Below are 72,089 nucleotides of genomic sequence, written 5' to 3' on the forward strand. Positions count from 1 at the left end.
AGCATCACAAACGACTAAAATTGACACTCCGAAGGCTAGCAGAGTACGGAATCACTTTGAACAAAGAGAAATGCCAGTTCTTCAAAAGGTCAATTGAGTTTTTTGGTTATGTCTTCGGTGCAGAAGGTGTCAAGGTGGACCCCAGGAAGTCGTCAGCGATCAAAAACGCACCCGCTCCAGTGACGGCGTCAGAGGTGAGGAGTTTCATGGGGATGGCACAATACTGCGCCAGATTCATTCCGCAGTTAGCCACAATTGCTGAACCGCTAAGAAACCTGACGAAGACAGAAACGGCGTGGAGATGGTCGAATGTAGAGGCGGAAGCATTCGAGAAAGTCAAGAAAGCGTTACTAGACAGCACGACGATGGCCTATTTCGACGTTGCCAGGGCAACAGAAATCTTGGTGGACGCCAGCCCCGTGGGGTTGGGCGCACTCCTCACCCAAGAATCAGAACCGGGGGTGTGGGTCCCGTTGGCCTTTGCAAGCAAGGCCCTCACAGCAACCGAAGCAAGATACTCTCAGATAGAGAGAGAGGCGTTAGCAGTTAAGTGGGCCTGCAATCATTTTCATCTCTACATAGCTGGACAGCCCTTCAGGATGGTCACCGATCATCAACCGCTCCTATCGCTATTCAGAGGGACCGCTCCACACCCGCCGCCACGGATTGAGAGATGGGCCATTCAAACACAGCACTACCAAATGGACTTGGTATATCGTCCAGGAGCCAAAAACCCGGCTGATTTTCTGTCGCGACATCCCTCTGAGAAGGAAGAAAATGGCAATGAACAGGAATCGCAGACGGAAGAGTTCGTAGACATGATATCACAGTTGGCGTGTCCCCGTGCACTGGTGGCCGAAGATATTGTGAATCAATATGAGCATGACGCCACGATGGTGAGAGTGGCAGCGGCCTTAGACTCAGGATCCTGGGAAAGTTTCCTGCGCAACGTAAGCGACTGGAGTGAAACTGACCGAAACCGACTGTCTCAAATTTGGCGAGTGCACAACGAACTGAGCAAGGCCAGCAGTGGACTAATCCTGAGAGGGTCGCGGATAGTTATCCCAGTGACACTCCAAGACCAAGCAACCCTGTTAGCACATGAGGGACACCAAGGGACCAGAAGAATGAAGGCGAGAATGAGGGAAAAGGTATGGTTCCCTTACATGGACGAAAAGGTAGACAGCGTGGTAGAAAACTGCCGAGCGTGTCAGCTCACGAGCACTCCAGAGTCGCCAGCCCCGGTCATCACGGAGGAACCATCACCATCTCCATGGAGTTGGATCAGTCTAGATTTTGGTAGTTTCCCGGATGGGAGAGTGACAGTAGTGATGGTGGACAGTTACACCAAGTACCCGGTGGTGGAGCTGGCTGCATCCACAAGCTTTGCAAACATCCACCCGCTGCTGAGTAAAACTTTCGCGCTGTTTGGCATTCCCCGAAGAATCAAAACGGACAATGGCCCGCCATTCCAAGGAGCTGAGTTCAAGGACTTTGTGAAGGAGCTAGGAATAAAACACCACAGAATCACTCCACAGTGGCCACAGGCGAATGGGGAGGCTGAGCGTTTTATGAGGACAGTCAACAAAACCATACGAATCGCCATGGTGGAGGGCAAGGACCCAGAGCTAGCACTGCAGCTGTTTCTGCGAGAATATCGGAGCACCCCACATAGCACAACCCAAAGGTCCCCGTGGTCGTTGATGTTTGCCGGACCAAGGAGAGATCGACTGCCCATGGCGGACAATTGGAAAGTGGCGCCATACCGACCAGCGGCCACCCAAGAACGACGGCGGCAGACCAATGAAAGGGCCAGTTACCGGAGGAGGGCTCGAGACAGAGAGCTCGGCCCAGGGGACACGGCGCTGATGCGAAACAGAAGACCGGGAGGCAAGTTCCGCACACCCTACGAAGTTGACCCGTGGGTCATCAAAACGACAAAGGGTACGGCCGTGACAGCACAGAGAAATGACGAAGTAGTAACCCGAAATATATCCTGGTTCAAGCGCATCCCAGTGAGCCAGGACACCCGACAAGATAGTGAGACACAGGAAACGGAGAGGTCGGAGCAAGACAACGAAAACATCCACACCACGGACAGAGATCGAGCACCTGAACCGATGAGAGGAACACAGCCTGGGTCACAAACAACCAGGGGAGGTGAGAGCTACCATCTAAGACCCAACCCTAGACCCAGTGTAAAACTTGCTGATTTTGTGTGTTGACTTTTGACCGTCCTGTCCCATAACTAAACAAGGAACCAAGTTGGAATGGGATGTAGCGCTCTAGTGTTTCACGGGTCTCGGCTGAGGCCCGGAAACACATCCACACAATGTAGCACCTTCTGGCCAGGCGTGGCCAGAAGGCTTTAAATAAAGGGACCGGAGTCGCTCGTGACTTCCGGTCCGTACTGCCAAGCTGAGTGAGGTGTCCCTTTCCTCTGTGTGCGTGTTGACCGTTGGTCCGTGGCCCGTGAGTCTGGGGGGCCACGAACAGCCGAAGTCCCTACAGCAGGTAATAGTAATTCTTAATATATATTCAATTCATAAATAGCTGTGGTGCTCGTTCCGAAATTAGCCAGACAGCATCAACTTGTGGGAGACTGGCATAAGCGCCAGTGCTGACAATTAAGTGCTGGTGCCGAGCACCTGGAAACCACCGGCTCAAATTAAGCACTGGTTAGCGGCAAGGGAGTGCCAGAAAATTCAAATACCTCCCGCTTCAACCATACCTCAAATCACACCGAGCACACGATGTGAGCAAATCGGACCCCCGTGGGAGAATTACCTTCACCCTTTGATATTCCATCCATCCATCCTTCTACTTATTCATCCATCCTGTTATATATCCACCCATCAATATGTCCATGTTGATCTATCCATCCTTTCTCTGATCCATTTTGTCACGCCTACCCATCTTTCCATTCTTCATCCTTCCATTAATTCACTCCATAACCTTTTGATACTTTCGTTGTTCTATTCCCCTTTTCAAGCTTTCATCCATTCATTCTTTCCCCCTTACCATCATCCTTCGGTCTTACCTTTCACCTGTTCTTCATTACATATTTTCATGTTTCCTCCCTTTCACCCTACCTTCTTATGAGTCTCTAATACTTACTTGTTCTTACGTTTCTCTCTCATGATCACTTTTATTACAGTATATTCATAGTTTCTCATTCATTATTTTCTTTTCTTGACAAAACAGGCCACATACGACACTCCTCTGCAATGGTATTGCCTAACAGTATTATTTATGAGCACATTGCAGACTGAAAAAGTCAATAAACGACAAATTAATGTTTAGTGGGACCCAGTTCATCAGCCTTTAGGGCCCTGTGGCAGCCTCTGCTTAAGCCGCTGAAGTGGGGGCTTCCCTATGCCTCTGGTTAGCGGTACTGAATGATGTCTAGCGCTGCACCACGCGCAGTGTTGCAACGCTACTCCATGTATTTCACACTGTTTATGGCCCTTGCTATGTCTTAGGTGGTCTTCCAACATAACCATCAAACCTGGTGTTCCATGATATTTCGTGCTCCAACTGTATTGAAACAGGAGTGTTTAACATTCTTCGGTCACTTATTAAATGAAAATAACATTATTTAAACCTAAAAAAATGTTGCAACGTCAAATCTCGATATTGCTAAAATGAAGTTAGCAATTTTAGAACAATGCCATGGATAATGGTGGCCTTGAACTTCCAAGGAGTGACTGGGCCAACGCTTCTGTGCAAAAAAGAATATAACTTTTCTACCACTGAAGCAGCATTCCACCCTTATTAGGTCTGGCTTAGACGAGGCCTTTTGACTCTACTAAAATTGTTTGCACCTAACATACATACTTAGAGGGGCTTCATCAATTGGTCTGGTTTGCGCCATTCACAGTAGATCAGCCCGTTCCAGCCTTTTCACTGTGAGTGATGGAAGAGGCACGTGCACACAAAGGGGCAGATTTACAAGCCCCTTGCGCCACTTTTGCGTCACTTTTAACATGGGAAAAATGACGCAAAAGTGGCGCAAGGGCCTTGTAAATCTGCCCCAAATTATTTCCCTTCAATGCCAGTCCCTTTTACACCAATGCGTGCTTTTTGAGACCAAAAATAGGTTTGCTTTCAGTCATTTTTTATAGTGTAGATGGACTAGCAACTGATCCCAACTTAAACTTTCTACAAAAGCAAAGGCTGACAAGAATGAAGGGCAAGAGGCTAAGCAGGTGTACTGGCTTTGCCAATGCTTGTTTTTGGCTTGTGTGGACGATTAAAGAAGGGGACCAAACTTACACAACTTGGTTTGGAACTGGCCAAAAATTAGCACTCTGGCCACATCAGGGACTTACATCAGGAAATGAGTGTAATCCCTTCAACAAGGAAGATTTGTGCAATACCCTAAAGCCACCAATATCCACAACACAGCACAGCACAATGGTTTCAGGAGGAAAACTCATGACAGACACATCAAATTGTTTCCTTGTAGGGGGACGTGGGACCAGATGTACAAAAATGTCAGTTTGCGATTTCCAAATTGCGGATTTTTGCGATGCGCAATTAGGAAATCACAAACACTCATGCACAAATATGTCTTAGACACATTTTGCGATTCCCAGTGTGTCGCAAATATACCTACCTCATTAATATTCATACGGGAAGTCTCGCTTTGCGATCCATTGGGAATGGCTAGCACTCACAGGGATGGTGGTCTGCTGGGGACATGATGACAACCATGTCTGTGATTGCTTTTTAAATAAAGCATTTTTTTTTGTAATGCAGCCGAAAACAGGATGCATTTTAAAAATAAAAATGAAAAGCTACCTTTTCATTTTTTAAGAGTGGTTCGTGGGACCCCTTCCTGTTTGCGAATGAGTTACCACCAACTTGAAGTTGACGACGAATATTTTTTGATCGCAGTCCTGGTCACAAAATATTCCTACACAACAGTGCGACTCGCTATTTGGAAGGGACGCCCTTGGCACGCCCCTTCCAAATAGCGACTCGCAAACCCAATTTGCGATTCAGTAATAGCTTACCGTATCGAAAATAGGGCTTTGTACATTTAAAAAATGGTCCGTTTGCGAGCTGAAAAAAGCTTTGTACATCTGGCCCCAAATGATTAGGTCACAGTAGTGTCCGGTGGTCTATGTGGTTTTCAGATTTTCATGTTCATACTGATTTACAAAGAAGACATGAGAAAATGGAACATTGTTGGTTGGGAGGTATTGTCCTGAAGCAGGTTCGGGCATGCCTAAGTAACAGGCAGTAGATCGAACTGATTAATTGAGCCCATTTTGTGGAAAAAAAGTGACAAAAGAGGTATTGGCAAAGTCACCCTCAGCCCAGGATTCTGCAATTAATTCATACCTGAAGAAAGATAAGGCATGCAATTTAGACATGAATGAAACAGCTGCAGTAGGGTGATTTCTCAAAGAAAAAAGTACATGACCAGAACCATTTAGGAAAAGCAGAATGAATGATCTGGGAGACAGATGTTAGGGATGTAAAATTCAAAGTCGAGCATTTAGGGAGCGGGAACCCAAGGAGCAGAATAGGTTGGGTGGGGCGGTCATACAGGCGACTGAAAGTGAGGCTGATTATTGGGTTAGGTACCCTGATTTATTTACTACCCATGTATTTGGGTGGATTTTGTAGCATGTACATGCCATTGGTTGAGAGTGTCATGGCGCTGGGGCAAGGGGCAATTACAAGTATTATTAGTTCTTGTCAAAAAGTGGGCAGTACTCATAATGTGAGCAGACCCACGCTGGATCTTAGGCTTTCCTGATAAGTGTTCAGTTGAGCTAGATGACTGACAAGCAAGGAGACTAAACAAATGTGCTGGTGTGCAATGAGAAAGGTATAACTAGAAAAAGCAGCTGGCACTACGGGGAAACAGCGATTACAAAGCGGTCTGAACCCCAAATGCCATTACAACGAAAGCTTAACAACGCATGCGTCTTTACCACGCATGCATTTACCACATGGTTTTTTACCATGACCTGGCTTCACCATGCGGTCGCCAGTAGTTAGTTATACTTAGGAACATGTTTTTTGGGACTTACCTATACCTTTGGGGCTGTTTGACGAATCTTCACAAATTTTTCCAAGAACAGTGCCCTCGTGATTCTTGTTGCGCTTGGAAAGTTTCGGAGCAATCCGTTTAAGTGTGAACAGAGGTAAAGGGGGGGGGCTTGAAAAAAGTTTGTTTTTCCTATGTTATTTACTTTGGAGATTTTAGTCGCGAATACAGCCTGAACCGCAGGACAGAATTACACAAAATCTGATAGAAAGGTAGCTCTTGGTCCAGAAAGAACCCTTTTTGTTATTTGGATGTTCAGTAGTTTGGGAGATATTAAAAAAAAAAATAATTGTATGTACAGGGACGCAGATCCTCCAAGGAACCAACAATCTGCATGCTGAAATCTGATTGGCTGCCAACACTTCAACCAGGAAGTGCTGGCAGCCATCTTGGGACTCGGCTTCAGCCGAGTCCCACAAAGAAAGTATAAAAAAAGGAAAGAGGGCAGGATAGGAATACCCTGATCCACTAGCTGTGGTCCTGGGGTCCCACTGGCACCCTGCAGGGCATAAAAGTTTTATTTTTTTCAGCAAGAGTTGTGCTGGATCTGCGGCTCCAGCCCCCCAAAAAAAGAAGAATACCCAATAAGTACTCACAAATTGCGCATGCACTTTCAAGGGTGCAAGGGCTCCAAAAGGATATCCTGTTGCACCCCTGAAATTTCAATTTAAACACATGTTGCGCACACACATGCCCCAAGGGTTGATGCATGGGGCCCCTTGCTCTTTAAGTATTGGGCAGTCACCAGTAGACAACACATCACTTTTTCATTTGCACTATTTTCCCTTCTTGCTGCATTTCCATGCTTTTCCACACACACTCCTTAATAAATAACCCCCCCCCCCCCCTGATATTGGCACAAGCCAGCCGTCTGGTAGGTAGCTTCTGTAGAGAGTCAGTGAGACGATTGGTACCCCCCTCCCCCACACACACAATTAGATACCAGAGTGGTAATTAACAAATCAAGCTAATATCTCCCTGTGAGTTAAAGAGGATCAGAAACTAAACTCCCCAGAATGAGGTAGAACTTGTTGACACCAGAAATACTGGGCCCTTTTCCCATGTCCAGGGAGTTTACTGTTGCTGATTCCTACCTGCTCTGAACAGGTGATAAGTGTCAGCAGGGTGGCGAGTGTGGCCGGGGGTTTGTCTCGGGTATAGAGTGGCTGTCTCTGGCCATGCCAGACTGTGGACCTACTGGGAGAAGGCATGTCTGCTCCCAAAGGACTGCAGTCATTTCAGACACAGAAACACTAGACCGTTCATGGCTGCCCCTAGGTAATACCTCTTTGGGCAGATAACAATAATGTCCTTGGTAATGGCTGAGTCTGGGACTTGAAAGAAACTGGGATGTTGATTGGGAGCCAATGGAGAGACCGATGGTTTAATTGTGCTGTGGTGCAGCATCAATATAGTGCTTAGTAGCCCCCTATGTGAATCTGGCCCACCCTCCCACCCATCAGAGAAGCTTTGATAGGCACAGGTGGGCAATGTCTCTCATTGGCACCTGTGCCTGCCACCTCACTTCATGTCAACTGGACACTATGATTCCAGCCCTGGGCTTTTCCACTGCACGTTATTGTTAAAATACGCCTGGGTCCATTATTTCAGAGTCAAGACCACCTTGTTCAGAAAGTCTTAGTTTGTCAAATAAATGCCCAAGACCGGAAAAAGTGATTTCTCGACCACACGAAATGAGGTGCAACCATTTTTTCACTGTTAAAGTGCTTGACGTCTTGGAAGGGGTATGGTCTGGAAGTGCTACATCTAGGGCCTTAAGTGGGCCGGGTCTCACCGGGTCTGAGCACCGGCAGATCGGTCTCTGCTTTGTGCCCTGGCACAGGCGGTCCGTTTTTTTTCCGGACTGCAGTGACAGCAGGCACATCGATGGGCGCGTGCTCACACTGCTCACTTCTCACTAGTGGAGAAGTTACGGCATGACGTCATGCCAGGTGAGCGTTCTTTTTTTTAAACTCAGGAGCAGCAACATTGTTGTGGTGTCACCAGGGCTTTAAGTGGAAGCTTTTTCAACATTATATACACGCCATAGTTGCTGCTTATTTATCTTATGCAACTAACAACCATTTACAAAGCCAATTGTCCTGACTTGCTGTGGGTATGATGTTACTTGTATCATATTTCTGGATGCAATGACAGAAACAGCTAAATGAAAGTCGGGTGGCACACTATGCTAAGCACAGATTTTTCGTTTATGAGTGTTTAAGCCACGCCCTTAATTACATTGGCCACGCCCCTTAAAGCTATGGCTATATCCATACAATACAATGAAATACTCTGGAAGACTTCTGCTTCCACTGGGCCAAATAAAGGAACATTTCCCGTGTGATGTGTACACTCTTTATTCTAGAAGGGATCTATAGCTCCCAGAGTGCAGAGGCGCTACTATCCCTCAGGCTGCCTCGTGACGGGCAGTGCATGTGAAACCACTTAAAAAGTCAACAGCGAGGCAGCTATAAAAGTTTTTACTGCGGTCAATGAGTGTTCATCGTGCTGTTTTAGAAAGCAGCTGCTAATTTTTCCGTTATACCCCTCCCCCACCCCGACATCCCCACCCAAGTCCCCGGCATGACCCCGTGGACCCAGCTTTTAAGGCGGATTTTCGCTTCTGAGACTATTTGATGTCGGCGGTTGTAAAATTCTTAATTTTCAGTGGATGCGGAGGGGGCAGATGAGATCTGACCCTTCGAACTGCGGTCTTTTGTTTGAAGTTATGGACCGTGAAAGGCTTTTCACCTTATCACTGATATTAATGGTGTGTGTTGTTTTCATAGAAAAAAGGCACTGTATCCCGAAACCGCGGACCGACTGTTCCCTCCTTTCATAAAAAGTTATCGCCCATCTTGTCAGAAGAACAAACCTGTAGTATTTCTGTTTGCTAATGTTTTGGGTACATCGTGTCGTCAGATTCCAAATGATTGGTTGCTGGTTGGGAATGAATACGTTTTCTTGTCTCGCCTTCTTCAGACTAGGGGAGATTGCCAATTTGGTATTTTTTTGTGGCACACAGTGCGTGGTGAAGGGTTTTTAAGTGCTGGTTGGGAAACTGGTGGTTAGATGTAAGGTTGCGGGTCTGCCTCAAATTTAGGGAAACTCCGCCACAGACGTGCCAGGGTCATTTATTTTTTGATTTTCAAAAAATCACACTTGTAAAAGGCAGCCTGAATGAAACATGGAGGCCGCTCACCTCACTTTTACTTCCTTTGAAGGTGTGGCGGACGGTAGTCCAATTAGGAAGGCTGAGGAAATTACCTTTGCCAACCTGATGGTGGGCAGGCGAACGGGCATAAATCAGGCTCAATTAGAGCCCAATGGTTTGGGGAAGTGATGGTGTCTATGCCACCACGCCTCAGTGAATGAACAGATTTGTAAGTGCGTACTGCATTCCTAAACATGTTGGAATTAGGGCCATGGAACACTCTTCAGGCCTGGGGAGAGTACTTAAATTGAGCCGGTGTTTTCCAGTGCTCGGCAGGGCACTTAATTGTCAACACTGGCACTTATGACAGTCTGCCACACAGTGGTGCTGTTCCTCTGATTTACAGATGAGCACAACAACAGTTATTTATTAATACAATATACATTAAAATGACTAATATCCACATCTCAAGCTATTATTCTAGTTTTGGGGGGCCTGGAATATTCTGAATTGTCGCACTTGTGGGAGTGTGAAGGTTAATAGTTGTGTTGGTGCTGCCATTGGCAGCGATGTCAGAGGCAATGGGTGGTGCAAGGTGCAGTGACCCACTGACAAGGTCACTGGCACAAATTGTCATACAAATAAAGCAAAACATTGGGGTCTAGCCTTTAGGGAATGTAGACTGCTAGATCTTGAGCCAAGGACACAAGAGGTTCTGGTGTCTTTAGATAGCTGAAGCCACCAGGCCCGGGTCAAGGGTCTGGACCATACTGTGGCAGGCACCTGCAAATCAAGGAGTCGTTGATTGACATCTAGATTCCACTGCCTGGGTATGGAGGAAGGAGGGTAGCCTTGTATGATCTGGAAGGATTTGGGCGGCACAGGTTCATGTGCATGAGCTGGTCAGACACACCGGCCCGAAGAGCCCTACCTAGAGGGAGGCAAGTAAGGGACATTTCTGATCACATAGCACAACATAACAAAATATAACTCAAATCCAACTTTGAGAGTTTAGTGGTGTCAGGAAGCCATTATGATAACCAAGTACCCTGGCAAACTGTCCTAAAAAGCCAGTGGCCCGAGTTCTCCCAGAATATGCTGGTGTGTAAGATCTCAGATGGTACACTCAGAGGAATTGTACTGACTTAAGACGCACCGGCTTCAAGGTTCCACCAGAGCCTGAAAAGAAGAATTAAAAACGGTTACCCGTGCACAGCCCACGACGACTGCAGAGATATTAAGAACCAAACAGTGAGACGGAAATACTTGTGCAATTACTTATTTTCCATTTTTACCCCATTCCGCCATTACAAGAGGATATCAACCGTATGCCAATTAGCCTTGGTACTGCCAAAAGGAACAGTGTAAGCAGGAATGGGGTAGGGGCAGAGTTGTGCTGGGGGTAGTGATTTAGGGTTTAGGGTAGTGTGTTGTGTTTGTGTAGTGTAGGGTAGTGTTTTAGGGTTTAGGGTAGTGCTGGGGGTGCATGCAGGGTAGTGTTTGAGTGTAGGGAGCGGGCTGGGGGAAGGGGGAGGGTCGTCCAGGGGGTAGTGATTTAGGGTTTAGGGTAGTGTGTGGTGTTTGTGTAGTGTAGGGTAGTGTTTTAGGGTTTAGGGTAGTGCTGGGGGTGCATGCAGGGTAGTGTTTGAGTGTAGGGAGCGGGCTGGGGGAAGGGGGAGGGTCGTCCAGGGGGTAGTGATTTAGGGTTTAGGGTAGTGTAGTGGTGTTTGAGTAGTGTAGGGTAGTGTAGTGTTTGAGGGTTTGGGTAGTGTTTTAGAGTTTGTGATGTGTAGGGTAGTGTATTTGTATTTAGTATTTAGTGTAGTGTTGGGTTTTTATTACTAGGCAACTTTTTCGTTCGCATACAATAACACTTGCAATGTAAAGGTATGCAAAATAAAAACTTGCAAAGTAAAGGTGTCTGCTAAGTAAAAACATCGCAGTACAAAGCTGCGAAGTGCTGGTATGCGAAATAAGGAGTCATATTAGAGTAAGGCACATGTCCATGCCTCATTACCTCTGTTGTGGAAATTAATGCATTTTGCATTTTTGAGAAGAATACCCCTTCACACTGCCCCGACATAATGTTTACAGGTTCGACCAGCAGTGTGCCAGGCACCAGATGTGGCTCCAGTGTCCCAGCTGACCCCCTGTTTTTTGCAGACCACAGCTCTCAGCTGCTGTGGCAACAGATTACGGCATCACGACACTGCTCCAAGTGAAAGCAATATAATGCACACATTCATCCACTTATACATTCAAACGACTTCTCGCCCATTCATTCGTAAACTAATTATTCTGTTGTCTACTCGCCTATTCACCTACTTACCAAATTATCCACCCATGCACCCATTCATCAATCCACTTACCCATCTATCTACAGATGCAACTACTCACAGACCAACTCATCCACCTACACACACTCACTGATTAACTCAACCATGCATCCAGTCATTCACTCACTTGTCCGTTCATCAACTCACACTACCCAGCCGGCAGCCCTGTCACTTGTTGACTCTCACACTACAATTCATCTACCCACCCAGCCAAATTTACTCATATTCACTCCACCATACATTCCCCCACGTGTCGAAAGCCACTTACACATACACATACAAGCCCTGACATCATTAAGCATGCAGTGTCACATAGCGTTTATTCCATTCTTCAGCCATCACCATTTCACCTACTCTAGCATCCACACCCTATGAACTCACCTATTCATCCACACATTCAATCACCCTTCCGCTGACAAGTCCCATTTACTTACGGTTCGACCCACTGCCCCGTCAGTGACAGAGTTTCACTCATCCACCCACTTACCCACCGATAGTGACCCATCCATTTACTCATCCATCCTGCCTGCCAGCTCACACAAGCATAAACCCTCATATCTACACAAAGAACCACTCATAATTGTGTTGTGTGTTGACATTATTGGATTCCTTGCTGTTTCATTCTATCTCTTTGTGTGGCTACTTCTGCTTCTGTTTCCATTTTGCAACTCTCTTATTGGCCTCGTAGATCTCTCATCTCCTATACAACTCAACTGGTACAATTGGGCCATTTTTGTCTTCTCTTGCCTGTTTGCATTGGGGGTTCTCAGGAATCAGCTTTATTGCCTTCTCCTGCTTGTATGCACAGCAGGTTCCTCAGGAATCAACGTTATTGTCTTCTCCTACCTGTTTGCACAGAGGGTTCCTCAGAAATCAGCTTTATTGTCTTCTCCTGCCTGTTTCCACTGAGGGTTCCTCAGAAATCAGCTTTATTTTCTTCTCCTGCCTGTTTGCACTGAGGGTTCTTTAGGAATCATCGTTAATGCCTTCTCCTGCCTATTTGCACAGCGGGTCCCTCAAGAATCAGCTTTATTGTCTTCTCCTGCTTGTTTACACTAAGGGTTCTTCAGGAATCAGCTTTATGGTTTTCTCCTGCCTGTTTGCATAGAGGGTTCTTTAGGAATCATCTCTATTGCCTTCTCCTGCCTGTTTGCACTGCGGGTAGCTCAGGAATCAGCTTTATTGTCTCCCCCTGCCTGTTTGCACTGAATGTTCCTCAGGAATCATCTTTATTGTCCCCTCCTGCCTGTTTGCATTGGGGGTTCCTCAGGAATCAGCTTTATTGTCTCCTCCTGCCTGTTTGCACAGCGGGTTCCTCAAGAATTAGCTTTATTGTCTTCTCCTGCCTGTTTACACTAAGGGTTCTTCAGGAATCAGCTTTATTGTTTTCTCCTGCCTGTTTGCACTGAGGGTTCTTTAGGAATCATCTGTATTGCCTTCTCCTGCCTGTTTGCACTGCATGTACCTCAGGAATCAGCTTTATTGTTTCCCCCTGCTTGTTTGCATTGGGGGTTCCTCAGGAATCAGCTTTATTGTCTCCTCCTGCCTGTTTTCATTGGGGGTTTCTCAGGAATCAGCTTTATTGTCTCCTCCTGCCTGTTTGCATTGGGGGTTCCTCAGGCATCAGCTTTATTGGCTTCTCCTGCCTGTTTGCACTGCGTGTTCCTCAGGAATCAGCTTTATTGTCTTCTCCTGCCTGTTTGCACTGCGGGTTCCTCAGAAATCAGCTTTATTGTCTTCTCCTGCCTGTTTCCACTGAGGGTTCCTCAGAAATCAGCTTTATTTTCTTCCCCTGCCTGTTTGCACTAAGGGTTCTTTAGGAATCATCTTTAATGCCTTTTCCTGCCTGTTTGCACAGCGGGTTCCTCAAGAATCAGCTTTATTGTCTTCTCCTGCCTGTTTACACTAAGGGTTCTTCAGGAATCAGCTTTATTGTTTTCTCCTGCCTGTTTGCACAGAGGGTTCTTTAGGAATCATCTCTATTGCCTTCTCCTGCCTGTTTGCACTGCGGGTACCTCAGGAATCAGCTTTATTGTCTCCCCCTGCCTGTTTGCACTGAGTGTTCCTCAGGAATCAGCTTTATTGTCCCCTCCTGCCTGTTTGCATTGGGGGTTCCTCAGGAATCAGCTTTATTGTCTCCTCCTGCCTGTTTGCACAGCGGGCTCCTCAAGAATTAGCTTTATTGTCTTCTCCTGCCTGTTTACACTAAGGGTTCTTCAGGAATCAGCTTTATTGTTTTCTCCTGCCTGTTTGCACTGAGGGTTCTTTAGTAATCATCTGTAATGCCTTCTCCTGCCTGTTTGCACTGCGTGTACCTCAGGAATCAGCTTTATTGTCTCCCCCTGCTTGTTTGCATTGGGGGATCCTCAGGAATCAGCTTTATTGTCTCCTCCTGCCTGTTTTCATTGGGGGTTCCTCAGGAATCAGCTTTATTGTCTCCTCCTGCCTGTTTGCATTGGGGGTTCCTCAGGCATCAGCTTTATTGGCTTCTCCTGCCTGTTTGCACTGCGTGTTCCTCAGGAATCAGCTTTATTGTCTTCTCCTGCCTGTTTGCACTGCGGGTACCTCAGGAATCCGCTTTATTGTCTCCTCCTGCCTGTTTGCACTGAGTGTTCCCCAGTAAGCAGCTTTATTGTCACTCCTGCCTGTTTGCATTGGGGGTTCCTCAGGAATCAGCTTTATTGTCTTCTCCTGCCTGTTTGTACTGCCTGATCCTCAGGAATCAGCTTTATTGTCTTCTCCTGCCTGTTTGCACTGAGTGTTCCTCAGGAATCAGCTTTATTGTCTCCTTCTGTCTGTTTGCATTGGGGGTTCCTCAGGAATCAGCTTTATTGTCTTCTCCTGCCTGTTTGCACTGCCTGATCCTCAGGAATCAGCTTTATTGTCTTCTCCTGCCTGTTTGCACTGAGTGTTTCTCAGGAATCAGCTTTATTTTCTTCGCCTGCCTGTATGCATTGGGGGTTCCTCAGGAATCAGCTTTATCCTTACTTCTTTTAATATCTTATGTTCAACCCCTTGCAAATTTATTAAGCATATCATATACATAAGGTGACCATGTATCAGTACGCGGATGCCACCCAGCTTATCGTCAACGTCAACAAAGAACTGCGTGATATGTCTAAAGCACTAACTGCTCAGATGAATGCAGACCTGCCAACACACACAGTCCCGCTGTGCGTCACACGGTATCTGCTCTGCTCCCATGATCTCCCGGCGAGGAGCCGATATCACACGATGGGAGATTACATGAGATGGAACCCCCTGTGCAGTGAAGGTTTCCAGCTCATGTTTGGAGGCTGGGAGCTGCTGATGTTCATGAGGGTTTGCAAACTCTCTAGGACAGTGGTTCCCAAACTTTTGACTACTGAGGACCCCTATTGAGTCACTACTGGAAGCCGAGGACCCCCAACAAATTTGTACGATTTTAATTTCAAACAATAAAACAGTAGTTTGAAAAAAGAAAACAAACTTGTGTACACCAAACAAATACTCGAATCTCTAAAGATCTTAATATTGTACATAGGAAGAATTAGAAAAATCGAAAACTTTTAATGGAATGGTTAGTGCTGCATCTCGGCGACTATCTTTTCAATATTTGGTTCTAATTCGCAGAATGAGGCTCCTGTCAGGGCTAGACTGGAAATCCAATGCAGCCCTGGCAAATGTTGTCAGGTCAGTCCCAGTAATAAAGGGGAAATTTGGATGGCGGACAGACTTTTCCCTGCCCGCCATCCCTGTGGAAAACGGGACCGTCCACCACGTGAGCGGCGGTCCCGCCATGCCAATTATGATACGCCCGCCACACTGGCAGGCGCATTATGCATTTTTAACATTGCAATGTTAAAAATGCAGGCATGCATTTGCATACACAAAGTGGCAGGCACCGCCCGGTGCCTGCCGCTTTGTGTATGCAAATGCAGGGGGGTACCACAGGTACCCCCCATGCCAACCCCCCCTCTCGCTTTCACCATGGGGGCCCGCAAGGGGCCCCCAAAGTAAAGACCGCATGCCTTTCCGTGACGGCATTGCCGCCATGGAAAGGCTTCTGCATGAGGCCATCCTAATATGGCTGGCGGTGTCTGCAAGACACCGCCAGCCATATGAACCCTTTTCCTCCCCGGCCGCAAGGCGACCGGGGCGTAAAAGCGGCGGACGGTGTTTCCGTCACCGGCGGTCCCGTCCGCCATTGTAATATGGCGGGGGGGAAATAGGTGGCAGACGGTCACGGATGTCGGGCGAATCGCCACCGCCTGCATGGCGGTGGCGATCTGTTCGCCATCCTAATCGGTCCCTGAGTGCAGTGAGTGAGCCTGACCACTGCTAAGCAAACTTTGAGGGGCGCCCCCACCAAGAAAATCTGGGGAAAAATGATGCATTCTGCAATACATTTGTCATTATATATTGAATTGTATTTGCTTTTAAAGCATAGTAAATGATAACCTTACTATGCACCAATACAACAATCTTTTTGGTGCTCTTCTATGAATCCTCACTATCACACTCCAACAAAGTGCCTCTCTTCTCTCAATAGCCCTGCTGTCACATGTTTTTCATTTGTTTTATAGCATCTCTCATACAAGTGTAGGTGTCAGAGCACTTTACATCACACACATACAGTGACAATAAATCGTACGTGTGTAAATCAGTGGATAGAAAATGTTTTGTTACATAATGCAAAGGGGACATTAACATGTCATCCATACAGGTGAGCATTTTTTCAGAGTGCTTGGTCTGGAAAAGCACAAAATCTTGATTCAGAATGTAACATAGTGCTTAGTTTTTACTTTAATTATAACAATTTAATTCTACCCAAACAAACCTTTTTGGCAATGTGAGAATTGTGAAATGCTGGGGAAAAAAGATAGACTGCACAATAACAAAAGAATCTCTGTGACAAAGCAGTAACCCACTGAGCTATGCACATAAACAACAGTTTTTTTTATATGCATGGTACACATTCTTTGCAGCAGGCATCTTAACCCCCTGAGCTATCTTAGATGAGTTAAATCTGCTACTGAACAAAACACGCATCTCTCCCCAGCAGGTACATTAATCACTGGAGTTATCTTGACACTTTAATTGTTGCCCAAAAACAACAGATTATTCAAGGAACTTTTAAGTGCTTTTAAAACTGCTGCTTGCGGACCCCCTGGGAATGTGTCACGGACCCCTGGGGGTCCGCGGACCACAGTTTGGGAAACACTGCTCTAGGACATTAACAGTAGCTGTGGAAGCTTTTATTTTGGAGTTGGTGGGTTTTGGGGGGTTTGGATAGGGGGTCAATTCTTGGCATTAAGCCCCACCCCGTGCCTCTTGATGCCTGTGTATAGCAATGAGCTCCCATCCTCTAGCCCTCTTCAGACCCTGCCTTTTAAGCTCCCATCTTCTCTCACAGAGTGAAATTTATTTTAAAATTGGCAGGCCTGTAAATGCAACAGCCACATGGTTGGGATATATTTTGTTAAATTAATTCCACCCAAACAGAAATCCTCCCTTTTCACAGTAAGTTTAATCTTTAGGACGCCTCTTTGTGGCACCATCAATTCAGCCCAAACCCTCAAACTGTTTCCTCAATCCAGAATCCGGGACAGGTACTGGACCTCGATATTAATCTAGACAAAATGATTACCAAGGTGACTTAGTCCTGTTTCTTTCAGATAAGTACTTTAAGACGTATCACAAAATAATGGCTGGTAATACCTTTGTGCAGTCAAGACTGATTATAGAAATTCAGCATACCTGGGTTACCAACAAGTGATCTTTCACTAGGAGAAAATCCAAAATGCTCTAGTCATAAACATGTTCAACCTAAAAAAAGTTGACTCAGTATCTGCTTAGCTGCACAACTATGCTGAGCACACAGTCCACAAACCTAGCCTTTTGAAATCAACCTGTATGATGTATAAATCTTCCAGGGCCCGATTCACAGAATGAATTTAAGACTAAATTCTAAACTTACTACTATTTGGTATTCACAGAATGCACTTACTACTTTTGGGATTCACAGAGTTAACTTACTACTTTCGGGATTCACAGAATGAATTTACTACTTTCGGTATTCACAGAATAGATTTAAGACTACTAACTTTACGTCCGCACTCGGGCCGGAAATTCCGGCCTGGAGGCGGAGTTTCCGGCCCAGAGGAGGGAAGCTCCGCCACCTGGCCGCAAGCTCCGCCCCCCACGCCGGAAGCTCTGCCCCTGGGCCGGAATTTCCGGCTCGAGTGCGAATGTAAAGTTAGTAGTCTTAAATCTATTCTGTGAATACCGAAAGTAGTAAGTTCACTCTGTGAATCCCGAAAGTAGTAAGTTCACTCTGTGAATCCCAAAAGTAGTAAGTGCATTCTGTGAATACCAAATAGTAGTAAGTTTAGGATTTAGTCTTAAGTTCATTCTGTGAATCAGGCACCCAGAGTCTGCCTCAATGTACTAGGCAACAAATTTAGGAAATACATACCCACCAGGAACCTGAGATCCCTCAATAAAGCCAGCTACACGAACTCTCCGTCTAGATTTGCTAAATGGGATGGCAGAGCTTTTAGATTTCAGAGGCTGTCCTTTGAAATAAAATTCATTTTGCCGTCTGCTCCCTCCCTCTGCTTCTAAAATTTTGAAATTCTTTACAAACCTGAATCTTTGCCGAATAACTTCCCCCTGTGCTATTTACATCAGTATGTGGGACGTAGCACCAGGAGGCTCTTATGGAGTGACAATTGTGCTCTAAAAAACCCATAATTAATTAAATATATATGTTGTATAGTCAGGGGCATAGCTACCATTGGTACAGCATGTGTAGTGGCACGGGGGCCATTGAACCCAGATAATTGCTGTATTTGCTACCCCAACCATAATGAAAGGGGTCATTATCCTTGCTCGCACCAAGGCCCATGGCATCCTTGCTATGCTACTGATACAGTTCTCTTTTCGCGGCCAAGGACCTAGAAGTAGAAAGAGAATGAGACACTTGTCACCAGTATTTTGTGGGTCTGATGTGTGTTTTGTGACTGGATTGGTTGATTTTGATTGATGCACAGCCACTTGAAGTGTCACTGCTAAAGATCTATACTCTTGCCTCAGTGCACCAGGGTCACTGCTAAAGATCTGTACTCTTGCCTCAGTGCACCAGGGTCTCTGTTAAAGGTGTGTACTCACACCTCAGTGCACCAGGGTCACTGCTAAAGATTGGTACTCCTACCTCAGTGCATCAAGGTCACTGCCAAAGATGTGTACGCCGCCTCAGTTCACCAGGGTCACTGCTAAAGATTTGTACTCATGCCTCAGTGCACCAGGGTCACTGCTAAAGATTTGTACTCATGCCTCAGTGCACCAGGGTCACTGCTAAAGCCTTCTCTGGCCCACTCTGAAGCTTTGCAGTCATGACACAGTCCATCAGTCTTTGTACCAATGCAATCCTGAGCCTCAGAGAGCTCTAACTGCCTCATGTTGGTCGAGTGACCTGGGGCACCGCCAGAAGTCACGCTTATGCCACAAGGGCACCTTATGTCATATCTTGTTTGTCTTTCACATATTTCCTTTCGTCACAGGCTTAGTCTGTCCCCTTTGCTTTTTGGCTTTCTCTCCTTTCACCGAGGCGCTGTCTATCTCTCCTCTGCGTCACACCCTCTTCTTCTCTGGCTCTAATGTTCCACAGCACTGTACCCTGGGTTTTGGCCCTACACGTTTACTTGTAACGTTAAGCCTCCTCTCTAAACTCTTGTGATTTTTTTGTCTCATGTTGTCTGCAGATTTTAATATCTATTTTATGCTTTAATCATTTTTTTATTGGTGAATGACCATGATCAACTTTTTTTTCCCTAATTACTGGAAAGCTATAATTTTCTATATATATTGACCTATTTGTGGTTGCACTGGTCCTAGTGGCTAAAATAAAGTTATTGAAGATGATGTAACTTAAGACATCCGTCGGCTTCCGCTAGGTACCTGCACTCTTATATAGGCCTGGGCGGTAAATTCCGTTCCGTTTCCGGAATTTGGGTAATTTCGCGTTCCGCGGAGAACGCGAAATTGCCCAAAATTCTGCATTCTGCAACATCGCGAAACTTTTTGCTTGTTAGCATTCACAAAATGCGTGTTCTCGAGATATTTCCCCCCGAGCGCGCAAACAGCGATTGCGAACAGTAAAAAAGCATCGCGAAGAAGCAATTCCACGTGTTTGCGGAGATTTTTTTCTGTTTCTCGGAGATTTGCAAAACGTGATTACGCAAATTGCGCCCACCCCGGTGTAAATGGTATGTTTCAGGTTTGTGGCCTAAAAAAGAAGTAGAAAGAACCTATAAAGAAGCATAAACATATAATAACGAAATAGTGAATTGAATATCAGCCCTCACCAGGCCACCCCGCTAGGACCCCTGTAAGAAGTATAATAGGTCACATTTCTCAGAAGGGCGCTGCCCAGGTAGGTGAGGCCTACAGACCGGCCCCGCCGCTGCTCTACTGCTGTGGGGCCTCGCTGAAGTGACTCCTTTGAAAACATTTTATAAGATTGTTAACAACTGCCCGTAAATCTCTGCTTCCTTTTCCTTTCACACATACTCAGTGTATCCCCCGGGCTGGGCATGTTTGGTACGGTTTCCTGCACCCGCTAAGCAGGGGGTGTCAAAATGTGACAGGACAGGCCGCCGTATTATGGGGTAGCCCATCAAACACGAGGAAAGTGTCCGCCCCTGACCGCACATTAACACTACCAAGGGCTCGTGGTTTCGGGCGAGGATGCCAACTTTTTCGGTGCACTTCACAGGGGAACAAGGCCTGCCTCAGTCTAAAATATGCCCTTATCGCTGGTGACCGCATATAGGCCCAAAAATCGCCAGGCATTTTTATTTTTTTGCGGCCTGTGTTTTATATGCAAACCATCTGGGGTGGCCTGATAGCCTTCCCATGATGCTCTTGGCGCTAGGAGAAAGAACAGAGCCGAACCCACAGATCTGTGATGATACGCCTCAGTGACCCCCACCTCCCGCTCCTCGCTCATATCCACCTCTTTCTTATCCTGTGAGTAGCCCGATGCACAGCTGTGGCCTCCAAGGAGATTACGTGCCAGTCGGGGCACGTTTTTGGGTCAGACGTCGGTCACGTGACTTGGCAGCCTCGGTGTGGTCAAGAAATAAATGTAAACATGTTGGCGAGCCTTCTTCTCAAATGCTGTCTGTTCAACGTAAATGATAACATTTGGCTTTCTCTTGACGTGCGAGGTGATCACAGTGGGGCTGTCAAGCACCTCCTTTTCATAGAGCACCCCATGTGAATGACTCAAGCTGTGTTGTATTGCACTTCATGCCAAGGTTTACTTTGTCTTTTGAAATATTTTGTAGTTTAAGGTTAGTGGTTCTGACGCTTTCTTTCAAGACCCTTTTTAGGTCTCGACTGCAGACAGCTTTATCTGTCTGTTGTCGAAGACTTATAGTGATACAATAAAATATATGCAAATAGTGGGGTTTTAGGCCCACCCCTTGCTCTTGATTGGATGGCTTTCTCAGCTATTTCATTTGGCAGCGCCTTAGTCAAAGGCTTTCCTACCTATTCTCTATTTGTATTGCTGCTGCAGCTTTACTGCTTTACTGTGTAATGATTGCATGTCTAGTATCCTTCCACTGCTTGCATTCAGGGAGCTACTTTTTGTGTTCTTGCTAGGGGCAGCTTTTGTTGTCAGTGGCAGGGTGCATTGTTTTCAGATTGAACTGGGAACCCAATGCAGCCCTGGCAAATTTTGACAGACCAGCCCCGTACGGTGCATAGCGAGCGAGCGAGTCTGACCACTACAAAGGGGGAGCTGTGAGAATAAAATAATTTTCTGTGTTCTGAATACGGCAGGCATATTAACCCATTACACTACCTTAGATGAGTCAACGCTGCCACTAGACAAAACTCCGATCAGAAGATACATTAATCACCAGAGCTATCTTCACACTTTTATTGCTGCTTGAAAACTGTTGGATATACAAGGGACTCTGCAGTGCTTTTAAAACTGCTGCAGTGCTACAGAACTGGCCCCCAGTAACAAAAGAGGCCCTCTACACTTTCAGGGAAACGTCCGATGCCCGGTAGGGCCACTCTCGCCTTCACTGTTTTGCACTGCTACAGAACTGCCCCCCAGTAACAAAAGCGGCCCTCCACCCTTTCAGGGAAATGCCCGATGCCCGGTAGGGCCACTCTGGCCTTGACTGTTTGCACTGCTACAGAACTGCCCCCCAGTAACAAAAGCGGCCCTCCACCCTTTCAGGGAAATGCCCAATGCCCGGTAGGGCCACTTCGACCTTGAATGTTTGCACTGCTACAGAACTGGCCCCCAGTAACAAAAGCGGCCCTCCACCCTTTCAGGGAAATGCCCGATGCCCAGTAGGGCCACTCCGGCCTTGACTGTTTGCACTGCTACAGAACTGGCCCCCGGTAACAAAAGCGGCCCTCCACCCTTTCAGGGAAAGGCCCGATGCCCGGTAGGGCCACTCTGGCCTTGACTGTTTGCACTGCTACAGAACTGCCCCAGTAACAAAAGCGGCCCTCCACCCTTTCAGGGAAATGCCCGATGCCCGGTAGGGCCACTCTGGCCTTGACTGTTTGCACTGCTAAAGAACTGCCCCCCAGTAACAAAAGCGGCCCTCCACCCTTTCAGGGAAATGCCCGATGCCCGGTAGGGCCACTCTGGCCTTGACTGTTTGCACTGCTACAGAACTGCCCCCCAGTAACAAAAGCGGCCCTCCACCCTTTCAGGGAAAGGCCCAATGCCCGGTAGGGCCACTCTGGCCTTGACTGTTTGCACTGCTACAGAACTGCCCCAGTAACAAAAGCGGCCCTCCACCCTTTCAGGGAAATGCCCGATGCCCGGTAGGGCCACTCTGGCCTTGACTGTTTGCACTGCTACAGAACTGCCCCCCAGTAACAAAAGCGGCCCTCCACCATTTCAGGGAAATGCCCGATGCCCGGTAGAGCCACTCCGGCCTTGACTGTTTTCCAAAGTTTGTGATGTACTTTTGGTTCTTTCATTGGATGCCTCACTCGTCTATTTTAATGCTGTGCTTTGGATACGCTGCTTTTCCCCTTTTCTCTTTTGTCCCTCCCCTGGGCCATATCTCTCTTATCATCCTTTTTGATTGACTCTCTTGTGTATTCTTTCACTGCTGACACCATTGAATACTTTTTTATTTCTTTTTTTTTTTTTAATTTTTCCTCCCCTGGACTCATCACTTATGTCATTATGGTAATTGATATTGCTTTTGTTGATGCCTGAGGCTTTTTAAATCCTCTGGTATTGGCAAAGTCAATGGCCGCCACCATCCATGGCGTGCACAATTTATTCCTTAAGTCTGGCTAGGCAGCAGAGCTGTTGCCAGTCCTGATGTGATCATCAAAAGAGATCTTTCAGTGTACTACCAAGAGACGGGCTGGTGTTCTACCTACATGTTTGTTTACGTGAGTACAGGATTTGATTGGGTCAAATATATGTGCTTCCACTGAAAAGAGTGCTTGTATTGCACAGAATTTTTCATGACGATATGTGATGTGTTGTCAACTCTAAAGGGATGAGTAAAGTTTTTAATTAAAATTTACAGTAAAAAGCTGAAGTGTTTCGCATGCGCCTGCCCTCCACTGCAGGGGAGGATGGGTGGGGGAAGGACAAAAACACACAACTGCCTTGCTTTCATTTGAGCATCAAAAGAATATTGAAAATAGCTGTCCACACTCACAAAAGCAACAAATCTAAGAGCTTTAAGCTGACCCAAAATTCAGGTGATTAAGGTTTCAATAGGGTGTGTTTCCTTAGGCCTGACCGCAGATGCTACTACACAAGGGGGTAATGAAGGAATTGAAGGAATTAAAAATGTAATCAGAGTAATTATATGTTTATACACTAAATGTTGCAGCTAGTTTACACTATAGCCACCTAGATACATGACCAGGAAGGTTTAGAACAGGGCGTCATTTATTTTTCTTACAACACAGCTTATATCGGAGGGACAGAACTGTATGAGAAGCATTTTATGACTAAGTAATGACATATTCAATACAGCTGGGGTGAAGACAGCCACTATCCATGTGGTTTTAATGCTTAAGTGCTGCACCTAGACTAGGGGCAGCACTTAAGCATTAAAACCACATGTCTCTGAGTAGCCAAGTCAAGGAGAACCCCCAGGAAGCTCTTGACTTAACACCATATATCTCCTGAGCACTCAATTCATTTGAGCTGATGGACCACCGCCATCTGTGCAAGGGAAAAGTTCCAGCGAGATGCTAATAGGAAGTAAAAAAAAGTAATTTTTCAGTAATTTGAGAAACGTTTGGCGGGGTCTTAGTGTTTTCCCGATAGCAAGATAATAAGAAGGAAAAAGAAATTAAATCAACAGCACGATTGCTCAATATGCCTTATAGGAAAGTTTCAACAGAGTCCCTAATTTGACAATATTGTATGTTTTTGAACTCCTATTCAGAAATCTAAACTCTTTTACAGTTCTCCCTAAATTGGTGACAGATTGGTGTGGCTTCAACACTTTAACTTTAGGTTTTCAAACCATCAGTTTGAATGTAACTTACCTGGCATGAAATAATCTATTCACCAAGGGACATATTATATATAGTGCTGGGGGCACTAGGGGTATGTGCACCCGTTTTGAGTGCCCCTGGGCACTATGGTATTGCAGAAGGGGGCACTGGCACTTGTAAACCCTTCTGTAATACTGGTAGCACTGCAACAAAAGGCTCTCAGAGAGCCCTGTCAGGGCAGTTTTTTATGATGTGGCAACAGTAGGAAGCAAAGTTTTGTTTCCCACTGAAACTTTTGTCTCTCACTGCTATTATGTTATGGCGGTAAACTACAAGATTCTGAATATGGTATTCGCATTATGCTACATTAGTTATAATAGCTCCTCTCAGTTAAAGCAAAAAGGGTAACAAAGGATCTTTGTGCCATCTGTGGCATCTTGGATTCCATGACAAAAATGAGGTTTTTTATTTTTCATTCAGATCTATTTGTATACGTACAACATAAGAAACATACCTTACATAAATAAAAGAAGATAAATAGATGTGCCAGTCTGGAAATTACATGGCAGGCACCACACCCCTAGCAGCATTGCAGCCAAGAGCTTGGAGCCCCGTAATATAGTGTTGCATGCATTTATATAGCAAATATACTCACAATAACAGTATTAATCTGCACCTGATCTCCAATCACCATGTTATATTTGTCCAGTAATATTTGTCCATTTCATGAACATCATCTACCTAATTACTTGAAGTGTATATCTCTTGCACCTGTATATCTATTTTGATTTGTATATTATGTTTCATTCTCTTTTTATCTAGTTGTATGCCATGTTTGCTTTATATTATATTCTCATGTAAAGCGCCCTAATACCTCTGGGTCTAGCCAGCGCTATATGAAACTTTTAAAAGAAATAAATAACTAAAAAAATAAAAATCTGTGTGTATTGTATTACTCAAAATGTTAGTAGGTGGCTATATTTACCTGCAGTCAGAGCCACATATAAAAATCAAACTACACTCAATGTATTTGCTTATTGCTTATGCTAACTGTACTCGGTTGGATGCCAGCTTTTCGTTAACAGTGGCTTGACTTGTGCCTAGGCCCTAGCCACTCAAATTATTCCTTTGAAAGATGCATTGCAAGTTTTGTGTTCTTCTCTCCTCTGCAGGTGTGTTATCAAGAAGCCCTTGTTGGAATAGCTTTTTGTTTATTGTTGAGAACTATTAGATTAGACAATTGAATTGAAGCAGGCCCTGGACATGCAGTGTGAGGGTATGGGAGAGAGCCTCATGTACCAGGCTATCTGGGCAGTTGCTGATTACAAGGCCGTACAGATGCTCACCTATTTGCCTAACTCTAGAAACCTGCTGCCAGTAGACACCGTCTTCTCATTGGACCACCCAGAGGGAGTTGGTGGGAAGAAGCTTCCAGAATCTTCTTTTGTCTATTAAGTGTGTGTTCCTTAGAATAGGTAGCAGATCCTGTCCTGACTTTGCTGAGAGAAGACCTTTCTCGAACTTTCTGAATTTCCCGGCCTGCTTGTGTCTTTCCCTTGAACCTTAGTTTGGTTCTTCTGATGCGAACACCTTCCACTTGGAAATTTCCTTAGCATCTTTGATGCTTTATTTAGAAAAGGGACGTTTCTTCATGGAACCAATTTATTTCTTATTGTGCACTCTGGATGTCATTATATCTTGCATCTTTTTCTTTCTATTATTTAAATTCAGATTGCGTGGCCGAATAGATATTTAGGCTTACCTGATACATTGATTTACTACATGATTGGTACATAGCTTTGACTAAATTTGCTGACAACATTTTATGATTTGGACACCATTCTCTTGGTCCTTTTTCTGGGGCCACATCGGTGTCACTGTAACCGAAATGTATTGCTGATGCTAGCTCCATTCATATGCTTCCAGTCCACAACTAAAGGTCCATACGACAAGCGGAGAGTCTCTAGGATGATTACACTAAAACCTTTTGATACTAGGAGATGCCAGATCAAGTTTATCCTGTTAGCAAGTTGCTGAAGTCTCTGGTCATGCTGAGAGGTGTAAACCTGGCTGCACATTCTCCAAAATAATCCAACTAAAAAAATACATAAAGTGAAACAAAATACGATCGGAATTTACATAGATTGACAATTGCTTTAGACAGTACAGAGAGCAGGTTTAGATTCACCTCTGACATTTGTGGACATAATATCTCATATATGCATCATGTGATCATAAAGCTTATCAATAATAAATTGCACACAGCACCAATGTGTGCACTTTTCACTGAGCAGGTTGCCGGTTTCCAAATATTTCTCCTATATCCTTCAGTAGAAAATAAAACAGTGGCAGCCTCTCTGCAAAGGCGGAGGAGCATCGCCCCACTGCTTGAACTGCAAGATGAATACAAAAAAATAAAATGATAGTAACATTTGTTATTATCATGTTGTTTTCTGTATTCAGCTTGCAGCTGAAGCCAGGGAGGGTGGGGCAGAGGGACCCAAATCACAGGGGGAGGAGTGGTGGCAGCACCTAAAGTGCTCATGGTGGTTTGGCTTGCTGTCTCGGGCCGGCCAAATCTTCCTGAGCGCTCTGCATGTTCTCCATGCAGGCTTTATTACAGCCTGCGTGGAGAACATGCACAGCCTGTCAGCCCCTGTCTGAGCACCGGACCACGGCACTCAGACCAATCACAACACTGCTAATGCAGCATTCTGATTGATCAGGGGATTCTGGGGGGCTGTGTGCTTCCTGCGGAAGGCGGTCGGAGTAAGAAACGGCGGCAGCCGGCGGTATAGGTAAGTGCTTTTTAAAAATGTATTTTTATTTCCCACCTCCTCCCTCTGTTTCCCTGCTAAACCACCCCAGTTCGGTAGCAGCCGCTACTGAAATAAGAAATTAGAAAACAGCAAAGACCATGCTGAACAGGATGCAAATCAACAAAATAGTAAAACTTTTTGTGATCAATTAATCTTTGGAGATTTGAAGATAGCACCAGTCGTTGCCAGTGCAGTTGGAAGTATGCATGGGCACTGAACCCTTCGACTTTAATCCTTAGTTAGAGAAGATATGAAGTTTGGTGAAAAGCAGCCTCACTTTGTAGGCATTCATCCAAATGAAGTATGGTTCTAAGGCCCAGTCACCCTTTAACATCAATAATGTCCTTTCTAAATGCTTATGTGTGTGTTTGTGCAGTAATTGGCTTCTTGTCTACAAGTGATCTTCACACAAGAAAGGGGCAATGACTGAAGAATATTTGAGAAGCTTTTACTTCATTGTTCAGACTCTAATATCTCAATTAAAGCAGGTCTCTTCTCAAGATTGCCAGTTCTCCGAGATAACCAAAAAGGGGCACATAGAGCTCTTCAAAACTTCTAAATAATAAACAGACCACTAGTGATATCGTTCCTTGATTTGGGGTAATAACATCTTCATAATAGACGTCATGTTCGACCAAGGTTTTGATCGCCCAAAGCTTTCCCATAATGAATGAACATGAGGTTACACTGGAAGGGATCACTGACTAAATATCGACGGACACAATATAGACTACCCAAAATATCAACGCCAAAATATCGACGGACAAAATATCGAATTCCTATCTACAAACAGGTAAGTACCAAAATATCGAGTCCAAAATATCGTTTATATATATATATACATTGTAAAAATATCGAATTTGTTAAAAATAATGTAAAATAAACAAATTATTAAAAATAAATAGCTAAAATATACTTAAAAACACTTACATTACCTTAAAATTATTAAATAATTAATTTAACTTATAAAAAAACACAATCATATCTGTTAAAACATATATATATATATAAACATAATATGAATAAAAAATACACAATATTATTACCGTAGTATAGCGTAGGGATAAAAATTACTATTCCCACTCCTGGAAATGCAACAGTAGGGAAAGCGTTGGATAGCGTAGGGGCAAAAATTACTATTCCAACTCCAGAGAGTGCAACAGTAGGGAAAGCAAAGGATAGCGTAGGGGTAAAAATTACTATTTCCACTCCAGTGAGTGCAACAGTAGGGAAGGCGTTGGATAGCGTAGGGGTAAAAATTACTATTCCCACTCCAGAGAGTGCAACAGTAGGGAAAGCGTTGGATAGCGTAGAGGTAAAAATTACTATTCCCACTCCAGAGAGTGCAACAGTAGGGAAAGCGTTGGATAGCGTAGGGGTAAAAATTACTATTCCAACTCCAGAGAGTGCAACAGTAGGGAAAGCAAAGGTTAGCGTAGGGGTAAAAATTACTATTTCCACTCCAGTGAGTGCAACAGTAGGGAAAACTTTGGATAGCGTAGGGGTAAAAATTACTATTCCCACTCCAGAGAGTGCAACAGTAGGGAAGGCGTTGGATAGCGTAGGGGTAAAAATTACTATTCCCACTCCAGAGAGTGCAACAGTAGGGAAAGCGTTGGATAGCGTAGAGGTAAAAATTACTATTCCCACTCCAGAGAGTGCAACAGTAGGGAAAGCGTTGGATAGCGTAGGGGTAAAAATTACTATTCCCACTCCAGCGAGTGCAACAGTAGGGAAAGCGTTGGATAGCGTTGGGGTAAAAATTACTATTCCCACTCCAGAGAGTGCAACAGTAGGGAAGGCGTTGGATAGTGTAGGGGTAAAAATTACTATTCCCACTCCAGTGAGTGCAACAGTAGGGAAAGCGTTGGATAGCATAGGGGTAAAAATTACTATTCCCACTCCAGATAGTGCAACAGTAGAGAAAGCGATGGATAGCGTAGGGGTAAAAAGTACTATTCCAACTCCAGTGAGTGCAACAGTAGGGAAAGCGTTGGATAGCGTAGGGGTAAAAATTACTATTCCCAAGCCAGCGAGTGCAACAGTAGGGAAAGCGTTGGATAGCGTAGGGGTAAAAATTACTAATCCCACTCCAGAGAGTGCAACAGTAGGGAAAGCGTTGGATGGCGTAGGGGTAAAAATTACTATTCCAACTCCAGTGAGTGCAACAGTAGGGAAAGCGTTGGATAGCATATGGGTAAAAATTACTATTCCCACTCCAATGAGTGCAACAGTAGGGAAAGCGTTGGATAGCGTAGGGGTAAAAAGTACTATTCCCACTCCAGAGAGTGCAACAGTAGGAAAGGCATTGGATAGCGTAGGGGTAAAAATTACTATTCCCACTCCAGAGAGTGCAACAGTAGGGAAAGCGTTGGATAGCGTAGGGGTAAAAATTACTATTCCCACTCCAGAGAGTGCAACAGTAGGGAAAGCGTTGGATAGCGTAGGGGTAAAAATGACTATTCCCCCTCCAGTGAGTGCAACAGTAGGGAAAGCGTTGGATAGCGTAAGGGTAAAAATTACTATTCCCACTCCAGTGAGTGCAACAGTAGGAAAAGCGTTGGATAGCGTAGGGGTAAAAATTACTATTCCCACTCCAGAGAGTGCAACAGTAGGGAAAGCGTTGGATAGCATAGGGGTAAATTTTAATATCCCCACTCTAGTGAAAATAAATTAATATAAATCACATAATTATAAATTAATCAATTAATAAATGTTAATTACCAATTAAGAATTAATTAATTACCAATTAAAAAATAATTAACAATTTATTCTAAATAAATACCAATTAATTATTTAACATGTTTAATTAATTATATTAAACTACTTCCCACCCTATTCCCCTGTACACCCACAACCCGCTACTAAAAATAAGATAATATTATTCACATTATCAATTAATCAATTAATAAAAATTAATTATCAATTAACAATAAATTAATTATCAATTAAAAATTAATTGACAATGTATTCAAAATAAATACCAATTAATTAATTAACATGTTTAATTAATTATAATTACATTAATTCCCACCCTATTCCCCTATAAACCCACAACCCGCTACTAAAAATAAAATGATATTATTCACATAATTATCAAATATTCAATTAATAAAAAATAATTATCAATTAACAATTAATTAATTACCAGTTAAAAATTAATTGACAACATATTCAAAATAAATACCAATTAATTAATTAACATATTTCATTAATTATAATTAAATTACTTCCCACCCTATTCCCCTATAAACCCACAACCTGCTACAGAAAATAAAATAATATTATTCACATAATTATCAATTAATCAATTAATAAAAATTAATTATCAATTAATTAATTATCAGTTAAAAATTAATTAACAATGTAGTCAAAATAAATACCAATTAATGAATTAACATATTTAATTAATTATAATTAAATTACTTCCCACCCTATTCCCCTATAAACCCACAACCCACTACAGTATAAAATTACGCAAAAATTAAATAACATAAAATGAATTACTTACAATAAATTACAAATAAATATACACTTTTCACACATAAACTAACATATAAAACACTTAAAAAAATTCGATATTAATAAAAAGTCGATATTTTTAATCACCTATATTATGTACTTCATTATTTTGACTGTCTATAGTTTTAAATTCAATATTACAGTACTTACCTTTTAAAACGATATTTAGGATGTCTGTATTTTGTCCATTCTATATTTTGGACTCAATAGTTAGGTTACTCGATATTTTGGAATCAATATTTAGACCATTTACCGCTGGAAGAGTTTTCATTGGCTTTCTAAGAGTTGCTCTTTACAGTTATATTCTGGGCAACGGAGTAGTACTCATGGTCAAAGTAGACTAGCCATAAACCCTGGACAGTACATGAACACTATTGCATTATAAATATCTGGGCAGGTCAATCACCAACCACACCCTGATATTGTTTGGTATGAATTTCATAGGAAGAAGGAATATTAATAAATCAGTGTGTAATTTGTAGTTTAGTCAATAATCATTTCTAAAAAAAAAATGCTGCTATGTGCAGGATTCAGACATCAGAAAGTCTATAAAAGAATGTTGATGTTATTTCTTTAGCATTTTTATCTTGTCATAAGGTTCATGGATTTTTTTTTCAAATGGACAAAGGATCAATTTATTTAAAAAATATTCCAGCTGTGTAGAGGTCCATGCCCAATTAACAAATGTCCCTGGTGTTCAAAGTGCTACTAGCTCTCTAAGCACCTCTAATCTGGCAGTAGGGCTTGTGCTTCCATGCAGACTTTGTTACATTTATTTAGGCTATTTCACAACGAAAATTGATGGCAATAGCATCTTCAGATACACTTTTTGTGAAAAATATTGCTGGAAGTACCCTAGGGCCTAGGCGGCTGTTCCCATAATTTTAGAATCACGACCCACTTTATAGAACTGCAAACTTTCCCAACCCACCTACCTCCCTTTAATGGACATACGGCAAGACGATTTTTTTATGTATCAAAAACATCGGTGGTAGCTCACTGTCATTTACAAACGGCACATTTTCAATTGAAATGGCCACTAAATCTGCATGGATACAGTTTTACTGATAAAACCATAAAGCACTGAAATGATAATGAGTGGATATCGTTTTTTGGGAATGTTTATTAGTGGTGCATCACCAAGTAGTGTCTTAATTTGTTTTTATCCTATTAAAATCTCTGTTTCCAGCATACTTCAGATCGACAAAAAAAGGTGCTTCATTTTTGCTTTCCTAACCGCAGAATGAATACAGTTCACTTACAAGTATTTAAATTTTCCTACAGTCTTTCCTTCACACTCCCTGTACTCCAGCAAGATTGTCACATAATCGACTTAAAAACTCCTCTGGTCTCCCTATGCAGTCAGAGAAAGAAAAGTATACACCAATCCCCATGTTAAAAGAATAAAGCAGCTTGACATTTGGCCTCTATCCTTGAAGAAAGGCAAATGTGGCAAGATAAACACAGAATTTAAAGACATCTTTATTCATTGCTGGGACTTTCTTTTTTTTTTATTTCAACATGTTTTATTAACAAATTTTTAAGGCATACATGGTACAGTGATAGCGCTGATAGTGCCTCGCGGATTACAACAGGCTTGGCGGGCTTCATGGCGGAGCATATATCACATATCCGATAGTATATGTATATTGGCTTGATGCCAATCTTAATTTCAACCACGAAGCAACGATTGCATCTGCCACCTGCTTTGGCCTGATGCGTATGCTCAGAAAAGTACTACCACTTCTCCCCCCACAAGCCCGCAGGATCATGGTGCAAGCAATTATTTTATCCCGTCTAGATTACGGGAATGCGTTGTACCTGGGGGCTCCGGCCACTACAACAAAAAAGCTCCAGGTCACGCAAAATGCAGCAGCCCGTCTCCTGCTGGGCCTTAACAGGCGGGACTCAGGGACTGCTGCTCTAAAAAAAACTCCACTGGCTACCCATCAAGGCTAGAACACTATTTAAATCAATGTGCTTTATGCACAGGGCTATGTGGAAAGAAGCGCCAGCAATGATCTGCTCGCTGGCCACCCCATATCTCCCCCGTAGGTTGCTGCGCTCCAGCACAGCCTTTCTGGCCACCGAGAACAAAGTCAAACGTGCCAGATGGGGAGGACGCTCCTTTTCCTGGAATGCGGCCAAAGCATGGAACTCTCTGCCAGTCTCCCTGCGCGGTGAGCCTAACCTCCTAAAATTCCGGAAGGAATTAAAAACCCTTCTTTTCATGTAAATCTCACTACCCTTACCTGCCTCCCAGTCACACTCAGCGCTACGAGGCCTCCGGGTTGTCTGCGCTTAATAAAACCCACTTAATAATAATAATAATAATAAAGGCACTTTGTTGAATCTTGTTGCACCCTCGTTCAAAGGCTCAACACGGGTCACCAACGCACCACTGCCACCAGTGCTCGACATTGCTGGGACTTTCTGACCCACTAGAAATCAGCTCTCGACCCACAGTTTGCAGCCGCGGCCCGTGCATGTAAGAGCAGTGGGGCCGGGTGAGGGGGGATTTCGACAGACGATGACGAGGGAAATGAAATAAATAATTAATTTCCCCTTGTTATCGTCTGTTGGAATTCCCCCACACTCAGCCCCACCGCTCTTACCTGCACGGGCTGCGACTGACAGTTTGGGACCGCTGCCCTAAGCCCCTTTCCTCTTTCACACATTTATACCCTTAAACTGCTCATTCATTCAGTTACAGATCACTTTCACTGTACATACATGTCAACATGTGGTGTCTTAACCACATACATGCTCAGGACGGCTCCTGGACGTCATGAGTCACAGTAGTGGTGTGCTCATGACGGCCGGGATCCGTCCGAATGTTGCAGCTCCGCCCACGTGCGGTTAATTACCCGCCTGTGCGGGAGAATTAATCAGTGGGCGGAGTTCGGACGGCTCCCGGCCGTCATGAGCAAACGCCTATTGTGACTCTTGACAGCCGGGTGCCGTCCTGGGTACCCGAGCGTCACGCCCAGCCCGCCCCCCCTCGCACCGCAGCAGAATTTGCCGCGCGGCGAATGGGTTAAAAGAGGGATATTTAAGAAACAATCTAGAGATGTTTAAAATTTGGACCGCTGTGTACAATAGCATAAGACACCTGTGATCAAAAAGTCCGGCAATGTTTTGTATAAGGCTTTACTAAGAAGTGTTTGAACTGTGGGTTTTCCTAATGCACAAAAATAGAGCGCACAGCACTGGATGGAGTACAACATACAGTGCTGCTTGAATAGGGAGGTCATTGTGGCTTTTGCATATCAGCTATAGTGTTATTCCTGCGTGGCTCATAAATACAGCTCATTACTGTTAAGGCACGCCTGGGAACGGCACCATTGTCTGTGATGTTAGCTTTGGCTGCAGCACTGCTGCGGTTTTCTGCACGGTAGAGCTCGCGCTCGAGGGGCCTGCGTCACCGCCGCCATCTTAGGCAGGCCATCTGGTGACTCCGTGGAGGGCTGGACCTTCTTCTGGAAGGCTCCCACGGCTGCCGTTTAGTATGTGTCATTAAAATAAAGTACTTCGCCGGAGTCTATAACACCATATACCACCATAAATTTCTCGAGAAACGGACGGGCCCTGCCAGAGCAAGCCTCGGAGTGAGCCCCTCACACACATGGGGAAGTGTTCAGTATGTGTTCATTCGTGTGGAGGAGGGTTGTTGGGGATATTGTCAAAACATATAGGACTCCCTCCAAAATGTATGAGAGGCCCCTGATATTTCGGTGTCTCAAATACACTTAAGTGATAGAGCTGGAACCCCTAAAGGATGGAGGCCTGCGCCACAGTGGCCTATTGTACGCCTATTTTTCAGGCGTAGAGCGCAGAGTTCATAAGCCGTATCATGAGCAGGGCCGGACTGGCCGTACTGGACATCGGGCATTTCCCTGGGAAGCTGGAAGAGCTGGGGCCGGTTTGGTTACTGTGCCGGTTTTGCAGCGGTGGTGCAATATTGACCCTCAGTAACAAAAGCAACAGAGTTTCACACTTTTTATCCCCCGGAGTTTTATATAGCGCAAACTTGACCCGAAGTTATCAGGTATCAGAGCGATTTACATGAGCACCAGTTGCGTTACATAAGAGCACATTTATGTTTGTTAGGCATGGGGACATTAAGTGATTTGCCCAGATTCACGGGATGTTGAGCATCATTACAGAGACTCAAACCCGGTTCCCAGATTTAAGGTTGACTGCCCTAGCCGCTAGGTCACTTCCTCCTCCTCCTGATGGCTGGTCCAACAAAATTGCCGGGGCTGCTTCGAGTTCCCAGGCCTTGATCATAAGGAGCTTTGCAGACTCAGGGCATATTAACAAGCCCCTATCGCCACCACAACATCACATTTCACAACGTTGTGGTGGCAATAGGGGTTTTGCCTTTTTTACAAGGCAGCGTTAAGCCACTTAACGTGGCTTAACGCTGCCTTGTAAATAAAGCACCCTTTCACACTATACTTAGTGTGAAAGAAGTGTGCAATGGGTGTTACAGTGGGCGTTCCACCGCAACACCCATTGATTTTGATGCTACCCTATATTTACAAGGTGGGTGTAAATATGGGGAAGCGCCAAAATTAAGACTAGGGAATACCTGGCCTTACCCTGGCGCAACAAGGAGAAATATTTAATTTCTCCTAATTTTTGCTGTTTCCATGTGTGCTGCATTGTGTAGCACACATGGAAACAGCAAAACATAATTGATTGTTTATGTACAAAAAGGTGTCCCTTCCTGCACATAAACAATCAGTAAAAAAATGACATTTTGCAACTTCGATGTGTGCTGCATTAAGCAGTACACTAGAGTTACAAAACGCGAAAGATTGTTTATGTGGAGGAAGGAACACCTTTTTGCACATAAACAATCTTTCCCTGCAACACAGACACCTAGGGTGCCTGCGTTGGCGCTTGGTAGCTAAACTTTGCGCCAGAGCAGAGGTAAACGCAGGGCTGCACCCTAGTGTTGTAAATATGGTGCTGCACCATACTGTTGTAAATATGGTGCAGCTCTGCGTTTCAGAAGTGGCGGAGTCGCTGCATTAAGCCAAGGAGCCGAACGCTGTTCTCCATCACTTCTATTGTAAATATGCCCCTCAGTGCATAGATGAGAGTCTGTTTTGTTTGTTTAATGTGTCCAAGACTTTTACCTAATTTCTGAGAGCTAATATATGAACTTTAGCATCCTAAAGACCTTATAGATTTTTTCACAGTCAATACAGGACCATATGTCTCTCTGTTTCAAGGTCAGTTTTTAGTCACCTATATAACTTCTTAACATTAAACTTAGCATGAGTTATTCCAGAATGACCTTTGCGACAAAGAGCAATGATTTTCTCTCTAATACCATCTGGAGGCAGTGCTTAATCTGAGCCGCTGGTTGCCAGTGGAGGCCCCTCAACACTCATTTTTGGGGACCAACACTTATTTTTTGTCATGTGACAATTCCCTAGAGCAAGAGAGGGAAAAGCAAACAAAGCTGAAAGAGGATGAAAGAGAAAGATGGAAAACCATCACAAAGGCAGTGGATTAAAGAGGCCTGAGGTGGATTCAGGACTACACAGTCCTGGTATATTCAGTGCACTGACATGTAATAGTGCCGGCCGCGGGCTTCTGAGCAGAGCTTCGAGCACCGGCTCTCATTCGTTTACAAATTAAGCACCAGGGAAGAATTAACTTATTGCACCTCAATATCTCCTCCACACTAAATTCATTTCTTACTTTCCAGAACAGTCACAAATTCTCTTTCTATTCTACTTTATCCTGTTTATTACAACCATTGATCACTCTTTCTCTCACATTCTTTAAAACATCATCCCTAACATTAGCTTTCATCCACTTTTCCTTAACAAAAGTGTTCCGGCCATTATTGATTTGAAATACTCAAGAATTGCAATAGTCACTGCATGGGTTCATATCAATCTCCTTATGAGCTAGTGTGCTTGACACAATATATGGATATGGTGTAGTTTGGGAGTTTGAGGCAACCAGCAGTGGAAGAGGCTACCGACGGCTGTGAGGTCTGAGGGGAGCAGTCTTGTCCCCAGCTCAGCAAAGAAAGCACAGGCAGGGAAGTGTGCAGAGATGGCAGGCAAGACAAGATACAATGAAGGAAAGATAGGTGGTTCAAGGCGCCTTGTTTGACAACTGAAAGGTTTGGGACATAGAGGATGAGGTAGTGTGGGGGGCAAGAGCATAGAGTCTGGGTATGAGAGCAGAGGTGTACCGCAGTTGTGGCCACCAGCAATGGACTGCGGATGCCACACAGTCGGAGTCTCAGGGAAGGAGGTTCAACATGGAAAGTCTCTGTGGCAGAATGTCATTTTATATAGGGGACCTCACCCCTGTGCGCCTGTGTGTTGTAATATGAACCTGTGTGAACCCCCCTCTTAGATACTCCGTGGCAGCCAAAGTGAATCAGAGCTATCCTGCTTTTGCAGATTGTCTCTGCTTCAGGCTGGGGCTTAGAAGGTGGAAATACCACAAGTTCAGTCGCCCCATTGCGTGATGGATTTCCAGTTGGCCCATGTTCCCATTCCTAAGACAACATGGGTGCAGGGAGAAATGTTCTGCCTGCAAGCTTATCCCACCTTGAGTACCCCATAGTTGATCTATACTGCTGCAATGGTGTAGCTTATCCAAGCCTTAAAGACATAGGAACTACGAGTTTGCAGTGTGGGAGCGGGCAGCCACGCCACCATCTCACTCCCACACTGTCAAACGCCACCGCCGCCGGCCCACCTGAATACAAGTCATTTTGTGGTCTGATGGGTGTGTGACGTGATGTTCCTGCAGAGGTGCAGAACAAAGGCTCATATGTGTGCCTTAGAACTGCACCGCCGTGGGACTGCCAGTGCATGTTTTTGCCCGGCATGGACTGTGCAGTCCATGCCGTGTAGGAACTGGGGTGCATTCACACAGGGGCAGCACAACATGTGCCCCCTAAATCCACGAATGAAGGTGATGTGAGCGTGGCGCACAGTGGTAGGTTGAAAAATGAGGGTTCAAAAGGTAAAGCGAAGTTAATCAATTTAAGGTGCTCCTTACAGGTTACGCAACTGTTCAGGTGCGTCCAGTAGGATTATGGGGTTGCGTGCGCTACTGGGGTGTAAGCGCATCCCTGTGGCGGGCACTCTTGTGCGGACCAGTGTGTAAACAACACGGAGGTTCCAGAGAAAGTAGAGATCCAAACTTGTAAAGAGTTCTTAGAATTTTAATTCAGATTTGTATGAGTGTATTTCATATTGACTTCATATGAAAAGCTTAATAGTTGTAGATGTTGTCATAAAGCGTTAAAGAAGCTCCAAAAAGCTCCGATGCATTTCGGACAGATGTCCTTTCTCAAGGAGCTCTGTAGATAAAGGATATACCAAAACCATAATGAATGTTGTATCACATAACCATAATGAAACAATAAAATAAACTGCACATAACAAAAGCGTAAATATTGTGAGAACGACCACATGCGCCCATAGTTGTGAATAGTACGAGGAAAAGTTAAAAGAAAATGTTCGCGAGTGAATTCAAACATGAAATGGCAGAACCCTAAACGGTCGGTAACAAACGGGTGGTAAAGCATTTGTGAGTCAATTAACAACGGCGAGGCCGTGTGCCTGTGAAATAACGTGCTTAACGACGGAAAAACGGGTGCTTTGCGCTGTGTGCAAGTGAGTCTAATAAAAGTCAAAAGGCGGCTCCCAGGAGCATGCACGGTTAAAACGTGAGAAAATAAATAAATGAAAACGTGGTTGCACGGGGGAAAGTACCCAAAAGTTGATTACTTCAGAAACGTGGATTAGAGCATGGACTGCTCCTGTTCAAACGGCTGTTTGTGAAAAGTGTGCGCAAGGTTTAGGCGAGTGAATATAAGAATAGTAAACACAGAAAAGGGTGTAATAAAAAAGGGTGCAAAACGTGGGCCATCTTGGAGTGGTGTATAGATGGGTTCAGGGTGAAAGACAGGGTAAAATTAGAATTGTGCAGTTTATATAAGCATGCAACAAATACAGGGTAAGGTGCATCAAAAAGATGCCCAAGTGGGCATTTATAAGTAACAACTCAGTTCGGTACGGTCATTGAGACCAAACGGTTTTTGGGATTGCAATCTGTACATCCATGATGTTTCTCGCTGTAGAAGCGTTTTGTTGTTGTCTCTTCCTTCTGTCTTCGGTACAATTTCCAACACTAGAAATTTGAGTTGTGCCACGCTGTGGTTGGCTTCGTTAAAATGGATGGCGATGTTGGATTTAGTATTCTTTGTTCGAATATTGGACTTATGTTCATTTAGTCTGGTTTTGATTTTTCGACTGGTTTTGCCCACGTAGGTTTTGCCACAAGGGCACTTTAGCAGGTAGATCAGATTGGCGGAGTCGCAAGTCGCATCAACATTAAGCCTAATCTTGAAACCTCTCATGGGATGATTAAGAAAGTTGCCTCTGATCACATTGTTGCAGTTGCTGCAATGGTGGCATGGTCGTGTGCCCGTGTGTTGGCTTGCAGTGGGTTCATTGTCGCATTTAGAAAGTAGTTCTTTCAAGTTCATTGGTCTGGTGTAGGCAAAGATCGGGGAATCTTTGAATAATTCACCGAAATCTGGTTCAGACGACAAAATCCACCAATGTTTCAAAATGATCCTTTTGTATTTGTTGCTAGAGGTAGAATACCTCGAGACTAATACCATTCTTTCGCTTTGGGCTTTCGGTTTGCTTTGAAAGGCTTCCTTGCGTGAGATAATTGCGGTACGGTCAATTGCTTCCTTTAAGATGGTTTCTGGATAATCTCTCTCTCGAAATCTTGATGCCATTGATAGGATCTGGTTGGTTCTGGTGTCGGGATCTGACACGATCCTGGTAATCCTCAACATCTGGCTGTAAGGGAGATGCCTTTTGAGAGAGTTCTGGTGAAAACTGCTAAAAAGCAGAGAGTTGTTACGGTCAGTGCTCTTACGAAAAAGATCTGTCTGTATACCCTGAGGGGTGATTTTAATAAGAACATCCAGGAATGCAATTTCGTTATGGTTTAGATTCCAGGTAAAGTCAATCCGATCATCTTTGGAGTTGAGTTCAGTTAGAGCTAATTTCAGACTCTCCTCAGTGTCTTTCCAAATGAAAAGTAGGTCGTCAATATAACGAACGTAAAATTTCAAATTGTCCATCCATGTGTTATTCTGGTAAATGTGGCTGTGCTCGAAATTCCCCATGTACAGGTTAGCGTAGGTCGGTGCTGCGCAGTTGCCCATGGCCATCCCGGACCGTTGCAGGTACCATTTCTCTTCAAATTCGATAGATGCTGTTGAGCAAGCTCTACTTCAATCCAACATCGATGACACTCTGAAACCTTTTATCCTGGAACTAATGATATATACCCTATATCATAGTTATTTCAAATTTGAAGAGAAATGGTACCTGCAGTTTTCACCAGAACTCCCTCAAAAGGCATCTCCCTTACAGCCAGATGTTGAGGATTACCAGGATCGTGTCAGATCCCGACACCAGAACCAACCAGATCCTATCAATGGCATCAAGATTTCGAGAGAGAGATTATCCGGAAACCATCTTAAAGGAAGCAATTGACCGTACCGCAATTATCTCACGCAAGGAAGCCTTACAAAGCAAACCGAAAGCCCAAAGCGAAAGAATGGTATTAGTCTCGAGGTATTCTACCTCTAGCAACAAATACAAAAGGATCATTTTGAAACATTGGCGGATTTTGTCGTCTGAACCAGATTTCGGTGAATTATTCAAAGATCCCCCGATCTTTGCCTACACCAGACCAATGAACTTGAAAGAACTACTTTCTAAATGCGACAATGAACCCACTGCAAGCCAACACACGGGCACACGACCATGCCACCATTGCAGCAACTGCAACAATGTGATCAGAGGCAACTTTCTTAATCATCCCATGAGAGGTTTCAAGATTAGGCTTAATGTTGATGCGACTTGCGACTCCGCCAATCTGATCTACCTGCTAAAGTGCCCTTGTGGCAAAACCTACGTGGGCAAAACCAGTCGAAAAATCAAAACCAGACTAAATGAACATAAGTCCAATATTCGAACAAAGAATACTAAATCCAACATCGCCATCCATTTTAACGAAGCCAACCACAGCGTGGCACAACTCAAATTTCTAGTGTTGGAAATTGTACCGAAGACAGAAGGAAGAGACAACAACAAAACGCTTCTACAGCGAGAAACATCATGGATGTACAGATTGCAATCCCAAAAACCGTTTTGTCTCAATGACCGTACCGAACTGAGTTGTTACTTATAAATGCCCACTTGGGCATCTTTTTGATGCACCTTACCCTGTATTTGTTGCATGCTTATATAAACTGCACGATTCTAATTTTACCCTGTCTTTCACCCTGAACCCATCTATACACCACTCCAAGATGGCCCACGTTTTGCACCCTTTTTTATTACACCCTTTTCTGTGTTTACTATTCTTATATTCACTCGCCTAAACCTTGCGCACACTTTTCACAAACAGCCGTTTGAACAGGAGCAGTCCATGCTCTAATCCACGTTTCTGAAGTAAGCAACTTTTGGGTACTTTCCCCCGTGCAACCACGTTTTCATTTATTTATTTTCTCACGTTTTAACCGTGCATGCTCCTGGGAGCCGCCTTTTGACTTTTATTAGACTCACTTGCACACAGCGCAAAGCACCCGTTTTTCCGTCGTTAAGCACGTTATTTCACAGGCACACGGCCTCGCCGTTGTTAATTGACTCACAAATGCTTTACCACCCGTTTGTTACCGACCGTTTAGGGTTCTGCCATTTCATGTTTGAATTCACTCGCGAACATTTTCTTTTAACTTTTCCTCGTACTATTCACAACTATGGGCGCATGTGGTCGTTCTCACAATATTTACGCTTTTGTTATGTGCAGTTTATTTTATTGTTTCATTATGGTTATGTGATACAACATTCATTATGGTTTTGGTATATCCTTTATCTACAGAGCTCCTTGAGAAAGGACATCTGTCCGAAATGCATCGGAGCTTTTTGGAGCTTCTTTAACGCTTTATGACAACATCTACAACTATTAAGCTTTTCATATGAAGTCAATATGAAATACACTCATACAAATCTGAATTAAAATTCTAAGAACTCTTTACAAGTTTGGATCTCTACTTTCTCTGGAACCTCCGTGTTGTTTACACACTGGTCCGCACAAGAGTGCCCGCCACAGGGATGCGCTTACACCCCAGTAGCGCACGCAACCCCATAACCCCCTAAATCCACCCCATGCAGAGGGGCAATAGGGGGCCCTGTAGGGCCTCGTTTATTTCCTCAACACCAGCAATTTCATGGCAAAAAGCACCACTATGAGGCCGCTGGAGGTGAGGAAACGCGTCATATGCTTGGCGGTGCGGCAGCGGCACCACCAAGCATATTGCATCCTCAAGACTGCTGCGCCACTGTTGCAGAGTGTGGATCTCTGATCGTTGCGGCGGTCCTATGGCGGTCTGACCACTGTAGTTGTAATACGGCGGTCGGACCACCGGTGTGGCAATCCCTGACTACCACCGCATCTCCACAGCAGTTGGGTGGTCCTATGGCCCACTAAACTTGTAATCGGGCCATAGTAACAAAAGCTTTTGGGGTAGTCGAATGAACACCGGCAAAGGGAGAGAGCCCTCACCAGTAAGGCTCATAAAGCCAGCGGCGGCCGATGGCCTGTGAAAGTGGTGAGTTCAAAGAGAAATATATTTATCATGAACAGCAAATGCTTTATAAACAGAAAGTACCTGAACACCTCTGCAATACAAATTGGCAGTGGTAACCATCAGTCCAAGGGAATGGTGTGCTTTTCCTTCCTCTGGGATGGGGATGATCATCACACCTGCCATAGCTCCTAATTTATGAATATGTTCCAGTGATATTTAAGACAGCTCGAATGACAGCCATTTCATTCATGTCTCCGGGTAAACATCCCATGGTATATCAGCCTAATGTTCTTCTTAACCTTCCTCCTTTCTCTCAATAAATCTTTCATACTATCTAGTCTCCTTGACTATAATTGTGCTCAGGCCTGTTCCATTTGTGGTTTGCCTAATGAGCTTCCTTTCTTCTGTGTTTTATTTAATTCCAGGTACCTAGTTGCCTCTGGCAATTATTCAATCAATGCAGAGGCTTAACTCAGCTGTACTTGGAACATTTAGTCTCAGCACGCCCTTGTTTGTGGATTATTGTGGATTAATTTTTATTATTCTCAATTACTGGCAGATCTGCACCTCAATTTAAAGTTTGATTTTATGGTTCCAGAAGCCCAGGACTAGGGCTGGGTGGAGCCATTCGCTGAAAAATGAATCATGTCAAATGGACCTTTTATTTTACCTGCAGTGTGAAATTGGGTGAAAATATCACAATCAAAAAAACCACAAGTTTAACAGTTCCCCCATGGATCAAGAAACGTGGTGCAGTGAAGTGTGGACTTCCCTCAAGGACCGTGATTGGCTGCCGGCAGTAGGGTGACCAACCGTCTGTAAATTTCACGGGCCGCCCGTTATTTGGGCCTCTTGTCTATTGTCCGTAAGGATTTCTTTCACAGACGTCTTTTGCCCGTAATTTAGGGGATGGCAGCAAGCTGTGCTATTCCCCTGCCACAATTGCCGGCAGCTCACACTTTTGAGCCCACGAGGCTGCAGCAGCTCGTTCCCAATCTCGCTCAGTCTGTGGACAGGCCCATTGTCAATCTGATTGTGGATGATTATCAAATAAAGAATGACAATGGGCCAAAGGTGTAGGAAAATACCCGCTATATCTGCTTAAGTGGGGTGTCACAATGCGGGGGGGGGGGGGGTCAGATAAGTGTTTCTTGTCCCTTTCTGACTTTCATCTGTGGCTCCCAGGTCAGCATAAGGCAGAATAACAAATAAACACAGCAGAATAATCACCATGATGCAGCTGTGGGGAGTGGGCTAAAGCGTGCCAAAGTAGCCAAAAGCGGCAACAAAAAGTGGAGTGCACGATTGTCTCAACCTAATATAAACTTATTTTGAGGTCTAGTTATGTTGGTTGTCTATTTGCTTACTTTTGCACTATTGTGCGACCTCATCTGATGTGTTAGTAAACCTACCTTTTGTGCTGAACTTTTGTCCTGAATTTTGACCTTCTGTCCTGAATTTTGACCCTTTGACCTGAATTGTTACGCTCACCGCCTGAATTTGCACCTATGCCAGGTGGTCACCCTAGCCGGCAGCCAATCAGAAAGGTTCTAACACATGAACCTTTACAACCAATTGGAACAGTCGTTGGTTGGGCTGTGATTTGGAGTCATTTGTGGGCTTTTTTTCAGTCAATACAGTTCCACGGCTGACATACAGAGAGATATGGTACAAGTGAGTGAGAGAAGCAAGAACACAGCAGAGCAGCAAGAAATGCTCAATAATACAAGGACAGATTAGAGCAAAAGTGGGACTGCCAGGTCAGGGTAGGAGTTAGCACAGTGCTAAATGAGTTGGAGATGCTGGTGAGGGATATCTAGTAGTTATATTGCGCAGAGCAAACCAGAAGGCAGTGGTGCGCTGTATAAGGTCAAAAGCTAAAGGAGACAGTCAACAAGTGATTGGAGGGGTAGCTGCTTTCTGAAAGTGGAGGTGGACTGTTACTGCCTTGTAATTTAGTGTTCTTAAAAGAGTTGCGTCTTCAGATCCTTTCTGAAGTGCGACAAGGTTGGATATGGGAATGTCGTTACAAGCCCTTGGTGCACTTACGGAGAATACCTATTACCAGGTCCAGACTGGCCGTAGCGGGCACCGCAGTTTGTGTTTCTGGGTGCCAGTTTTGCAGCTTAGCTGCAATATCGGTCCCCCAATACAAAAACGGCAGCGGTGAGACATGAGTGATGCTTTCCACTAGCACCTGGGGTCCAGCCGAGCTGTTTGCCAGGGCTGGTTTTGGTTACCTATTGCCCATTCTATGTCTCCGGTCTGACAGTGTTATGACTGCAGGTTTGCTGAGAGCCACTGCAAATGGTGAGCTTGTCGGCCAGATAGACCCGGGTACCAATCAAGACAGCTTTGTAGGTGATGCTGCTGGTTTTGAAGAAGGTGCAAGATAGCAGGGTAGTGCAATCTGCGCATTAGATTGCAGATTTCAAGTTATTTCGTGCATTTGGATACTACTGCAGAAAAACCACAACATTCTTTGTTTCCTCCCTAGAAACCCAACTAAGATATCAGTCTTACAACTAAATCTCTTCTCTCCGGCTAGCCACTCATGCTGGCTATCCTGCAAATGTGAAACTTGTTGTTTATGGGCAAGAACTTCAAAAGTGACCACATAAATTGTATCACCTACTTCCAACAACACCTGCTCAATGTTTGCCTTATGGTCAAATACTCTGACAGATGTTCTGCAGTGCTGAAGTTCTGGGGATGAGGCAAACAGAAGGGAATGGTATGCTAGAGTGAAAAGACAGAGGCAATACATATTGGAAAGTAAATGGCAACATTGCAATTTCACAGTTGTATAGTTCACTCCAGGGAAGGAGTCCCTGCTGCCATTTTACTATTGAGAACCCAGCTACTCTGTGTTCACCCAGTCATGTTGTGTAATTTTGGAAGTGTTCATAACTCACAGCACGGATTTTTAGCCCCAGGCGTATGTCATAGAAAATCAAGGGTCGGTACAGCTATATCTGAACGGATATCTTGAAGAGAACAACCCTTGACAATGATTCGGATGTTTGTGGGCTAAGAGTTGCCCATGGTAGCAAAAAACATTGAGAAGGTTCTTTCTCCTATTAGATATTTCTCAAGGGTGGAATCATTAGTAGATTAATGGATGTAACTCACAGAGAACAAGTAGGACTATGATGAATGCATTCTGGGTATAGGCATGATGGGTCAGTCTAAAGGAAATATTGGTATCCAAAACTCTAACAATTCCTAGTATTTAGACTCTCTCAAACATTTTTGTCATTTTGTCATCTCTGAAAACTTATTGTCATCTTAGGTAGACAATGACCATATTAGACAAGGGTGCTTAATTTGCTGTATTAAATAACAGGGTTTTTCTGGACAGAGATCAAAGGTGTTGTAGACATTCTCCCTTGCAGTAGCCTATTCACACACACACACATATACATGTAACTTTACAGCCACAACAGCATGCTAGGATATGTATATGTGTCCTAAGACAGGAAATATCCTAGAAAGTGTATACACTGTTCTAGGATATTAAGAAGCTTACTTCCATGATATGGACCACAATTTTGGTTATGTCAGTGGGCTAAAATCCTTGGTGCCACGATGCTATCTGACAACAGCAGGCAAAGGGTAAATCCTGGAAGTATGTGCTTTGCCTCGTGACACAGTCAATGTGATTGCTAAATGTGGTAAAAGGACTTTTATATGTAAAAATAGTTATAAATCACTTTTACTGAGGGTGTACAAAAATGTGAAATTAACAAGTCGGTGTCTAGAGTGAAAATTGAACCAGAGGGAATACCTCTCACTCAGTGATCAGGCACAATACTATCTGTGCAAACAGGTCTTCCATGTGCAAAATAATGCACAATTTACAATATTTCCCAGGATTTACATAGTGGGAAACCCACAATTTTTGTGAATTTTGCAGGTGTACAATACATTCTCACAAGCTTACTTTTAATAATTTAATAATGGGTATTAATATTTAAATATAGTTTCTAAAGCTCACTGTAATAGAATTTCTAGTTCTTGGAAGAGTGCTGCACAGGTACAAAAACATCCTCCTGCCATCCTGCTTATCATGGAAGAGGAAGATAATTGTCTGCCATTGGAACAATCATTAGCATCCCTGGTGCTCTCTATGCAAATAATTCTATTGGACAGTCAAAGACAAACCTATATGTTCACAGGAGTCTTAGCCCCCTGACATAAATGAAAACCCAATGCAATCCAAGTAGGTGTTGGGTTGAAGTAAACACCAGAGCATGTTGTGCGCCTGGTTTCAGGCCTACTAGGCTAACTAAGAGGACACTCAAAATAAATGAGTTTGAAACGACAACAGAGAATTGGTATGGTGTCTAACACACATCATAGTAAAAGAAGAGGGAAGCCAGGGTGTGCTACCAGTTTCTTGACGATGCTCTGGAGGGGGCATGGCCAGGAAACTGGGCATGAATACAAGGCAGGTAACTTCATTTTATTGCAAGAATGTGAAGGGTCTGGGAAGCAAAACCATGTCTGGGACTAGCCTCGCCCAGCAAATGGCAAAGGTTGAAATTCAGAGGTTACATTGAAAAACAATATCCTTGTAAAAGTGGTGGGAAGCAAACAAAATAGGACGCTCAACTCTACAAATTATGGGGTTATTTGTTTTATTGTTATTATGCAATTTCTTATAGCGCACGTTCGATCCAAAAGATTATCTTATTGCGTTACATAATACGGTTACTACTTCTTGCAACTAGTTTAACACCTTCGGTCCTCATGACGGCTCCCGGCTGTCATGAGTCACGGCAGGCGTTTGCTCATGATGGCCGGGAGCCGTCAGAACGTTGCCGCTCCTCCCACGTGCAATTAATTCCCCGCCTGTGCGGACGAACTAATCAGTGGGCGGAGTTCTGACGGCTCTCGGCCGTCATGAGCACACGCCTACCGTGATTTATGACGGCCAGGAGCCGTCATGAGCAACACAGCGCCATGCCCCCCTGCCCCTCCCCCGCACAGTGGCGAAATTCGTGCCACGGCGAAGGGGTTAATAAATAACAGTATAATAGGTTTCATTGTTTTTAAAACAGGTTATCAATGTGACATTTGTTTAAACAGACGTCTCAAAAAAAACGTACTCCTACAGATCCTTCTAGTCACTACCATGAACATTTGCCGTGACTGTAATACTAAAAAACAAAAGAAAAACAATTATTCCTTCCAACATGGCCACCATAGTCATGCCAAGAGCAGTGGTAGGCTGGTTCAGATGGCATCTATGTAGATCGGCAATAAGCAGGCTGAGGATGAGATCCATGGGCTATAAGGCTGCCATTCCCCGGGGGTTATGTCTGATGGGGGTCACTGCTCTATGAGGGTTTTCGCAACAGGCCTCTTATTCCACCGGGCTAGGCCAGAAATTAGACCCGGACACCAACATAAAATTGACCCACTTTAGTGAATCAGAAAGGTAAAAAAGTGCCACATGTTTGGAGCTGGGGCAGTTTTGAACTTGTAAAGACACACTGTATAAGTGTTATTTCAAGGTAAAGAAGACAGCGTGTATTTGAGCTTACTGCAGGCGATGGTTGTTTTAATATCAGGGCAATCAACAGTAAAAACTGTTCCACTAGACAATAAAATAGGCCCACAAACGGCAACAAAAACCGCTAACACACTGACCTGTCATACCAGCCTGTCGGGCCCTGCCTGATTTCCTTATAGGCCAGTCTGGCCCTGCACCGGGCAGAGGAGCATTTTTTTGCCAGGACTGATTTAGGTTTCCCAGTCCAACCCTAAACCTTCCTGTGGGGCACATAAGTACAGAGTGACCACATTCATTAAGCTATGCAATTGTTTCCTATTATCTGTATTCTTCTTAGCTGTTTCAGCACTGTGAAGATGGGGAAATGCAGAATTTTTGGACTTTTTTAAAACACCTAAATCAATGAATTGTCATTGGTCTGCCTCTTTAGTGTAGAACCGAGGCACAAGAAAACAGAAAAACAAAAGCGCAAAACACGAAAATGGGGCAAGGTAAAACACCCTGAATCCCTAGACCTGCTTAGGGGGTCCCACAAGGATAAACAGGGCGCGTTTGCACAGTGGTGAAGGGAGGGGGTGGGGCCTGAGGTGATATGTGTGCAAACAGGCCCTGTGGCACGTTTGAAGTTGGGGAATTAAATCCTGAGGGTCCCTGGGGGCCAACTAGTCCATCAGGTACCTTCAGTAAGTGCCACAGAGCTGCATTGCAGAGAGGTGAATAAAAGGGGCGTGGCCTCTGAACACCTCTCTGCAACGCAGCTCCCTGACATATACTGGGGGTACATGGTGGGCTAGTTGGCCCCCAGGGACCCTCAGGATTGAAGAGGAATTAATTCCCCAAATTAAAACGCGCCACAGGGCGTGTTTGCAAACATGTCACCTTAGGCCCCGCCCCCTTCCTGCACCACTGTGCAAATGCTCCCCCTGGCAAGTTCTAAGTTGGGGAATTAATTCCCCTTGACCCCTTGAATACTGAGGGTCCCTGGGGGCCAACTAGCCTACCAGGTACCTCCAATATGCACAAGGGAGCTGCATTGCAGAAAGGTGTTCAGAGGCCACGCCCCTTTTTACACCTCTCTGAAATACAGCTCTGTGGCGCTTACTGGAGGTACCTGGTGAGCTTGTTGGATACTAGGGACCGTCAGGATTCAAGGGGGCTTAATCCCCCAACTTAAAAGGCGCCGCGGTGCGCGTTTGCATAGTGGTGAAGGGAGGGGGCGTGGCCTGATGTCACAAGTGCACCAACGCGCCCTGTTGCACGTTGTAAGTTGGGGAAATAATTCCCCTTCAATACTGAGGGCCCCTGGGGGTCAACTAGCCCACCAGGTGCTTCCAGTAGGCGACACTGTGCTGCATTGCAGAGAGGTGGTCCAGGCCATGCCTCTTTTTATACCTCTCTGCAATGCAGCTCTGTGGCGCTTACTGGAGGTACCTAGTTGGACCCTAGGGACAGTCAGAATTCAAGGGGACTTAATCCCCCAACTTAAAACGGCCACAGAGCATGTTTTTGCATGGTGGTGAAGGGAGGGGACCGTGCCTGAGGTGACGTGTGTAAACACGCCCTGTGGTACGTTTTAAGTTGGGGAAATAATTCTCCTTCAATCCTGAGGGCCCTTGGAAGCCAACTAGCCCACCAGGTGCTTCCAGTAAGCGCCAGTGTGCTGTGTTGCAGAGAGGTGGTCTAGGCCATGCCCCTTTTTACACCTCTCTGCAACGCAACTCTGTGGCGCTTACTGGAGGTACCTAGTAGGCTAGTTGGACCCTACGGACCCTCAGGATTCAAGGGGACTTAATCTCCCAAATAAAAACAGCCACAGAGCGTGTTTGCACAATGGTGAAGAGAGGGGATGGGGCCTGAGGTGACGTGTGTAAACACGTCCTGTGGCGCGTTTTAAGTTGGGGAATTAAGTCCCCTTTAATCCTGAGAGTCCCTAGCTCCAACTAGTCCACCATGTACCTCCAGTAAGTACCACAGAGCTGCGTTGCAGAGAGGTGGTCCGAGGCCATGCCCCATTTGACACCTTTCTGCAATGCAACTCTGTGGCACTTACTGGACATACCTGATGGGTTAGTTGGCCCCCATGGACCCTCAGGATTCAAGGGAACTTTATCCCCCAACTTAAAACACCCACAGGGCGTGTTTGAACACATGTCATATCAGGCCCCCCTCCCTTCACCAGTGTGCAAACGCACCCCGTGGGGCGTTTTAAGAGGTAGTTTTAATCCCCTGCCCTATTATATACTAGGGGCTTACAGAGGAGGTCATGCTAATCACAGGGGTACCCCAATGCATAGTGTTCCCTAGTGTATGTAGGTGTTTTCACTGTATTCTAAGTGTCTTTTAGCATACCACTGGCTCTAGGTCTGGTTAGTCAGAGTCTATTACCACCAGTACCCGTCTGAAAAAGTTGTGGGCACAGGATGATTTTGTAACAAGGCCTCTTTCTGCTCCTCTGTTGGTTCTTTCTGCACATATCTTGCTTTTTCCTGTACTTTTCTTCGTCTTTGAGGACTTCTGTTGCTCTTTCTGAATTTCTTTTGCTTCTTTCTGTGCGTTTTTTCTTCTTTCTTCACATACCCTACCTTTGTAGGCATAGTTAGTTACTAGCATTTAAAAAACCTTTGAAATTCACTGAAAAAAACATAGGTTTCAGGCATGTTATAGTTAGAATTTAGCATTTAAAAAATCTTAGAAATACACTGAAAAAACCATAGGTTTCAGGGGCATTATAGTTAGTTGGACATTTCACTCGTACAAAACCATAGAAATTCCACCGTTATAGTTAGTTCAGCTAACTATCACCGCGCGCCCGCAATGCACTGCTGAGGACGTCACATATTACATCACTCATGACATGGCCAGTGACATCACTCATGACATCACTGATGACATCTCAAATGACATAATGACATCACTGATGACTTCATCCTTGTGATAGAGTGGCAGACCTCCTCTCACCCTAATATAACCTTTGATACACACACTCAAAAATAGAAACTAACATTTTCAAAACAATGGACATACCAATACCACTTATAACACACCTATTCAGTAATTTCAGGATCTACACACACACATCCACTCATTCACCAACAGTCCTATACAGTTACTCATACATGTATTCACTCGTCATATGTACTCATACACCTATACGTCCTGTTACACACCGACACTCATTCATATAGTTACTCACACACATAGTCACACATGCAAACAAAGTATCAAACATCCATTTACTTGCTTATAGTTATACACACACCACCACACTTACTTCTACAGAAACTTACACATACTTACTCTCTTAAACAATCACTTACAGAAACGCATACTTATTTATACAGGAACTCTTCCAATCGCTCACTCTCACATACACCAATACTCACATATACTAGTTTAAAACATATGTAGTCACTCTTAAAGACACTATTGAGGCAGTCATTCACTCACTAACACACCCATACACACACTTATCCGCCCATACAGTCCTGCACACATGCTGTCTTCAACACATAAAAACAGTGAGTCACTCATTCATGCATCTATGCAGTAAGTAATATCCCCCACTGAACCATACAGATACTCAGACACTCATACTGATACTCAAAAAACCAAATAATAACCCATATAGACACTCATGTAACTACGCACCAACCCATGCAGCCACTTATACACAAAGTGAGAGACTGATACCGATATTTACATATTTAAACATTACTCACTAACCCATGTATTCACTAAGATATACTTAATCAGTCAGTTATACAGTTGAAAAAAATCATCCATTTACACACTTATATACCCATGTATTCTTCTATCGACCTTGAGATATACATATATAAAACATATTTAATGTTAAAAAAAACACACAATCACTGGATGATGCCATCAGTGATGTCATTTGAGATGTCATCAGTGATGTCATGAGTGATGTCACTGACCATGCATGAGTGATGTAATATGTGACGTCATCACCAGTGCATTGCGGACGCGCGAGTTATAGTTAGCTGAACTAACTATAATGGTGGAATTTCTATGGTTTTGTACGAGTGAAATGTCCAACCAACTATAACGCCCCTGAACCTGAAACGTATGGTTTTTTCAGTGAATATATATGTATATATATATATATATATATATATATATATATATATATATATATATATATATATATATATATATATATATATATATATATATATATATATATATATATATATATATATATATATTCACTGAAAAAAACATGGGTTTCAGGAGTTATATAGTTAGGAATTCGTTTTTAAAAAACCTTTGAAATTCACTCAAAAAACTATAAGTTTTAGTGGTGTTATAGTTAGCTGGACATTTTACTCATACAAAACCAATGAAATTGCTCCTATATAGTTAGTTGTACTAACTATATTTCGCGCACCCGCAATCCACTACTGATGATGTCACATATTAGATCATTCATGACATGGTCAGTGACATCACTGATGACATCTCAAATGACATCACTGATGACATCACTGATGACATCATCCAGTGAATGTGGTTTGCTTCGTTATTTAAATATGCATTATATATATAGCAATTTACATTGAAGAATGAGTAGATATATATAAATAAATATTTGGATGGAGGATTTAGTAGCAGTGTAATTGACTGTTTACTTGACCAATTTATAATGTCTCACTAAATATAGTGGATAGTGACTAAACTGTGTGAATATCTGTATCACTTTGTCAGTTGTTGTGTAAACTGATTCTACAGTTGGTTACTAGCTATGTGAAAGTCTATATTAGTTATTGATTAGTTAACTGAGTATTTGTATGGGAGTGTGAAAGTGTGTGTGGTTCGGTGGGGGGGGTGTGACTGTCCAAAGATGTGTGAATAGTTGATTCAGTAGATATATGAAGTTAAAACGACATGTTCTAACAGTTTGGGTGAGGGAATCCCTTTATGGGTGTGGTGATGAGCAAATATATTTCTCAAAGGTACAGGTCCAACAAACTAGAAAAATAAAATGCAGTGTATGTGTCAGTTGTTGTATATAAATAAGTATACATAAGACACCATGATTGTGTGAGTGACTGTATGGATAACTGTATACTTGTAATAATGATTTTTATAATTCACTAAGTATGACTTACTATCTAAATGAATAGAAGAAGTGGTGTTTGTATAAGTGTTTTGCTAAGTAAATATGTAAGTATGATCCATTGTTTGCGTAAGTGAGTAGGATGACTTCATATGTGAATAGGATGCGTGCTGTTGTTTAATGTCGATATAGATGTATAAGTATTTTTGATAGTGCTCTATTGTTCATTGACATATATGAAAAAAGTGGTCCTAGATACACAATTTAAGCACAATTAATGATATGAATATTATTTCTTCACAATCAAAAAACACAAAATCAGACTAAATCTGAACATACAAACACAAGGAGATGTATTATTGGCTTAATTCAGCTCAAAAAAACAGAAGAACCCAACACAACAATGTATACGACAATTTCTACTGCAATTTATTTACAAATTCATAAAATTTCAGCAAAGAAAGAAGGAAAGGAAACAAGGTTGGTGCTCAAGTGAAGGAAAAAGAATTTCAAGGTAATTTAGTGCAACAGAGAAATTATATGTACATTGCACATGTAAAGCCTACCCATTTACAATCTATATACAATAATATACAAGGGGACAGGAAGGGGCAGGTGTAGGCTTAAAGGGGTAACTGGGGGGATCGTCGACGTTTCGACCCTGGCGCAATAAGGGAAGGTCACGACCTCTGCTGCGGGTCTTCTTCAGGACGGTTGTAGGGAAGGGGGGGGACAGGGAAGCACCAAATAAAATTAGAAGGTGTCGCAATTCCAGATCAGTTGGGCGATGCACCTCAAGAAGAGAAAAATCTGCTCAAGGTGAAGATTCACTCCAAAACTAGTTGGTACACGATGGGCAGTTGAGATCAATCGTGCCTAGTCCAGTCCACGATGAACATGGTACTGATGTTCAAGGGAATTAATTTAATTTCAAGCGTATCGGCTGGAACCACGATCGCGGAAGCTACCGGAATACTTTTCGTACTACCTGGTTAACTGCAGTCCGATCGTTCTGAGATCCTGCACGTTAAGGGACAACGCTGTCAATTAAAGATACGCTTGAAATTAAATTAATTCCCTTGAACATCAGTACCATGTTCATCGTGGACTGGACTAGGCACGATTGATCTCAACTGCCCATCGTGTACCAACTAGTTTTGGAGTGAATCTTCACCTTGAGCAGATTTTTCTCTTCTTGAGGTGCATCGCCCAACTGATCTGGAATTGCGACACCTTCTAATTTTATTTGGTGCTTCCCTGTCCCCCCCCTTCCCTACAACCGTCCTGAAGAAGACCCGCAGCAGAGGTCGTGACCTTCCCTTATTGCGCCAGGGTCGAAACGTCGACGATCCCCCCAGTTACCCCTTTAAGCCTACACCTGCCCCTTCCTGTCCCCTTGTATATTATTGTATATAGATTGTAAATGGGTAGGCTTTACATGTGCAATGTACATATAATTTCTCTGTTGCACTAAATTACCTTGAAATTCTTTTTCCTTCACTTGAGCACCAACCTTGTTTCCTTTCCTTCTTTCTTTGCTGAAATTTTATGAATTTGTAAATAAATTGCAGTAGAAATTGTCGTATACATTGTTGTGTTGGGTTCTTCTGTTTTTTTGAGCTGAATTAAGCCAATAATACATCTCCTTGTGTTTGTATGTTCAGATTTAGTCTGATTTTGTGTTTTTTGATTGTGAAGAAATAATATTCATATCATTAATTGTGCTTAAATTGTGTATCTAGGACCACTTTTTTCATATATATATACAGTTACCCAGGTCCTATTGATCTTTTGGGTCTACCCCATTGTTATCAATGATCTATTGTTCATTGACAGCATGTATGAGTGAATCCATAGGTAAGTGATTAGATGTGTGTATACATCTATGAATCACTGAGTGTATTTTTAGATACTTGTATTGCTGTGACAATGGATTTAAATATGATACTCTGTATTTTACAAACAGTGATGAAAAATTGTAATAGTGTATGAAAAGGTGTATGTGATTGTCACGTGGATGATGTCATCAGTGATGTCATCAGTGATGTCATTTGAGATGTCATCAGTGATGTCACTGACCATGTCATGAATGATCTAATATGTGACATCATCAGCAGTGGATTGCGGGTGCGCGAAATATAGTTAGTACAACTAACTATATAGGAGCAATTTCATTGGTTTTGTATGAGTAAAATGTCCAGCTAACTATAACACCACTAAAACTTATAGTTTTTTGAGTGAATTTCAAAGGTTTTTTAAAAACGAATTCCTAACTATATAACTCCTGAAACCTATGGTTTTTTCAGTGAATTTCAAAGGTTTTTTTAATCCTAACTATAACTGGTGTGCAACCTATGGTTTTTTCAGTGAATATATATATATATATAAAATTTCTATGGCAAAATGAACCCCCTCATTTTGTTCCTTTGCAAATTAAATGTTTTAAGTGTTAACACTTCATTCCAATCAAGATGACTTCAGGTGTGCCATACTTTGGCATAAGTGAGACTGTTAGCGCTCTAGTTGTTCTTTAGAACACTCTTGGACATTCTGTCATTGGGCTACAGTTGGGCTAAATCTGGCTGATATTTGGGCTACATTTGTTTTTTTTGTCTCTGGTGGCCATCTTTGGGCTACATTGGGCTACATTGGGCTACATTGGGCTACATTTGGGCTCTAACATATATATAGCCCAATGTAGCCCAATATATATTTTTTCAAAGTTAATTTTCGTAAAAACCACTGGAGCACATATCTTGAGACATAGCAAAGGCACATCGGGCTACCAGTCCCTACAATTTTGCCAAGTTTGGTGGAAAACCATTCAGCCGTTCGGGCTAAAAGTGAGTCCAACCGCCCTATGGAAATTAACATGGGGAAAACAAGTTTTGGGACCCCCCTTTTATCTCGGCCCCCGCTTGACGAATCCCCCCAAACTTTCAGGGAAGGAGCGGAGCGCCGCGAGGCAAAGTTAAGGAAAATTTCAGGAAGATTCCTCAACCGGCGCCAAAGTTATTCCCAATAGAATGTTGCGATTTCCCTATGGAAAACAATCCTAACTATATATACCTACTGGCTATCGCCAGTAGGTAATAAAATTTCTATGGCAAAATGAAACCCCTCATTTTGTTCCTTTTCAAATTAAATGTATTAAGTGTTACCACTTTATTCCAATCAAGATGACTTCAGGTGTGCCATACTTTTGTCATAAGTAAGACTGTTAGCGTTCTAGTTGTTCTTTAGAACACTCTGGGACATTCTGTCATTGGGGTATAGTTGGGCTACATCTGGCTGAAATTTGGGCTACATTTGGGCTCTTTTGTCTCTGGTGGCCATCTTGGGAGACTGCATATCAGAATTTTTTTAATGAAATATAAGAGGATTTGAGAAGTCACTCAAAATGTGCCCTAATATTTCTTTCTTCAGCACTAATCATAATTTATATGGCACAATGAACCCCCTCATTTTGTTCCTTTGCAAATTAAATGTTTTAAGTGTTAACACTTTATTCCAATCAAGATGACTTCAGGTGTGCCATACTTTTGTCATAAGTAAGACTGTTAGCGCTCTAGTTGTTCTTTAGAACACTCTGGGACATTCTGTCATTGGGCTATAGTTGGGCTACATCTGACTGATATTTGGGCTTCATTTGTTTTTTTTTGTCTCTGGTGGCCATCTTTGGGCTACATTGGGCTACATTGGGCTACATTTGGGCTCTAACATATATATAGCCCAATGTAGCCCAATATATATTTTTTCAAAGTTAATTTTCGTAAAAACCACTGGAGCACATATCTTGAGACATAGCAAAGGCACATCGGGCTACCAGTCCCTACAATTTGGCAAGTTTGGTGGAAAACCATTCAGCCGTTCGGGCTAAAAGTGAGTCCAACCGCCCTATGGAAATTAACATGGGGAAAACACGTTTTGGGACCCCCCTTTTATCTCGGCCCCCGCTTGACGAATCCCCCCCCAAACTTTCAGGGAAGGAGCGGAGCACCGCGAGGCAAAGTTAAGGAAAATTTCAGGAAGATTCCTCAACCGGCACCAAAGTTATTCCCAATAGAATGTTGCAATTTCCCTATGGAAAACAATCCTAACTATATATACCTACTGGCTATCGCCAGTAGGTAATATATATATCTCCAGCTGCTCATGGTTGTTGTTGGAGAACGCTGTAGCACCATCTCCTATTGGAAAAACGTGTGACAGAACAGGTACATTTTAGTTTAATGAGTCTCTCGGCCTGTGGGGGCTCTCAGTAAGGGGTCAACGCCCCCACGCTCCTATAGAGGTACCGCCCCTGCATAAAACGGCCTCCTCTCCCAAAGAATGATTGTCAGTGGTAACCATCAGTCCAAGGGAAAGGTGTGCTTTCCCTTACTCTGGGGTGGGGATGATCATCACACCTGCCATAGCTCCTGATTTATTAATATATTCCAGGGATATTTAAGACAGCTCGAAATGATAGCTATTTAATTCATTTCTTTGGGTAAACATTCCATTGTATATCTGCCTAATGATCTTCTTAACTTTCCTCGTTGTCTCAATAAATCTTTCATACTATCTAGCCTCCTTGACTATATTTGTGCTCAGGCCTGTTCCGTTTGTGGTTTGTCTAATGAACTTCCTTTCTTCTGTGTTTTATTTAATTCCAGGTACCTAGTCGTCTCTGGCAATTATTTATGCAATGCAGCGGCTTAATTCAGCAGTCCTCGGCACATTTAGCCTCAGCACGCCCTTGTTTGTGGATTATTGTGGATTAATTTTTATTACTTTCAATTACTACCGGCAGCTCTGCACCTCAATTTAAAGTTCGCTTTTATGGTTCCAGAAGACCAGGAGTATTTTTTTCATTTATTTATTTATTTAATGCAATCTTATAAAGCTCGGACTTTACCCGAAGGTGTCAGAGCACTGTACAATAGAACCAGTTACGTTACATGAGAGAACTGTTACAGGAATGGAACAAATAAAAATAGCATGCCATAGAATCAAAGCAACGTAAGCATAAGGCACACAATCTCAAGCACAGCAAGCACAGACTGTACAAGCAAACATATGAATATAAATGACAAATGTTACAATGAATAAAGAACTTCCTGGCAAAAAATAGCAGGTCATAGAATCAAAACAACGCAGGTAAACAGAACACAAAATTAAACGCAGCAAACACAGGATGTACAAACAAAATATATGTGACACATTTACAATGATTAAAGAACTTACTGGCGAGGTCTGAGAAGGGGGGAATTAGTTCTGAAAGTGTCTTTGGAATAAAACAGATTTGGGGTCCACTTTGAAGATCTGGATGGAGGTGATGGCACGGAGCGAAGGAGGAAGCGAGTTCCAGATTCTCACCGCATTACCTGAGAACGATTGTGCCATCAATTTTTCCCTTTTGAAGGAGGGGGGCTCAAGAAGGAACTTTTCCGCATTCCGCGACGGTCTTGAGCCTCCAGGGCTGGGTGGAGCCGTTCGCCACAAAACGAATCATGTAAAATGGACCTTTTATTTCACCTGCGGTGTGAAATTGGGTGAAAATGACACAATCAAAATTTCTTCCCCAAAAACAGAAAGACGGTAAAGAAATGTGGTACAGGGAAGTGTGGGCTTCCTTCAAAGACCGTGATTTGCTGCCGGCACCCAATCAGAAAGTTCCTTACACATGAACCTTTACAACCAATTGGAACAGTCGTTGCTTGGGCTGTGGGCCGCAGTCATTTGTGGGCTTTTTTTCAGTCACTTGAGTGCCACTGCTGACTTCAAGAGAGATATTGTACAGCTGAGTGAGAGAGACGAGAACAAAGCAGAACAGCAAGACATGCTCAATCATCCAAGGACAGATTAGAGCATAATGTGACTGTCAGGATAGTGGTTAGCTCAGTGCCAAATGAGTTGGAGATGCTGGTGTGGGATGCTAAGTGTGCCTTTAGGAGGAGAGATGCAATAATTATGAGGAGAGAAGAGGGGTCACAAGAAACGTCAAGATGGTGGCCCTGATATTAAGTATCTTAGAGTGCAAGTGATCAGCACATTCATTAACCAAGACGATAGCTGAAGAAAGGAGGCGGGTGGGGAGAGATTGAAAAGTTAGGAGTAGATGTTTACTCATTGCTTTTAACAGCAATCGTTTCCTTTTTTCTCGTTCAGTTTGGGTAGGTTGATAGTAAGAGTGACAGAGAGACCAGGTCCTACTGTTAGTCTACGGGGAAATTGAGGAGCAGAAGGTAAACCATGAAGCAGAGGAAGGACATGCTTAGTAAGATGGGATACAGTTGTGAAAAGCTTTCACGAGTAGAATTGCACCTAAGTATGAAACTCAGTATCAGAGGAAACAAAGCAAGGGAACCTCCTGATGAATGTATATTCTAAAGACATCATTGGGTGTGGTCAGTATGTATGTCTCTATGTAATGGTTATATTGCGCAAAGCAAACCAGAAGGCAGTGGTGCGCTGTATAAGGTCAAAGGCGAAAGGAGACAGTCAACAAGTGATTGGAGGGATAGCTGCTTTCTGAGAGTGGAAGTGGACTGTTACTGCCTTGTAATGTAGTGTTCTTAAAAGAGTTGCGTCTTCAGCTCCTTTCTGAAGTGCCACAAGGTTAGATACGGGGATGTTGTTACATGCCCTTGCAGCACTTATGGAGAACACCTATTGCCTGTTCTTTGTCTCAGGTCTGATAGTGTCATGACTGCGGGTTTGCTGAGAGCCACTGGAAATGGTGAGCTTGTGAGCCAGATAGACTGGGGTACCAATCAAGATAGCTTTGTAGGTGATGCTGCTGGTTTTGAAAATAGTGCAAGACAGCATGGTAGAGGAATCGGCGAGTTACATCGCAGATTTTAAGTTATTGCGTGCATTTGGATACTACTGCAGAAAAACCACAACATACTTTGTTCCCTCCCTAGAAACCCAACTAAGATATCAGTGTTACAACTAAATCTCTTCTCTTCGGCTAGCCACTCATGCTGGCTATCCAGCAAATGTGAAACTTGTTGTTTATGGGCAAGAACTTCAAAAGTGACCACAGAAATTGTATCACCTACTTCCAACAACACCTGCTCAATGTTTGCCTTATGGTCAAATACTCTGACAGATGTTCTGCAGAGCTGAAGTTCTGGGGATGAGGCAAACAGAAGGGAATGGTATGCTAGAGTGAAAAGACAGAGGCAATACATACTGGAAAGTAAAGGGCACCATTGCAATTTCACAGTTATATAGTTCCCTCCAGGGATGAGTCTCTGGTGCAATTTTACAATTGAGAACCCAGCCCATCTGTGGTCACCCAATTATGTTCTGTAATTTTGAAAGTGCTCATAGCTCACAGCATGGCCTTTTAGCCATAGACGTCAATTCACTAACATGCTAGCGGTAGCGGTAGTGACATCATATACCCTCTGTCCTTAATGATGTCACAGGAAGTGACATCATATGACCTTTGACCTTGAATCTTCCTAGGTAGTGATGTAAAATGGCCGTAATCCAGATGACATCACAATAATTAATATCGAGTGAAGTTCCCTAATAAATGCATGATTAATATAAACAAGCAAATGTCTATTTTTTGGTTATCGTTTATGTAGAGATGCAGATATAATATGTCAAAGGAATAGTTACCTAAATTGTAGTAAACAAGCAAAGAGAGTCTGATGTCTTTTAGTGGGTACTGGAGGGTGGAGGTTTCTTCCCCCAGGGAACATTTTGAAAATATATGGGTTCTAAAAGTGCATTTCAAGTCCTTTCATGGTGTGCCAAGCTACTGAAATCTGACAGTCCCAATGAGTTGACCCAATTATGTTTTTTAAAATGTCCTATGTGTGCCCCATATGTCACCTCCATTGCTAGGGTCACCATTTTGCTGCAGGCACCCCTTTTGCAGAAGCATTGCATACAATATGCCAGTTCCAGGATTCTGCTAATACTGCTCTCCGTCTCCTATGAAGGACCAGATTTTGACATGGATGGTCCCTGACATATGCCACAGTGTACTTCCATATGCAAAGAATTTCCTGCAGTTTTTATTTCCTGCCAACGTCAGCAATTTGCCACAGGTGTCCATCACCACCCCCTTTTGTACCGCTTTGTCGCCATAAGTTGGCAGGGTATGCTCAGACGTGAGTCCCTTGCTCACTTTGCCACTGGATTCAAGCAAGCCTGGCTGAAGACGGCTGGAATGCCAGAAACCGGTCCGAGGAAGTTTGTTTCCGGTCCAGGGAAGGCATGGCTTGGCAGTTCGGGCTGGACTGTTCCCATGAGGCACAGGGTCAGACTGATTTGCATATGGCCATGTCTGAACTGGGGTGGCAGAGTGGGCTAAAGAACGGTGATGGATTAAACCCAGATCTGTTGACTGGGTGTGAGTGTTTGATTGGTTCAGATGCTCCATCCATCACCACCCCCTTTTGTACCACAGGTGTCAACTAAGCCAAGAATTGTATCTAATATGCCGGCGCCAACATTTTTCCACGGGTGTCCCATTCCAAAATTGGCCTATAGTGTGGCCAGCTCTAGCATTTTGCCCTGGGTATCCCAAATGGAACCATTGTCTCCAGTATGCCAGTACCAGCATGTTGCCAATGGTGCCTCTATAAGCCAAGAAGCATGCCAGGGCTAACAAAATACTTGCAACCATAACACATTCTCAGTGATGCTCACATACATTCATTATGCTCATTCTCCCACACTCAGTCTTGCTCACTCATTAGTGCTCACTTGCACTCTTTCATTTTCACTCAGCCTCTTGTACTCACTCTTAACCTGACTCACTCATTCACATTCCCTCACTCTTATGCACTCTCTCACTCAAATTAACTCTCACCCACATGCACCACACAACATACATTTAAAGCCATTTTATTTTTCTTAACTTAAATGCCAGTGAAGGTCAATTCCAGACCCTGTTGCTCCACTTTTTACTGCACTAATAGTGAAAAATAGGCTATTATTCACTATTAGTGTAAAAAAATGATCAGAAAACGAGCTTGGCATCAGACAACAGGAATGCAAGATACCCCTGTGCCCTCGGCACTGATTTTGCCACCTCTGAGTCCAGCGGTCACAAAGGCAGTGCATGGGGTCGAAAGGGGCAAACCAGGGGTGGCAGTTGTGACCCCTGCTGACCCCTAAATGACGCCCATGCTTTTAGCCCCAGGCATATGTCCAGTAGCGGCTGATACTGACCAGGGCTGGTGCGGCGGGGGGCGGGGGGGAACAAAGGAAGGGGAGGAAATAAAAGTAAAACCTATTAATATAATATTACCTTTTTACCGCCAACCACCGCCTCTTCTTTCTCTGTCTTCCTTTCTGCATGGCAGGAAGCACACAGCCTCCCAGAATCCCCTGGCCAATCACAACGCTGCCTTAACAGCATTGGGATTGGTCTGAGCACCATGGTATGGCGCTCAGACAGGTGCTGGCAGGCTGTGCATGTTCTCCACGCAAGCTGTATAACAGCCTGCGCGGAGAACATGCAAAGTGCGCATGACGCTTTGGCCAGCCATAGCGTCATGCACACCTTAGGTGATGCCACCACTCCTACCCCTGTGACGCGGGGGGAGCCCAGCCTCGCCCATCTGGCTTCAGCTGCAAGCTGAATACAAAAATCAAAATGATAATAACTGTATTATAAAAGCTGTATTCTTATTTTATTTTTTGCATTCAGCTGAAGCAGTGGGTGACGCTCCCCCGCCTTAGCGCAGGAGCCGCCACTGCATATGTCATGGAAAATCAGGGGTCAGTACAGCTATATCTGAACAGATATCTTGAAGAGAGCAATGCTTGACAATGATTCGGATGTTTGTGGGCTTAGACATTGCGAGGGTTCTTTCTCCTATTAGATATTTCTTAAGAGTGGAATCATTAGTAGATTAATGGAGTTAATTCAGAGGGAACAGGTAGGACTATGATGCATGCATTCTGGGTATAGGAATAATGGATAGGTCAGTCTAAAAGAAATATTGGTATCCAAAACTCTAACACTTCTTTAGTATTTAGACTGTATCTCAAACTTTTTTGTCAACCCAGAGAACCCATTGTCATCTCAGGTAGACAATGACCTTATTAGACAGGAAATATCCTAGAAAGCATCCACATTGTTCTAGAATATTAAGAGGCTTACTTTCCTGATATGGACCACAATTTTGGTTTATCTCAGAGGACTAAAACCAAATCCTTGGCAGCAGGATGCTCTCTGACAACAGAGGCAAAGGGTTAATCCTGGAGGTATGTGATTTGCTATGTGACACAGTCAATATGATTGGTAAATGTGATAGAAGGACTTTTATATGTAAAAGTATACTTCATTTTTAATTAGGGTGTACAAAAATGTGAAATTTACTAGCCGGTGACTAGCGTGAAAATTGAACAAGACGGAATACTTCGCATTCAGTGATCAGGCAAAATGCTATCTGTGCAAACAGGTCTTGCGTGTGCAAAATTATGCGAAAATTACAAAATTTACCAACATTTACATAACGGAATCCCACAATTTTTGTGCATTTTTCAGGTGTTAAAAAATTCTCCTAGGCTTACGTATAATCATTTACTGAATGGGCATTCATATTTAAATGTCATTTCTAAAGCTCAATGTAATAACATTTCTGTTTCTTGGATGAGCACTGCACAAGTAAATAAAACCCTCCTCCACCTAACATTGAAGGGGAAGATAATTGAATACCATTGGAACAATCATTAGAATCCCTGGTGATCTCTATGCAAATAATTATATTATACAGCCAATGACAAACCTATATGTTCACAGTAGTCTTAGCCCACTGACATTAATGCAGACCCAATACAATCCAAGTAGGTGTACCTATGTACATTACTGAGTTGAACTTAAGCACCAGAACATGTTGTGTACCTGGTTTCAGGCCTACTAGTGTAACTAAGAGGTCACACTTAAAATAAATTACATTGACAAGACAACAGGGCATTGGTATTGTGTCTAACACACATCATAGTATACGAAGAGGGGAACCAGGGTGTGCTACTAGTTTCATGACATTGATCTGGAGGAGCCATGGCTAGGAACCCGGGCATGAATACCAGGCAGGTAACTTTCGTTTTGCAAGAATGTGGAGGATCTGGGAAACAAAATCATATCTGGGACTATCCTCACCCTGCAAATGGCAAAGGGTGAAATTCAGAGGTTACATTGGAAAACAAGCATTTGCAATGCAATTGGTCTTGCATTTGCGAGTGTTTGAGCCTTTTATTGATGTGTTGTTTGTAAAATAGATAAATAAAAGGCATTGTCATTTACAATGCTATTAGCTTAAACTCTCGCAAATGCAAGACCTATTGCATTGCAAATGCCTTTGTCGCCGGTGCTATAAAATATTTTTTAAAGCGTTAGGAGAGAGCGTGTCATTTGAGAAAATAGTGCTAGGAGGCTGTAATTAAAGCAACACACATAACAGGGAGTGTCGGGAGGTTACAAAATGAGACAAGGCGGTACTAAGGAGGGACTAATAAGTCTTTAAGTCTATTGACCAATGAACAGCCACAGTTTACAGTGAACAATGACACTAGCCAATGAAAAATGTGGGTGGAGTTTAAGTCCATACCTGAATACAGCATGCCTCGCAGAGCAGGGCATGCGCTGCCCAGGCTCGACCTAAAAAATCTCCTTGCAAAAGTGGTGGGAAGCAAACAAAATAGGAAGCTCAACTTTACAAATCATGGATTTATTTATTTTATTACTATTATGCTTATGCGATTTTGTACTGCACATATGACACCCAAAATAGTATCTTAGTACCTTACATAGAATGGTTGCTACCACCCTTTGACGGAGGCATGGGTATGACCGATCTCCACCTATACTACCTAGCCTTCCGGCTCCTTGTAATTCACGACTGGTTCACCGGGGGCTGGGCTGGTCTGACACGGCCTACCAAACGGAGCTCAAGGATCTGGAGTTCCCCCAAATTCAAGCATACTTATACGGTAGCCTAATACTTAAAGTGATACCGCCGATAAGTAGAACGGCCCTGAGGTACACATGCCGGGACAAACAACTCAGCCAATATACACCTCAGTGGCAAGGCATGTGGATAAGAGAAGTGGCGGCACTCATGGGGTTCAGACAGTGGGCCTACGTAGGCATATCACTGCTAGGTGACATTTGGGTGGGCGACCACATTAGGGTGTTCCAGGACCTACAGGAGTGCTGCACCCTCCACAACTCACAATTTCACAAATATCTACAGCTCCGTCATGCCCTGAACGCACACATCTTAACAGGCATGACACTCCCCGAATTCAGCCCATTAGAAGCTCAGGTCATGATGGGGAAACTGAGGAGGGGTGGGGTATCCCGGATATATCACACCCTTGTCAATAATGGCCCAACAACACTCGATCCGCTCAGGACCCACTGGGAGGGTTGGTTGGGCACCCTGGAGGAGGAGGACAAGCGTGATGTCCTTATGGCTCCCAAAACCACTATGACCTGAGCCAGACTTCGCTTAATTCAATTATACTATTTGCAGGCCACCTACCAGACCCCATAGCACCTACATAGGGCAGGGTTGAGCCCCTCTCCAACCGGCACGTGCTGTGGCCAAGACATGCCGTAACCTTACCCCGTACTGGTCAGCTATAGAGTCCGAACTCACACAGGTCCTGGGCTGGCAGGTTCCCCATGATCCCATACGTCTCATCCTGGGTTTATAGATGGCCTGGACGGCTCTCGATCTGACAGGCTATTCCTTGGGACAAAAGTTGAGGTGGCCAGCATGATATTGCAGCTATCTGGGCGCAAGCTAAACCCCCAAGCATAGCCAAATGGTGCCGGGGAGTGGACTGGTGTGCCGCACAGGAAAAACCCTTATTCGAGGCCCGGGACTGCCCAATCAAATACAGCAAGGTCTGGGGCAAATGGATGAAATAACTGGACTAATTGAACCAAAGTTTGCTTACATACACAAATGTAATGTTTATGCGCCATGGATGTGCTTTCAACCATTTATTTGTATGTAATCAAAACTAACACCTGCAGTAATGCCTTGTAGCATTGACTAAATGTCTTGTTCTGTTAATTGTTTGATCTTAAAATCAATAAAGTTGATTGTCAAAAAAAAGTATGGTTGCTACTTCAAACAACTAGTTTACAAAATAACAGATCAATAGGTTTAATTTTTTCACAACAGGTTTACACAGTAACTTTCTTTAAACAGATGTCTCACAAAATAACGTATTCCTACCATGAACATTTGCCATGACTGTAATACTAAAAACTAAAGAAAACAAATAATTTCATGGCTACCATAGTCATACCAAGATTGAATAGACAGGGTTGTAATAAATTGGCAGCTTATGTGTCCATGAGAAAGACGAAGGAATGATAAGGGGTAAACAAGATGTAGGCATCCACTAGCCCTTGAGTACCCCCTGCTCCAAGCAGATCCAGACAGCCCCAAAAGATGGGCCTTCTGCTGCAGAGAACGGCTGATGCTTCTAGGTAATAAGGTGAACTCCTGCCCTCCACTGCTGCTACCGAGACTGAGGTCAGACTTCTAATCGGACAGCATGGGGCTGCCGCAATGCACAAAAGCCAGACCCTCAGGAGCTGCTCTACTATGTTTCCCCAGAGCAGTAGTAGGCTGGTCGATATTGCATCTATGGAGATCAGCAATAAGCAGGCTGATGATGGGACCCATGGGCTGCCACTCCCCGGGGTTATGTCTGATGGAGTCACTGTTCTATGAGGGTTTTCGCACCAGGCCTTTTATTCCACTGGCCAGGGTTGGACTGGGCCAGATAATAGTCCTAGGCAGCAAAATAAAATTGACACACATTAGTGAATCAGAAAGGTCAAAATGTGCTCCATTGGTAGACCTGGCACCTTTTGCAGGGTTATCCCCAAACTGTTTGCCTTCCTCCTGGTATTTTTCCTGGCCTGTTTTTGTTGGTTTTCTGACTCTGGGCACTTTACCACTCTAACCAGTGCTAAAGTGCATGTGCTCTCCATTGTAAACTTTATTTTTTTTAAACATATTTTATTTGCATTTGGGTATCAACAATACATTCTCATGTCATTTCTTGTTCATATATGTTCCTGGGTAGCATTTCAATTTAACATTCCCTGTCTGTTCAGGTGGGGTTCCATCCATACATCTTATTTTGTGAGGTGCTTCCACTAACCATGCTGTTTCAGTTTTACATCATGCTCATTCAGTGACTTTCTATTGTAAACTTGATATAATTGGCTTACACCTGTTGGCATATTTAATTTACCTGCAAGTCCCTTGTACAGTGGTATCCAATATACCCCGGGACTATAAATTAAATGCTACTAGTGGGCCTGAAGCACTGCTTGCGCCTTCCACAGAAGTAGCTTTTCAAACCTGTCTCAGGCTTCTGCCACTGCAGGGCCTGCCTGCGCAGTTTACTGGTGCAGTGTTGGGGCATTTAAAAGGGTTGCCACTTCTGCAGCTCCCCTTTCACGACATCTAAGTCACCATTAAGGTAGGCTCTAGCTAGCCCTCTGGGCAAGGTGCTGTGTGGGTAAAAGGTAGGACATGTGCCTTAGCTGTGTAACATGTCCTGGTAGTGACAAACAGCCTATTTGGTTTCTCACTGCTGTGAGGCCTGCTCCTCTCATAGGTTTGCAGTGGGAATTCCCTGATATATCTTTCAGTGGTAATTAATTTCTGATCTGAAGGGAGTTGCGCTACCATGTTTGGTATGTTTGGAATAGTGGTGAAAAACCACACTTACTGGTTTTGGTGAATTTCTTATTACTATTTTAGAAATGCCACTTTTAGAAAGTGGGCATTTCTCTGTGCTCATAACTCTACTGTGCTTTGCAGCCTGACTCCAATCCACGTCTAGGGCAGAGTGACAGCTCAGCTTGTGCATACTTTCCAGACAGCCATCACACAGGGAGGGCTGGGTGTAACAGAGTTGCATCTGCATTCATCTGGATTTGGAATGTCCTTCCTGTGCTGGGAGAGTGAGAGGCATGGACACCTTACATTTCTATAGGTTGTGTCCTGCCCTCACACAAAAGGCTTGTTTACCCCCTACTGATTTCTGGAGCCAGTCCAAGTGTGAAGGGAAACTCCTGGGACTGACCTAATCTTGCTGGAAACCTCTTCCCCTTCTAGAAGTCAGGCATCAGAGTATAAGTACAGGGGCTCTGACCCCACATTTTTAAACACTTTTGGAGTACACTAATGGACCTGCAAGAAACTCATCTGGAGTAAAGGCTGCTGCACTGAAAGGATTGCCCCATTGCTATGACTGACTGCTACTAGGAACTGCTGCCCTGCTTTATTGTGCTGCTCTGATACCTGCTGACCTTTGCCGTGCCAGGAAGGGTGACAGATTGCAACCAGGCCTGGGCATAGTTCACGGAGTTTTGTTACCCGGAACTCCGCAAGTTACAAAAAAAACTCCATGAGTGGCGGAGTGCAGTGGAACTGTAGTTTGTGCTGGTATTTCTGCCGCTCGAGTAGAAATTTTACCAGAGTGGCAGCTCGCTCTCCTGAACTTACCGTTTGTGAACTTATCGTTCACGATCGCGAGAGGGGAAAAACTCCACTGCACATCGCGAAACTGAGTTTTCTGCACTCCGCGAGCTCCGCAGAGTGCAGAAAAATCCGCAAACGGGGCGAAGTTCACAGCCCAGGCCTAATTGCAACCAGAGCGACTCAGGCACTGCGTGGACTTGAAACAAGTCGCTGCTGGTTTTGTATGCTGCCCCAGAGGAATGCTGTGCTACCAGGGAACCATCATCTACACTTTGCCTTCGGTTCTGGCCTGAGCCTGCTTCCTGCCCGAGGTGCCCCAGTGCTCTCCAAACTCTAGCGCCTGGTGAGTGCTTTATTCTTTCTCCAGACAGTGTGAGGTGAGCGCTGTGGACTGCTGTTAGCGGTGTTTTCCCCATTGAAGGTGAAAGCATGTAAGGAGCGCTTTATTTACTTATGTATCTTTTTTTTCAATGTGCACAGGGAAGCGCTGCTACTGGCTCCTGCCTCTGTGGCCCGAGGTCTATGCAGCTCTATGCCATTCCACTCTATGGCACTCTATGTCACTCATCACACATAGAGAAGTAGGAGTGAGGAAATCGCTTTTTTAGAGGTTTTGTGGCAAAGTTAAGATGTTTGAACCATTCACCCCTCCACTCTACAAACTAGTCGACATGTTTCAGCCGGATCTTGTGTCTTCCCCTGCGTTGGGAGAGACATTGCCGCTGATGTGGACTTACCTTGATGAACGTGTGACTACAGGGAGCCACCCACCCTCCTACGCTTTTTCAAGCTCAAACTTCAGTGAAACTCGATTTTATTCGAAGTGTGATTACATGACCTATGTATAAATTACAGGTTCAGTCCTCAATCTACTTATTAAGGTAGGAAAGGAGGGTATAACTACGGGGATCTAATAGTCCTGATGAAAGCCGGGGAAGACACAAGACTAGTTTGCAGAGTGGAGAGGTGAATGGTTATAATCTACCCTACTCACCACCATCCTCTGGTTTGAGATACATTTTTAACTCTGACCTGGGAATCCGTGAATAAAATAGACATTTGGATATCCCTGACTTAGTTTTATATTTATATTTGTTTGTCTGCACTTATTTTTTGCTTGATCCCTACTCTTCTATGTGTTTGGGTAAGGGCAGGTTTTCAAACATCTTAACTTTGTCACAAACCCTCAAAAAGAGCAATTTTCTCACTCCTACTTCTCTATGTGTGATTAGTGAATTATAGAGGAGGTTAAAGTAGGAGTTCCCCTCCTCCCCCTTTTTTGTGTGTGGCTCTATGTCACTCTACATAACTCCAATCTACCCCATGCTACTCTATGTAACTCTTCTCTACATCACTTCACTCTATCCCACTCCACTCATCTGTATGCCACTCTATGCCACTCTACTCTATACCACTTTATTCCACTCAACCCCACTCAATGGCACTGTACTCTATATCACCCTAATCTACGCCACTCTGTGTCACTCTACTCCACGCCACACCATGCCACTCCACTCTATGCCACTCCACTCTATGCCACCACTCCACATTACACCAAACCAATCCACACAGTGTTACTCTATGGTACTCTATGCCACTCCATTCTACCCCACTCCACTTTATGCCACTCTATTCGATGACACTCTACCCTATGCCACTACTCTACACCACTCAACTCTAGGCCACTCCGTTTCACTCTATGTCACTCTACGCTACTCTATTCTACCCCAGATGTCCCGGATTTCCCGGAGAGTCCTGGTGTTCAGACAATTGTCCCAGCATCCTGGTGCCTTTCCTAATCTCTCGTATGTCCTGGTTTGGCTTTTACCTGCAGCAGATGAAGACAGAATGGGGAGGAGGGCAGGGGGCTCGGGTTGTAGGCCCTGCCACACCTAAAGTTATATAACATAGCTTTGTAAACACATGTATATATGTATACACACACACACACACATTTACTTGGCTAAGCAAAATCTAAGACAGGCAGTGACGTAGCTGGGAGGGGGGCGGTGGGAATGGACCGCCCAGGCAGCACGGGTTTTGCGGCCGACCGACACGTCCCCGCAGGGGTCACTAGTAAGAGGGCGGCCCCCTTAGTGCCACAAGATGGCACACGGGGCAGCCCAGCGCCTTGAGACCCCGGAGGGTCCCGCGCATCACTTCCGGCCTGGTGTGGGCGGGGGAGAGTACATATTCCTCCCCCGCCCACCGAGCGGCCTCTTTGTTCACTGTCCCCTCACCCTGACGCCGTTTCAGCCATGCGTTCTGGACGCGATGTCCGGTTACGACGGGGGTCGTTGTGCCTTTGGTCCGTCGGGTCTTTTAGGTGAGTCAGGGTTGAGTGGGCTTTGCTTTTGTGGTTTCTTCGGGGTTTTTGACTCTTCATGCGTGCGTGTGTGAGAGCTGCCGCGTGGGACGCTGAAGCTGGAGAATTCTAGCTTGGCCTTTTATGACTTTGCTTAGCGGGTGATTGGGGCGGTCTGGACACGGCGTGTGGCTCTCGGGGGCACTGAACATGAGGATACGTTGCTGGGGCAGTCGCGTTGCTCGGCTACTCTGTTGTGCACATTGAGTGCTATGTTTTCGGGATAGGACCGATGTTTGGGGAGGCTTTCGTCATGGGGAGCACCATCGAAAATATCCATCTACTGTGCCTCTTTAGCTCGTGCTGTGGTGTCATCGGTGGGCATATTTATGCACAGGGCAGTCTCAGCCACTAAGAACTAGTTTCTACCACAACCTCAGGGGCTCGGGGGCGCTATGGTTAGCGCGTTGGTCTTCTAGGCTGGCTGCGAAGGCATTCATAGGTTGTGGGTTTGGGTCCCACCAGAGTCGTTTCCATACTTTTTTCTGCGTGCTTACTGCGGTCTTTCGTTGTGTTTTTCGATGGGGAAAACGTACTTGCCAGGCAATAGGGGTTTGCTTATGCAGGATTGAGGATTGAGTTTACCTGTGCCTCGAGTCACTTTTGTTTACGTGCTGCAGGAGTACGGTCTCTACAGATGATGTTGACTGCGTTTATGTATTGAAAAGCCAAGTCACTTAATGGCGCCTGGTAGAGACCATTTTGGCGACCAGGGTAGCTTTGGGTTGCTGCATACGTGGGCGTGGGCGCAGGGTAGCGGCCATCTTGGCGACCAGTGCAGCCTCTGGTTACTGACCACGTGGTCAAGGGCGGCGGGTTGGGCCATTTTGGCACCAGTGCAGCTTCCTGCCTATGGGGACACGGGCGCCAGGGTGGCCACCTTGCATCCATTGTGTCCGAGGGGTACCGTGCGCATGCCAAGACGCTTCGGGGATTTTCTTTTTGGAGGATGTTTCTTTATCGCTCGCGTCCACCTCCCGCGGTTCTGCCGAGAGGGCTGGGGGGATCTGGTTGGTCGTTGTGGTCAGGGATTGAGCTCGGGGTTTTAGTCTGGCACTGGGTGTTGTTGAGGGCCTGTTAGGCTTGTTTCAGCTTAGGCGATACAAAAGGGGATGATGGACGGAGCGTTTGAACAAATCAAACACTCACCACCAGTCAACTGATCTGGGTTAAATCCATCACCATTCTTTAGTTCACTCAGCCACCCCAGTTCAGACATGGCTATATGCAAATCAGTCTGACCCTGTTGCCTCATGGGAACAGTCCAGCCCGAACTGCCAATCCATGTCTTCCCTGGACCGGAAACAAGCATCCTGGGACCGGTTTCAGATTCATAATCCTCACCACCCCCTTTTGTACCGCTTTTGGCCGCCATAAGTGTGGCAGGGTATGCTCAGACGTGAGTCCCTTGCTCACTTTGCCACTGGATTCAAGCAAGCTGGGCTGAAGACGGCTGTAATGCCAGAAACCGGTCCCCGGAAGCTTGTTTCCGGTCTAGGGAAGGCATGGCTTGGCAGTTCGGGCTGGACTGTTCCCATGTGGCATAGGGTCAGACTGATTTGCATATAGCCATGTCTGAA

Source organism: Lissotriton helveticus, chromosome 7 (assembly GCF_964261635.1).
Source record: "Lissotriton helveticus chromosome 7, aLisHel1.1, whole genome shotgun sequence".
NCBI classification, from domain to species: Eukaryota; Metazoa; Chordata; class Amphibia; order Caudata; family Salamandridae; genus Lissotriton; species Lissotriton helveticus.